General features: G+C 35.4%; 5 protein-coding genes across 6 annotated transcripts; 3 read left to right on the top strand and 2 right to left on the bottom strand.

Annotated features, from left to right (window-relative positions):
• Positions 1–2,991: 2,991 nt before the first annotated feature.
• LOC101893900 (uncharacterized) lies at positions 2,992–9,523 on the top strand. The gene is made up of 5 exons (XM_005175887.4): positions 2,992–3,265; positions 3,337–3,631; positions 8,341–8,414; positions 8,510–8,930; positions 8,995–9,523. The coding sequence occupies exons 1-5, from the start codon at positions 3,045–3,047 to the stop codon at positions 9,262–9,264; spliced, it is 1,281 nt and encodes a 426-aa protein (XP_005175944.1). The 5' UTR covers positions 2,992–3,044; the 3' UTR covers positions 9,265–9,523.
• Positions 9,524–15,585: 6,062 nt separating this feature from the next.
• Positions 15,586–21,354, top strand: LOC101893733 (uncharacterized). Its single transcript, XM_005175886.4, has 5 exons — positions 15,586–15,856; positions 15,950–16,244; positions 20,291–20,364; positions 20,468–20,888; positions 20,952–21,354. The coding sequence occupies exons 1-5, from the start codon at positions 15,636–15,638 to the stop codon at positions 21,219–21,221; spliced, it is 1,281 nt and encodes a 426-aa protein (XP_005175943.1). The 5' UTR covers positions 15,586–15,635; the 3' UTR covers positions 21,222–21,354.
• A 7,843-nt stretch (positions 21,355–29,197) lies between these two features.
• On the top strand, positions 29,198–32,858 carry LOC101895058 (uncharacterized). Its single transcript, XM_005175895.4, has 5 exons — positions 29,198–29,479; positions 29,564–29,858; positions 31,775–31,848; positions 31,924–32,341; positions 32,407–32,858. Exons 1-5 carry the CDS (start codon positions 29,256–29,258, stop codon positions 32,683–32,685), a joined length of 1,290 nt encoding a protein of 429 aa, XP_005175952.2. The 5' UTR covers positions 29,198–29,255; the 3' UTR covers positions 32,686–32,858.
• A 6,318-nt stretch (positions 32,859–39,176) lies between these two features.
• LOC101894897 (uncharacterized) lies at positions 39,177–44,983 on the bottom strand. The gene is made up of 5 exons (XM_020038534.2): positions 44,725–44,983; positions 44,352–44,646; positions 40,293–40,366; positions 39,573–39,990; positions 39,177–39,506 (listed from the first exon to the last, which is right to left on the bottom strand). Exons 1-5 carry the CDS (start codon positions 44,949–44,951, stop codon positions 39,321–39,323), a joined length of 1,200 nt encoding a protein of 399 aa, XP_019894093.1. The 5' UTR covers positions 44,952–44,983; the 3' UTR covers positions 39,177–39,320.
• Positions 44,984–48,430: 3,447 nt separating this feature from the next.
• LOC109613549 (uncharacterized) lies at positions 48,431–50,001 on the bottom strand. 2 transcript variants are annotated; one of them, XM_020038527.2, is made up of 5 exons: positions 49,751–50,001; positions 49,391–49,682; positions 49,238–49,311; positions 48,749–49,166; positions 48,431–48,682 (listed from the first exon to the last, which is right to left on the bottom strand). In XM_020038527.2, the coding sequence occupies exons 1-5, from the start codon at positions 49,963–49,965 to the stop codon at positions 48,491–48,493; spliced, it is 1,191 nt and encodes a 396-aa protein (XP_019894086.1). In that variant the 5' UTR covers positions 49,966–50,001; the 3' UTR covers positions 48,431–48,490. The 2 variants fall into 2 exon arrangements, with proteins under 2 accessions (XP_019894086.1, XP_058980684.1); XM_059124701.1 differs by having other exon boundaries at positions 48,481–48,674.
• Between the last annotated feature and the right edge of the window lie 12,780 nt (positions 50,002–62,781).

The following is a 62,781-nucleotide window of genomic DNA, read 5'->3' as shown; positions in this document are numbered from 1 at the left end:
ATGTCAAATTTAGTGAAGATCGGTTCAGATAGAGCTATAGCTCCCATATATATTATTCATCCGATTTGTTATATTTGTTACCCACAGCCGTAATATGCACTCCGTAACAGCGATATTCAGGGAAATATATCAAATACAGCTCAGAAATATTTTTGCCAAATTTTATCGAGATCGGTTCAGATTTGGATATAGCTCTCACATATATCTTTATTTGATTTTAAATTATTTTGCACCAAATGGCCAATACAAGTCCGAATTTAAAAGATACAAATGCTTCGGCATATTTAGTCCTTTGAACTTTAAATTATAATCATAGCGTGTATAATTAAATTCTCCCATCAAATCTTTTAAGTGTTATGTGGAGCTCTACTAAATTCGCAAAGTGGTGTAGGGTATCATAAAGTCGGCCCGCCCGACTTTAGGACTTTCTTTAGTGGTTTTTAATATATTTTGACTTCTGTTATAATTATTCAAATTTTTGACCCTCTTTGGAGTAGGTTCCGTAGGAATGGTCCAATATTGTCCAATCGGACCTAAATATATATGATATAAATATTGCTACATGCCAAGTTTGGACTATATTGGTTATTTCCTTCACATTATAGATATGTGATAATTTTTAAGAAAACTTTAAAATGTGCGTGAGGTACCAGAAGTATTTCATTTTCATACTCCATCTAATACAGATAAAAATATTGGTATGGGCAAAATTACAAGAAAATCGACCATTAAAACCCAATTTTATGCGAAATCATAAATTTCTATAAATTCCATATTCATCTCAGGTTTCTGTTAGAGAGAAATACTTAGTTATACTCGCAGGAAGTTGTAAAGAATCGCAAAATTGCTTCGCCAGTTATGACAGATAAAAGTATTGAAAATTGTGGCCCTTTGAGGGTGATGTACCAGAAGGGTTTCGAAGATTTATGTCACCTTCAGAAAACATCTTGTGTTAGCAAAACTTTTAGTACGTGTGAAATTTGAAGAGAGTTGGATACATATTTTGCTTTTTTTTTGAGGATAGGGCTGGAATCCTAAAATTTGCATTTGAGGTCTATGTTGGTATCTGAAACTGAGTTATGGAGGTGTTTTCGGAAATGTGTACCATAATTGTTCGAAAAGCACTAAGTTGTAACGAATTGGGTATTGACTAAAGGATTAGAGCTGGAATCCCAAAATTCAATATTGAGGTCTCTGTTTGTATCTGAGATTGACATATTAAGGTTGTTTTGGAAATATTTACCATAATTGTTCGAAACCCACAAAACTGTACTATATTTACTTTGACTGAAGGAATATAGCAGATATCCTCAAGTTTGCATTTGAGACCCCTTTTGGTATATGGAATTGAGATGTGGCGATGGTCTAGAAACCAATGTGTATATTTTGTGCCAAAGGTATGAGCGTATGAGTCTTTACAAATATATACATATATGAACTGATAAAAATAATCTGAAATACTCCCTTTCTTTAAGCGGAAACTAAAATAATTTTCCCCAAATGTGCCGATGAATCAAAGGTAAATTCCTTACTCTCTCCACACTGGTATCTCCAGCCATGACTGCGTTCCTGGAAAAATGAAACTATAATTTATGAGGTAACAAAAGTTAATAAACTCGACAGGGATCAGCTGTCGTATATGAAATTTAAGAATGACTTCATACCATAAAATTTATTTACTTATTTTTTTTTTAAACTTCTTGAGAAGATAAGGATTGTTTAACCCATGTGGCACCACTCAGCAGACGTTTGTAAATTTTTATACCCTCCACCATTCTATTATATTACATTATTATACCCTCCAACATAGTTTGGAGGGTATATCAAGTTTGTCATTACGTTTGTAACTCCTCGAAATATTTATAATAGACCCTACAAAGTATATATATTCTGGATCAGCGTAAAATTCTCAGACGATCTAGCGAGGCCCGTCGTCTGTCCGTCTATCCGTCTCTCCGACTGTGTAAATCACTCTAGCTTCCAAACGAATTGAAGTAGATTTATAAAATTTTACTCAAATGTATGTTATATATGCAGGACTTTTGGTATTGAAAATGGGCCATGTAGGTCCACGTCTTCGTGTAGCCCCCACATAAGGGTACCTCCCAATATTCGGTATTTTGATGATTTTAGCGACATTATTCACCGGAATTATTTCATATTTGGTGTTTGAAGTTCGTAATGAATGCTACAGCCTAAGATAGAAAATTATCTGTGCCGGTTCACGTCTTCGTATAGCCCCCATATAACGGTACCTCCCTATATTCGGTATTTTGATGATTTTTGCGACATTACTCTCCAGAATTGTTTCAAATTTGGTATTTGAAATTCGTAATGGATAGTACAGCCTAAGACAGAAAATTGTTTGTGCAGGTCCACGTCTTCGTATAGCCCCCATTTAAGGGTACCTCCCGATATTCGGTATTTTGATGATTTTAAGGACATTATTTACCGGAATCGTTTGAAATTTCGTACTGGAAGATCCTTATGGGTATTACAGCCTTACACAGAAAATTGTCTGTGCAGGTCCATGTCTTCGTAGGGCCCCCATATAACGGTACCTCCCGATATTCGGTATTTTGATGATTTGAGCGACATTATTCTTTTACTTTAAGTTCGTAATGGGTACTACAGCTTATGACAAAAAATTTGGTATGCAGGTCCACGTCTTCGTATAGTCCCCATATAACGGTTTTCGGATTTTTTTCGAAAAATTTCAAGTTCCTTCCAAATGGTAGAGGGTATTAAAAGTTCGTCCCGGCCGAACTTAGCTATTTTTTTACTTGATATTTTTAATTTTTGGTTTGCTAGTAATAATGTTATTCCACTACCATTAAAACTCCATTGGCTTTTGTTCAGTAATACATTATTACGCTTAACCCCTCTCCAGCTCCTAATGGGTTAAAGCACACTTTGTTTTCCTTTTGTATTTTGTTTATCATTAATTCCTCAATAAGTTTTTGTTTTTAATAAATTATACGATACAACTTCGGTAGCACATCATTTCTTCGTTTGCTGTTCTGCTGACAAGTTGTCGAGCCAAAATGGAATTGAAAATATTTTTACTAATAGCTAGCATTTGTTGTTTTGCCATAACACAGGTCTCCGGCTATTGCTCTATTAGCCTGTCTCAAGATGAGTCGTTGAGACCAAAATTGTATAAAAATATTGGTAGCCGCAAAGCGTTAATCCATACCGAAGGTCTCTCCTATCAATTCAATGAAAATGAAGTGATAACGGCCGATTGTGAAATACGTGTCCAGAGGTAAGTTGGGCAATGGCGAAGTTATGTTTACTTACAAATTATGAAAAAAAACAAATATTTCTATCTTCCAGTCCCAGCCAATTCGCCGGCAAACGTAGCATCGATTGCAAATGTACGACAAGTTACATCCAAATTGATGGTACTATTCTCAGTAAAAATCTACCGGTCCAGTGCGATAAAATAAAATGGAATTTATATGAATCGTCAAAACAATTCAGCTGGTGTCGCATACCCATGGCATCGTATCTTTTGGCCAGACCCTTAAATAATATTTATGAATATTTAGCCGGTGTTTGCTACAACTTTGACCAACAACAAATCCTCAACATACATTATGCCGCTGCATATCAGTTGTCGAAATATCAGGTATGTTGTGGAATGGTGTAATTTCCGGTTTCCTAAAGAATACGAATTCGGACGTAGTTCCTTGGGGCAATGCTTATTTTATTTTCTATAAAAAATTATAAATAATTTTTTTCTATAGGAAAAAAAAAAACATCGCCCCGAGTAACTGGGCCCGAATTTTCTTGCTATAGGAAACTGGATTTGACACAAATATAATCATTTTTATACCCTCCACCATAGTATGGAGGGTATATTAAGTTTGTCATTGCGTTTGTAACACCTAGAAATATAAATTTTAGACCCCACAAAGTATATATATTCTTGATCAGCATTAAATTCTATGTCGATTTAGCGATGTCCGCCCGTCTATCCGTCTGTCCGTCTGTGGACATCACTCTAGCTTCCGAACGAATTGAAGTAGACTGATAACATTTTACTCAAATGTATATTAAGTCTGCAGGAGTTTTGGCATTGAAAATGGGTCATGTAGGTCCACGTTTTGGTATAGCCCCCATATAACGGTACCCCCGATATTCGGTATTTTGATTATTTTAGCGACATTTTTCACCGGAATTGTTTATAATTTGGTATTTGAAGTTCGCAATGGATACTCCAGCCTACGACAGAAAATTGGCTGTGCAGGTCCACGTCTTCGTATCGCCCCCATGTAATATTACCTCCCTATATTCGGTATTTTGATGATTTTGGCGACATATTTCACCGGAACAGTTTCAAATTTGGTATTTGAAGTTCGCGATGGATACTACAGCCAAAGACAGAAAATTGTCTATGCAGGTTCACGTCTTCGAATTGCCCCCCTATAACGGTACCTCCCGATATTCGATATTTTAATGATTTTAGCTACTTTATTCACCGATGTTTGTTGTTATGTTTCGCATTTGAATATTGTAATGGCTTATGACAAAAGCTACCTATGCAGGTCCATGTCGTCGTGTATATTTAAGATTTTAACAGTTTTTAAGATTTTAACAGAATTTTTTAACGGATTTTATTGTTTTTGAGAATTTTGTTGTTGCAAAGTTTTTAGGCTTTATCCCTTTATTGTTGTTTTTATAAAAACAACGTTTGTTTATTAGTGGAGAACGATGGTAATGTTTACCATGGGGTAAGGCAGGGAATACCTAGGTTTCGGAAAGAGCCATTAGTTCCCTCATTAGTTCCCTTGTTTTTTGTCTGGGATATTCTCCCCAGAAGTTATTTTAAAAATAACTTCTATGACAAAAAAACATTTTTTTACCCATATGACGAGATCGTATGCTCAATAGAAGAGGAACCAAAGAATTAAATAAAACTAAAATTCTTTTGGAAAATCTTCTAAATCTTACAACCGCACTTATAAACATTTACATCTTTCTCCACTTGTTATGTTTTCGTTCAACCTGAACGAAGTAACATAACCATGTAAGTTTGTTTTGTCTGTTACAACAAAAACCCCTTCGTCGACCGTGCCTTGTCTATTAATAGAACAGTGTGGCTTGTTTGTTCGGGATACCGTAGTATTTTGTTGTTGCAAAATTTTTAGGCTTTATCCCTTTCTTGTTGTTTTTATAAAATCGTTCTCCACTAATAAACAGACGTTGTTTTTATAAAAACAACAATAAAGGGATAAAGCCTAAAAACTTTGCAACAACAAAATACTACGGTATACCGAACAAACAAGCCACACTGTTTTTGAGAATTCCCAAATTCTTTCCAAATGGTGGAGGGTATTCAAAGTTCGACCCGGCCGAACTTACAGCTTTGTTATTGGTTTTATATAGCAAAAATATTTATTTTCTATAGAAAAAACATTTTTTTCCGTTATTTTGCTTTTGACCAGTAAGGAAAGGTCAATATTCGGGCGGGTCGAATTATGATACCCTACACCACTATGCATATTTGGTAGAGCTCCCGTAACAAAAAAAAAAATATATGTTGGAAATTTATGTGAATTAGAACATACGACCTATGAACCTTATTTGAATGCGTATCATGGTTATGGAGTAGTCACAATTTGAATCGAATTTCAACAAATTTAATGGAGGTTTTTGTTCATCTAGTATTAAATTTGCTGTATAGTGGATGATTATATTACCAAAAATATTTATATTACAAAAATATTTATTGGAGTTATAGATACAGCGTATCGGGTTTCACCAATCTTAAAAATTCGGTTGAATATAAAAAAAAAAAAATCTATCCAATTTGGGTTGATATTAAATATATGATAAACAATAACCGTAAAATCGGATAACCGTAAAATTGGATAAAGAGGAGTTCTTATTACCCATGTAAGAGACTTGTAACACCAAATCGGATGAAACATATATATGGGAGCTATAGCTATATCTGAACCGATTTTCCACCAATTTTGAAGTACTTGTTTCTAGAATGAATTCAAGCGGGAAATGCCAATATTCAATTCATTTGGGCTGATATTATCCATTTGGTGCACAATAACCCTGAAATCGGAAATATATATATATATATATATATATATGGGAGCTATATCCAAATCTGAAGCGATCTTGACAAAATTTGAAACAATTATTTCTGAGCTCTATCTGATATCTGGTACAAAAATAATATTGTTGTGGAGGGTATATTACGCTTATGAGGGACTTTAAACCCCAAATCGAATAAAACATATGGGAGCTATAGTTATTTCTGAACCGATTTTCAGCAAATTTGATGTACTTGCTTCTAGGCTGAATTCGGTTGGATGTGAAAGATCAGATGGTACTTAAAAAAATATTTTTTGAAAAATCCGCGATTATTAGTCAGATGGTCTTTGGAAAAATATTGTTTAAAAATCCACGATTATTGGTCAGATGGTCTTTAAAAAATCCACGATTATTGGTCAGATGGTCTTTAGAAAAATATTCTTTAAAAAAAATCACGATTATTGGTCAGATGGTCTTTAGAAATATATTCTTTAAAAATTCCACGATTATTGGTCAGATGGTCTTTAGAATAATATTCTTTAAAAAATCCACGATTATTGATCAGATGGACTTTAGAAAAATATTCTTAAAAAAATCACGATTATTGTTCAAATGGTCTTTAGAAAAATATTATTTAAAAAATCCACGATTATTAGTCAGATGTTCTTTAGAATAATATTCTTTAAAAAATCCACAATTATTGGTCAGATGATGTTTACAAAAATATTCTTAAAAAAATCCAAGATTATTGATCTGAGGTTCTATAGAAAAAATATTTTTATACCCTACAACACTATGTGTTGGGGGTATTATAAGTTTGATTGGGCCAAAAATTATGTAACACCTCGAAATATTGGTTTCCCACATAGGAAAGTATATATGGATCTTCCTAGCTCGCCGAACTGAGTCGATCTAGCTATGTATGTCCGTCCGTCCGTCTGTCCGTCTGTCCATGTTAATTTGTAATCACTCTACAGGTCGCAATTATGGCCCGATCTTCACGAAATTTAGAATGTAGGTGGGGCTTGGACCAGAATAGAACCCTATTGCTTTTGGAGATGATCGCCAAATGCTGAGGGGTTGAAATGGATCAAATACTGAAAAAATGTCGGATTTTGCAGTAGCTACACAGGTTGCAATTATAGACCAACCGACGCAAAATTTCGCATGTAGCTAGAGTTTAGGGCGGGGAAGAAGCCTACTAATTTGGGTGGTCATCGGATAATATTTAGCGGGTAAAATAGACCATATCTTTTGTGTTGAAAAAAATCAAAATTTTTCATTAAACCGTGAATATTTTAAATCCCGGCGAAATCACAAAGCCATCGCAAGGTTACTTCTGACCTTTACATTGATGTTATTATCCAACAAATCGGATATATAGCAAAATATGTGGGATATATATGTCTATCAAAGGAGATATGCTTGAAAGATCTCTTATATGTCGAGAATGGCTGAACTGACTTCGACAGTTCTCATTAATTCAGAATGGCCTCTTGGCAGGAAAGAAACAACGTCTAAAAAAATCGCATAAAAATATCTCTCTAATGATGAAAATATTGATTTTGTAAAATTTTCTCATATTTTTTCAATTTTGTCATATTTTTGGCATATTTTCATTTTGAATTAAACATTTGGTAATATTTCTACAGCTAACAAAACTAAGTAGTTAGGATATCAGGATATCATATACAGATCTCATTTATGGCCCGATCCTTACGAAATTTTGCATGGGGATAAGATGAGGGTCAGAATAGAAGCCTACTCGTTTTGGAGATGATCGCCATATATTTAGGGGTTGAAATGACCAAAAAACTGCAAAATTCTCGGCAGGTCGTAATTATCGCCCGATCCTCACGCACATTTGAATGGGGATTAACGCACATTGCAAAAGCCAAGCAGTTTCGGATGGTAATCAAAAAATATTCAATGTGTGAAATAGTTTGCCAACTTTTGTAGACAAAATACGAAAATGTCCATTCCAGTGACTTTTTGGAGAATTCACAAATACAGGAAAGACGCACTTCCGACTATTTCGTTAACGCTAATTTCGTTGAAGAATATAGTTAAATTTCTGTATCTCATATAGTGTTGTAGGGTATTCAACGGTCGGCCCCGCTCGACTGTAGCCTTTGCTTACATGTTTTTAGATAAAAATTATTTTTCTGTAGAAAAAAAAAAATATTTTTTTAATCTTGTTTCCTACTGAAAGAAAATTCGGCCCCAGTTCCTCTGTGGCTATTTTAGAAAAAAATTTTTGAAGAACATTTTAATTTCTCTTTTTAGTATCCAACACGCCTACAAAATTACTCTCCAACTGTGGAAATTCTAGACATACCCAACAAATTTGTAGCCCGTCGGTGAGTATTCATCCCCCACTACCCAACACTGAATAGCCAATTTTTGATGTTCTTGTTCTTCTTTTTTTTTTTTTGTTTTTTGTAACAACCTTAAGCATTAAACCCACAAATTTCAAAAATGTCGAAATTCAAGAATGGATGAAATTTTCCCAATATGAAAATCATTCCATAATTCAAGATCCGAATTTATATAATAAATCCTATGACAAATTTGGTGGTTTCATAGAATTGGATTGGTGGCCAAGTCTACGTACGGGCAATTGGCGTCTGTATGAGAAGGCTCTGAGGGAGCACATTGAAGCGGACAAGGAAATTTACGATGTTTTGGCTGGAGTATCGAATTCCATTGCGGTACCTTCTTATGAAAATGTATGTCGTGAAAATTACACCATGATCGATGTCATCTACAGGGATAATCAGAAAATCCCCCTATACGTGTGGCAGTATTTGAAATCGCTCAAGGAAACTAACGGCACCGATGTGGTTGTGATCGGTGTCAATTCAGCCTTTAGTGATGTGAGTCAATCAAATTTTCTTTCAATATTTTTTTTTTTTATTATCGTTTAAATTTTGTTTATAGTTCTATAAGGAAAAGGATTTGATTTTCTGCACGGACATTTGTCACCAATTGGATTGGTTAAAGTCGGCTCAGGCCACGTTCCATTACAAGACGTTGGGTCTGATCTTCTGTTGTGATGCCAATGAAGTAAAGCTATCGAAACGTTTGGAAGGAATTCCCATGGCATCAAGTAAACCAATAAATTCTGGAGCCCAACTTTTGCCGTTGCCAATGAAACGGCCCAAAGAGGAATACGATGATTTTAATGAACCAATACGAATGGAGACATAGAATATACTCTAGTGCTGAGAGAAAACGATATATACACCTACAACCCTAAAAAGAAGTATTTTTTTTTTTTCAATTTTATTTTTTATAAAATAAATTTTAATAAAAATAAATAAATAAATAAATATACAAACTAAAAGTTATTATCCAGACCTGTAAAGCTACATAGAAATCGAAAAAATACTATTTAGAAAATCCACTGTTATAAGCCAAATATGTTAGCACCAGATGTCTTGTTAATAAAAATATTGGGATGCATCAATTTTGGTTATTTTATTGTTATTTAAATTTGTTAACCTTTTGTGGGGGAGGTACCGACAGCAGTGAACCGATATATCCCATGTTCATATCAGATTTTGTATTCACAAAAATATTGGGTGGTGTACAATTTGAAGAGAATCGAAGTCCTACTTCGCATTTTATAAACGATTTTTTGTTCGGCCGGGCGGAACTTTGAATACCCTCCACCATTTGGTACAAATTTAACAGTTTTCAAAAATATAAAATCCATTATTAATTCTTTTAAAATATTAAAAATACCGAATGTAGAAATATATTAGGGTCTACACGACGACATGGACCAGCATAGGCAACTTTTGTCACAAGCTGTTACAATATTCAAATTCGAAACTTAAAAAAATCTGATTATAATGTAGCTAAAATCATAAAAATACCGAATATAGGGGGTTACAAAACGTGGACCTGCAGAGACAATTTTCTGTCACTGACTGTAGTTCCCATTACGAACTTCAAATACCAAAATGGAAACAATTCCGCTGAATAATGCCGCTAAAATCAACAAAGTACCGAATATCGGTAGTTACCGTTATATGGGGGCTATGCGAAGACGTGGACCTGCACAGACAATTTTCAGTCTTGGACTGTGGTATCCATTACGAAATTCAAATACCAAATTTGAAACAATTCCGGTGAATAATGCCGCTAAAATCATCAAAATACCAAATATCGGGAGGTACTGATATATGGGGCCTATACGAAGACCTGGAACCCCACAGACAATTTTCTGTCACTGACTGTAGTTCCCATAACGAACTTCAAATACCAATTTTGAAACAATTCCGGTGAATAATGTCACTAAAATCAACAAAGTACCGAATATCGGGAGGTACCGTTATATGGGGGCTATACGAAGATGTGGACCTGCACAGACAATTTTCTGTCTTAGGCTGTAGTATCTATTACGAACTTCAAATACCAAAATGGAAACAATTCCGCTGAATAATGCCGCTAAAATCATCAAAATACCGAATATCGGGAGGTACAGTTATATGGGGGCTATACGAAGACGTGAACCTGCACAGACAATCTCCTGTCATAGGCTGGAGTATCTATTGCGAATTTCAAATACAAAATTTGAAACAATTCCGGTGAATAATGTCGCTAAAATCATCAAAATACCGAATATCGGGAGGTACCGTTTTATGGGGGCTATACCAAAACGTGGACCTACATGGCCCATTTTCAATACCAAAAGTACTGCAGACATAATACACATTTGAGTGAAATTTTATCAATCTTCTTAAATTCGTTCGGAAGCTAGAGTGATTTTCACAGACGGATAGACGGACAGACGGGCGGACATCGCTAAATCGACATAGAATTTTATGCTGATCAAGAATATATATATACTTTGTGGGGTCTAAAATGTATATTTCGAGGTGTGGAGGGTATAAAATGTTAACCCTTTGTGGGGGAGGTACTGGGAGGAGTGAACCGATCTATCCCATCTTAAAACCAAATTTCGTGTTAATAAAAATACTGGTCTGAGAAATATTTGAAAATAATCGGATTCTTATTTCACCATTTTACGAGTTTCATGGCTATTCAAAATTTTGACCCATTGTGGGGGAGGTATCGGAAAGAGTGGATGGATATCTATCATCTTCATACCAGATTTTGTGTTGAAAAACATATTGGGATGTGCGAAACTTACAGTGAATCAGATTTTTATTTTCCCTTTTATGGAAGTTTTAATTATTAAAAATCTTGATCGATTGTAGGGGAGGTACAGAGAGGTGTAATATTGATAGAATATTGGGACAAAGGTATTTCTGGACTGTATCAGGTATCACATATCTGATACCAAATATCATTCGTGTGGAGTGCATATTACGAATGTAGTGGACCAAAACTAAATCGGATGAACCATATATATGAGAGCTATAGCTACGTGTGAACCGATTTCCCCCAAATTCTATGTATTTGCTTCTAGACGGAATTCGGTTGGATGTGCCCTTGGTGAACAGTTAATCCGTAATATGCACTCCGTAACAGCGATATTCAGGGAAATATATCAAATACAGCTCAGAAATATTTTTGCCAAATTTTATCGAGATCGGTTCAGATTTGGATATAGCTCTCACATATATCTTTATTTGATTTTAAATTATTTTGCACCAAATGGCCAATACAAGTCCGAATTTAAAAGATACAAATGCTTCGGCATATTTAGTCCTTTGAACTTTAAATTATAATCATAGCGTGTATAATTAAATTCTCCCATCAAATCTTTTAAGTGTTATGTGGAGCTCTACTAAATTCGCAAAGTGGTGTAGGGTATCATAAAGTCGGCCCGCCCGACTTTAGGACTTTCTTTAGTGGTTTTTAATATATTTTGACTTCTGTTATAATTATTCAAATTTTTGACCCTCTTTGGAGTAGGTTCCGTAGGAATGGTCCAATATTGTCCAATCGGACCTAAATATATATGATATAAATATTGCTACATGCCAAGTTTGGACTATATTGGTTATTTCCTTCACATTATAGATATGTGATAATTTTTAAGAAAACTTTAAAATGTGCGTGAGGTACCAGAAGTATTTCATTTTCATACTCCATCTAATACAGATAAAAATATTGGTATGGGCAAAATTACAAGAAAATCGACCATTAAAACCCAATTTTATGCGAAATCATAAATTTCTATAAATTCCATATTCATCTCAGGTTTCTGTTAGAGAGAAATACTTAGTTATACTCGCAGGAAGTTGTAAAGAATCGCAAAATTGCTTCGCCAGTTATGACAGATAAAAGTATTGAAAATTGTGGCCCTTTGAGGGTGATGTACCAGAAGGGTTTCGAAGATTTATGTCACCTTCAGAAAACATCTTGTGTTAGCAAAACTTTTAGTACGTGTGAAATTTGAAGAGAGTTGGATACATATTTTGCTTTTTTTTTGAGGATAGGGCTGGAATCCTAAAATTTGCATTTGAGGTCTATGTTGGTATCTGAAACTGAGTTATGGAGGTGTTTTCGGAAATGTGTACCATAATTGTTCGAAAAGCACTAAGTTGTAACGAATTTGGGTATTGACTAAAGGATTAGAGCTGGAATCCCAAAATTCAATATTGAGGTCTCTGTTTGTATCTGAGATTGAGATATTAAGGTTGTTTTGGAAATATTTACCATAATTGTTCGAAACCTACAAAACTGTACTATATTTACTTTGACTGATGGAATATAGCAGATATCCTCAAATTTGCATTTGAGACCCCTTTTGGTATCTGGAATTGAGATGTGGCGATGGTCTAGAAACCACTGTGCATATTTTGTAGAGCTCCAGTACCAAAATAATTTATTTTAAGTAGATCATACCACCTATCAACAGTTGGCTTTTGAACAGTGGCCAATAAATGCCCCGTGAGTCAAGGAAGTGGACGGATGAAAACAGCAACAGCAGCAGAACTGGTTCGCAAAGTAAAGAAGCGACCTGATTGAAACCCGCGTCGCAGTGGCCGATAAACGGCTCGTGAGCTGAACATATCGCAATATTCCATTAGGCAATTTTTGAAAAAGAAGCTCGGGGTAAAGCCATTGAAATTCCAAAAAGTGCAAGAACTTATACCGCAACAGAAAGAAAATAGTCTCAAAAGAGCTAAAGAGATGCTTCGCTTGGCCGAAAGTGGTGAACTGCCGAATTTGGTTTTCTCCGATGAGAAAACATTCATTGTCCAGCAGATTGTAAATCAACAATGACGGTTTCAGTGGCCGTTTGAAGGCCATAATTCGTGCCAAACGTGATCAATTCGAACAAATCTAAACTTATTCTAAAATTTGAGGCTATTTCCGACATTTTTTGCTTTCATTCAATAAAATTAAAAAAAAAAAAAACTATGGCATTGGACTTTGTTGCAGTTTTTTTTTTATCTCACCCTGTATATACATCGTTGGGTCTGACATGAGTATTTCGAGGAGTTACAAACAGAATGACAAAGTTAATATACCCTCCATAGTATGGTGGAGGGTATTTAAAAATATTCCTAAAATATCGTCCTCTGAAAATGTTATTAATAATTTTGCGGGCCTTACGCCTTGACCGCAATATGAGTGTAGGGTGTGGTATTATTTAATTAATTTTTATTTCTTTACAAACACATATACATGTATGTACTGAAAAAAATAATCTGAAATACTCCCTTTCTTTAAGCGGAAACTAAAATAATTTTCCTCGAATGTGTCGATGAATCAAAGGTAAATTCCTTACTCTCTCCACACTGGTATCTCCAGCCATGACTAAGTCCCTGGAAAAATGAAACTATAATTTATGAGGTAACAAAAGTTAATAAACTCGACAGGGATCAGCTGTCGTATATGAAATTTAAGAATGACTTCATACAGTAAAATTTATTTATTTTTTTAACTTCTTGGGAAGATAAGCATTGTTTAACCCTTGTGGCACCACTCAGCAGACGTTTGTAAATTTTTATACCCTCTACCATTCTATTATATTACATTATTATACCCTCCAACATAGTATGGAGGGTATATTAAGTTTGTCATTACGTTTGTAACTCCTCGAAATATTTATAATAGACCCTACAAAGTATATATATTCTGGATCAGCGTAAAATTCTTAGACCATCTAGCGATGCCCGTCCGTCTATCCGTCTCTCCGACTGTGTAAACTACTCTAGCTTCCGAACGAAATGAAGTAGATTGATAAAAAATTTTCTCAAATATATGTTATTTCTGCAGGACTTTTGGTATTGAAGATGGACCATGTAGGTCCACGTCTTCGCATAGCCCCCATATAACGGTACCTCCCTATATTCGGTATTTTGATGATTTTAGCGACATCATTCACCGGAATTGTTTCAAATTTGGTATTTAACATTCGTAATGGATACTACAGCATAGTACAGAAAATGGGCCATGTATGTCCACGTTTTGGTATAGCCCCCATATAACGGTACCTCCCGATATTCGGTATTTTGATGATTTTAGCGACATTATTCACCGGAATTATTTCAAAATAGGTATTTGAAGTTTGTAATGAATACTACAGCCTAAGATAGAAAATTATCTGTGCCGGTTCACGTCTTCGTATAGCCCCCATAGAACGGTACCTCCCGATATTTGGTATTTTAATGATTTTAACGACATTATTTACCAGAATCGTTTGAAATTTGGTATTTAAAATTCGTAATGGATACTACAGCCCATGACAGCAAATTGTCTGTGCAGGTTCACGTCTTCGTATAGCCCCCATATAACGGTACCTCCCAATATTCGGTATTTTGATGATTTGAGCGACATTATTCACCGGAATTATTTCAAATTTGGTATTTGAAATTCGTAATGGATACTACAGCCTAAGACAAAAAATTGTCTGGGCAAATCCAAGTCTTCGTATAGCCCCCATATAACGTTACCTCCTGATATCCGGTACTTTGATGATTTTTGCGACATTACTCTCCAGAATTGTTTCAAATTTGGTATATGAAGTTCGTAATGGATACTACAGCCTATGCCAGAAAATTGTCTGTGCAGGTCCAAGTCTTCGTATAGCCCCCATATAAGGGTACCTCCCGATATTCGGCATTTTAACGATTTTAGGGTCATTGTTTACCGGAGTAGTTTCAAATTACGTATTTAGAGTTCGTAATGGATACTACAGCCTTACACAGAAAATTTTCTATGCAAGTCCACGTCTTCGTATAGCCCCCATATAACGGGAACTCCCGATATTCGGTATTTTGATGATTTGAGCGACATTATTTTTTTTCGGTTTTTTTTGAAAATTTTCAAGTTCCTTCCAAATGGTAGAGGGTATTAAAATTTCGTCCCGTCCGAACTTAGCTGTTTTTTACTTGTTATTTTTAATTTTTCGTTTGCTAGTAATAATGTTATTCCACTATCATTAAAACTCCGTTGGCTTTTGTTCAGTAATACATTATTACGCTTAACCCCTCTCCAGCTCCTAATGGGTTAAAACACACTTTGTTTTCCTTTTGTATTTTGTTTATCATTAATTCTTCAATAAGTTTTTGTTTTTAATAAATTATACGATACAACTTCGGTAGCACATCATTTCTTCGTTTGCTGTTCTGCTGACAAGTTGTCGAGCCAAAATGGAATTGAAAATATTTTTACTAATAGCTAGCATTTGTTGTTTTGCCATAACACATGTCTCGGGCTATTGCTCTATTACCCTGTCTCAAGATGAGTCGTTGAGACCAAAATTGTATAAAAATATTGGTAGCCGCAAAGCGTTAATCCATACCGAAGGTCTCTCCTATCAATTCAATGAAAATGAAGTGATAACGGCCGATTGTGAAACACGTGTCCAGAGGTAAGTTGGGCGATGGCGAAGTTATGTTTACTTACAAATTATGAACAAAAAAAAAAAAAAAAAAAAAAAAAAACAAACATTTCTATCTTCCAGTCCCAGCCAATTCTCCGGCAAACGTAGCATCGATTGCAAATGTACGACAAGTTACATCCAAATTGATGGTACTAGTCTCAGTAAAAATCTACCGGTCCAGTGCGATAAAATAAAATGGAATTTATATGAATCGTCAAAACAATTCAGCTGGTGTCCCACACCCATGGCATCGTACCTTTTGGCCAGACCCTTAAATAATATTTATGAATATTTAGCCGGTGTTTGCTACAACTTTGACCAACAACAAATCCTCAACATACATTATGCCGCTGCATATCAGTTGTCGAAATATCAGGTATGTTGAAAACGAATTCGGACGTAGTTCCTTGGGGCAATGCTTATTTTATTTTCTATAAAAAATTATAAATAATTTTTTTCTATAGAAAAAAAAAATAAACATCGCCCCGAGTAACTGGGCCCGAATTTTCTTTCTGTAGGAAACTGGATTTGACACAAATATAATCATTTTTATACCCTCCACCATAGTATGGGGGGTATATTAAGTTTGTCATTGCGTTTGTAACACCTAGAAATATAAATTTTAGACCCCACAAAGTACATATATTCTTGATCAGCATAAAATTCTATGTCGATTTAGCGATGTCCGCCCGTCTATCCGTTTGTCCGTCAGTGGAAATCACTCTAGCTTCCCAACGAATTGAAGTAGACTGATAAAATTTTACTTAAATGTATATTAAGTCCGCAGGAGTTTTGGCATTGAAAATGGGCCATGTAGGTCCACGTTTTGGTATAGCCCCCATATAACGGTATCCCCGATATTCGGTATTTTGATGATTTTAGCTTTACTTTTCACCTAAATAGTTTCAAATTTGCTACTTGAAATTCGCAATAGATACTCCAGCCTACGACAGAAAATTGTCTGTGCAGGTCCACGTCTTCGTATCGCCCCCATGTAACATTACCTCCCGATATTCGGTATTTTGATGATTTTAGCGAAACTTTTTACCGGAATTGTTTCTTATTTGGTATTTGAAGTTCGCAATGAATACTACAGCCTACGACAGGAAATTGTCTGTGCAGGTCCACGTCTTCGTACAGCTCCCATATAACCGTACCTCCCGATATTCGGTATTTTGATGATTGTAGCGACATTATTCGCTGGAATTGGTTCAAATTTGGTATTTGAAGTTCGTAATTAATACTACCGTCTATGACAGAAGATTGTCTGTGCAGGTCCACGTCTTCGTATAGCCCCCATATAACGTTATCTCCCGATATTCGGTATTTTGATGATTTTAGCTTTACTTTTCACCGGAATAGCATCAAATTTGCTACTTGAAATTCGCAATAGATACTCCAGCCTACGACAGAAAATTGTCTGTGCAGGTCCACGTCTTCGTATAGCCCCCATATAACGTCACCTCCCGATATTCCCTATTTTGATTATTTTATCGACATTATTCACCGGAATTGTTTCAAATTTGGTATTTACAGTTCCGAATGGATACTACAGCCAAGGACAGAAAATTGTCTGTGCAGGTCCACGTCTTCGTATAGCCATATAACGCCCATATAGCCAATATAACGGTACCTCCCGATATTCGGTATTTTGACGATTTTAGCTACATTATTCACCAATTGTTTTTTGTTAAGTTTTGCATTTGAATATTGTAATGGCTTATGACAAAGGCTGCCTATGCTGGTCAATGTCGTCGTATATACCCTAATGTAACAGCTACATTCGGTGTTTTTAAGATTTTAACAGAATTTTTTTTACGGATTTTATTATTTTTGAGAATTCCCAAATTCTTTCCAAATGGTGGAGGGTATTCAAAGTTCGACCCGGCCGAACTTACAGCTTTTTTATTGGTTTTATATAGCAAAAATATTTATTTTCTATAGAAAAAAAAATTTTTTTCCGATGGTCCTTAAAAAAATATTTTGTTTTTGACTAGTAAGGAAAGGTCAATATTCGGGCGGGTCGAATTATGATACCCTACACCACTATGCATATTTGGTAGAGCTCCCGTAACAAAAAAATATATGTTGGAAATTTATGTGAATTAGAACATACGACCTATGAATCTTATTTGAATGCGTATCATGGTTATGGAGTAGTCACAATTTGAATCGAATTTCAACAAATTTAAAGGAGGTTTTTGTTCATCTAGTATTAAATTTGCTGTATAGTGGATGATTATATTACCAAAAATATTTATATTACAAAAATATTTATTTAGTTATAGATACAGCGGATCGGGTTTCACCAAACTTGAAAATTCGGTTGAATATAAAAAAAACCTATCCAATTTGGGTTGATAGTAAAAATATGATAAACAATAACCGTAAAATCGGATAAAGTTTTAGGTCGTAGGTATATAAAAATCTGAACTGATCTCGATAAAATTTGGCATAGGTATTTTAAAGCTGCATCTGATATCCGGTATCAAATATCATTGTTGTGGAGTGCATATTACCCATGTAAGGGACTTATAATACCAAGTCGGATGAAACATATATATGGGAGCTATAGCTATATCTGAACCGATTTTCCACCAAATTTGAAGTACTTGTTTCTAGGATGATCTCAAGGGGGAATTACCAATATTCAATTTATTTGGGCTGATATTAGCCATTTGGTGCACAATAAACCTGAAATTGGATAAAGATATGTATGGGAGCTATATCCAAATCTGAAGCGATCTTGACAAAATTTGAAACAATTATTTATGAGCTCTATCTGATATCTGGTACAAAAAGAATATTGTTGTGGAGGGTATATTACGCCAAATCGAATAAAACATATGGGAGCTATAGTTATATCTGAATCGATTTTCAGTAAATTTGATGTACTTGCTTCTAGCCTGAATTCGGTTGAATGTGCCAAAATTCAGGTCATTTGAACTAATATTTGTCACACAATTAACCCGGAATCGGTTAAAGATATAAATGGGAGCTATATCTAAACTTGAACCGATTATCACCAATTTCCACAGGTTTCGTTCTTGGGCCAAACAAATATTGCTTTGAAAAATTTTGGGGTAATAAATGCGACCTGCAAAAAATGTTTACAAAAATACATGGATAGACGGACGATTGGACAGACGGACTGACATGCATAAATCGATTAAGAAAGTGATTTAATGAAGATCCTCAAAAGTAACTGTGGAACTATCTCGCTTTCCTCTCCATGTTACAAACAAACAAATATTCTTTAAAAAATTCACGACTATTGGTCAGATGGTCTTTAGAAAAATATTTTTTTTAAAAATACACGATTATCGGTCAGATGGTCTTTAAAAAAGCCTCTATTATTGGTCAAATGGTCTTCAGAATAATATTCTTTAAAAAATCCACTATTATTGGTCAGATGGTCTTTAGAAAAATATTCTTTAAAGAATCTACAATTATCGCTTAGATGGTCTTTAGAAAAATATTCTTTAAAAAATCCACGATTATTGGTCAGATGGTCTTTCGAAAAATATTCTTTAAAAAATTCACGATTATTGGTCAGATGGTCTTTAGAAAAATATTTTTTTTTTAAAATCCACGATTATCGGTCAGATGGTCTTTAGAAAAATATTTTTTTAAAAATCCACGATTATTGGTCAGATGGTCCTTAAAAAAGCCTCTATTATTGGTCATATGGTCTTTAGAAAAACATTTTTTTTTAAAATACACGATTATTGGTCAGATGGTCTTTCGAAAAATATTCTTTAAAAAATTTACGATTACTGGTCAGATGGCCTTTAAAAAAATATTTTTTTTAAAAATCCACGATTATTGGTCAGATGGTGTTTAGAAAAATATTCTTTAAAAATCTACAATTATTGGTCAGATGGTGTTTAGAAAAATATTCTTTAAAAATCTACAATTATTGCTTAGATGGTCTTTCGAAAAATATCCTTTAAAAAATCCACGATTATTGGTCAGATGGTCTTTAGAAAAATATTCTTTAAATAATCCACGATTATTGGTCAGATGGTCTTTGGAAAAATGTTCTTTAAAAAATCCACGATTATTGGTAAGATGGTCTTTAGAAAAATATTCTTTAAAAAATCCACGATTATTGGTCAGATGGTCTTTACAGAAATATTCTTTAAAAAATCCACGATTATTGGTCAGATGGTCTTTAGAAAAATATTTTTTTTTTAAATCCACGATTATTGGTAAGATGGTCTTTAGAAAAAAAATCCAAGATTATTGATCTGAGGTTCTATAGAAAAAAATATTTTTTTTAAATAAAAATTATTTTCTCTGTCGAAAAAAATAATTTTTTTACTTGGCAATGTTGTTTCCTACAGAAAGAAACTTCGGCCCCAATTCCTCTGTGGCTATTTTAGAAAAAAAATTGAAGAACATTTTCATTTCTCTTTTTAGTATCCAACACGCCTACAAAATTACTCTCCAACTGTGGAAATTCTAGACATACCCAACAAATTTGTAGCCCGTCGGTGAGTATTCATCCCCCACTACCCAACACTGAATAGCCAATTATTGATGTTCTTGTTCTTCTTTTTTTTTTTGTTTTTTTTTTTTTTTTGTAACAACCTTAAGCATTAAACCCACAAATTTCAAAAATGTCGAAATTCAAGAATGGATGAAATTTTCCCAATATGAAAATCATTCCATAATTCAAGATCCGAATTTATATAATAAATCCTATGATAAATTTGGTGGTTTCATAGAATTGGATTGGTGGCCAAGTCTACGTACGGGCAATTGGCGTCTCTATGAGAAGGCTCTGAGGGAGCACATTGAAGCGGACAAGGAAATTTACGATGTTTTGGCTGGAGTATCGAATTCCATTGCGGTACCTTCTTATGAAAATGTATGTCGTGAAAATTACACCATGATCGATGTCATCTACAGGGATAATCAGAAAATCCCCCTATACGTGTGGCACTATTTGAAATCGCTTAAGGAAGCAAACGGCACCGATGTGGTTGTGATCGGTGTCAATTCAGCCTTTAGTGATGTGAGTCAATCAGATTTTTTTTCAAATATTTTTTTTTTATTATCGTTTAAAATTTGTTTATAGTTCTATAAGGAAAAGGATTTGATTTTCTGCACGGACATTTGTCACAAATTGGATTGGTTAAAGTCGGCTCAGGCCACGTTCCATTACAAGACGTTGGGTCTGATCTTCTGTTGTGATGCCAATGAAGTAAAGCTATCGAAACGTTTGGAAGGAATTCCCATGGCATCAAGTAAACCAGTAAATTCTGGAGCCCAACTTCTTCCGCTGCCATTGAAACGGCCCAAAGAGGAGTACGATGATTTTAATGAACCAATACGAATGGAGACATAGAATATACTCGAGTGCTGAGAGAAAACAATATATACAACTACAACCCTTAAAAGAAGTATTTTTTTTTCAATTTTATTTTTTATAAAATAAATTTTAATAAAAATAAATAAATAAATAAATATACAAACTAAAAGCTATTATCCAGACCTGTAAAGCTACATAGAAATCGAAAAAATACTAATTAGAAAATCCACTGTTATAAGCCAAATATGTTAGCACCAGATCTGGTGTTAATAAAAATATTGGGATGAATCAATTTTAATAAATTTATGGTTATTTAAAATTGTTAACCCTTTGTGCGGGAGGTAACGACAGCAGTGAACCGATATAGTCCATGTTCACAACAGATTATGTATCGGAGAGAGAATCGGAGTTCTTCTTCGCATTTTATAAATGTTTTGTAAATAAACAAGTAACAAAACTGTAAGTTCGGCCGGGCGGAACTTTGAATACCCTCCACCATTTGGTACAAATTTAGCAGTTTTCAAAAATATAAAATCCGTTAAAAATTCTTTTAAAATCTTAAAAATACAGAATGTAGCTGTCATATTAGGGTCTATACGACGACATGAACCTGCATAGGCGACTTTTGTCACAAGCTAATACAATATTCAAATGCGAAACTTAAAAAAAATCGGTAACAATGTAGCTAAAATCATCAAAATACCGAATATCGGGAGGTACCGTTATATGGGGGCTATACGAAAACGTGAACCTGCATAGACAATTTTCTGTCTTAGGCTGTACTATCCATTACGAATTTCAAATACCAAATTTGAAACAATTCTGGAGAGTAATGTCGCTAAAATCATCAAAATACCGAATATCGGGAGGTACCGTTATATGGCGGCTATACGAAGACGTGAACCTGCATAGACAATTTTCTGTCTTAGGCTGTAGTATCCATTACGAACTTCAAATACCAAATTGGAAACAATGCCGGTGAATAATGTTGCTAAAATCATCAAAATACCGAATATCGGGAGTTACCGTTATATGGGGGTTATACGAAGACGTGGACCTGCACAGACAATTTTCAGTCTTGGACTGTGGTATCCATTACGAAATTCAAATACCAAATTTGAAACAATTCCCGTGTAAAATGTTGCTAAAATCGTCAAAATACCGAATATAGGGAGGTACTGATATATGGGGCCTATACGAAGACCTGGAACCGCACAGACAATTTTCTGTCACTGACTGTAGTTCCCCTAACGAACTTCAAATACCAATTTTGAAACAATTCCGGTGAATAATGTCACTAAAATCAACAAAGTACCGAATATCGGGAGGTACCGTTATATGGGGGCTATACGAAGACGAAGACAATTTTCTGTCTTAGGCTGTAGTATCCATTACGAACTTCAAATACCAAATTGGAAACAATTCCGGCGAATAATGTCGCTAAAATCTTCAAAATACCGAATATCGGGAGGTACCGTTATATGGGGGCTATACCAAAACGTGGACCTACACGGCACATTTTCAATACCAGACGGACGGACATAGCTAAATCGACACGGTTCACTCCTCCCTGTACCTCCCCACCAAATGTCGTGTTAATACATTTGGTATGAGAAATATTTGAAAATAATCGGATTCTTATATCGCAATTTAGGAGTTTCATGGCTATTCAAAATTTTGACCCATTGTGGGGGAGGTATCGGAAGGAGTGGATGGATATCTATCATCTTCATACCAGATTTTGTGTTGAAAAAAATATTGGGATGTGCAAAACTTACAGTGAATCAGATTTTTATTTCCCTTTTTACGGGAGTTTTAATTTTTAAAAATCTTGACCCTATGTAGGGGAGGTACCGAGAGGTACAATATTGATAGAATATTGGGACAGAGGTATTTCTGGACTGTATCAGGTATCACGTATCTGATACCAAATATCATTCTTGTGGAGTGCATATTACGAATGTAGTGGACCAAAACCAAATCGGATGAACCATATATGTGGGAGCTATAGCTACGTGTGAACCGATTTTCCACAAATTCTATGTATTTGCTTCTAGACGGAATTCGGTGGGATGTGCCCTTGGTGAACAGTTAATCCGAAATCGATTGAAAATATATGGAAACTATATTTAAATTTCAACCGATTCTCACCAATTTCAATAGGGTTCGTCCTTGACCCAAACAAATATTGTTTGGTAAATTTCATCTCAGTCGGAAAATAAATGCGATGTGCATTTTGTTCACAAAAAATACATGGCATACGGACGGACGCACTGACAGATGGACTGACATGCATAAATCGACTTAGAAACTTATTCTATGAAGATCCTAAAAAATAACTACAGGTCTATCTCGTTTCCTTCTCCATGTTACAAACAAATGAGCAAAGCATAATACCCTTACACACATCATAGTCGGGTGTAGGGTATAAATATCAACAGATATTTTGATAACTTCAACCATATGGCTAGAGAGGGTATGTATCATTTGATACGGTTAAAACGTGCATAGTCTAGTCAAAATAACGGTTTTGAACCCTAAGTCTCCTTGGACCAAATCCGTTTCAGGACATTTGGAGTCGATCTAGCGATATCCGTCCGTCCGTCTGGCTGGCTGATGCACATGATAAATCTTGAAGGGAGTATCCGATTTGGTGCATACTTGGTACATCGAAATATTATTACCAAGCTTAGGTCGAGTTCGGAGATTGGCAATATCGGTCCACTCCTTCTGATGCCATCCTGACAGAAGCTGGAAATTTTCCAAACAAAAAAGAAAAAATGAATAAATAAAATACTGTACTGCTTAGAAAGAGAAAGGATGGTTCGATTTTTCTCGAACTTATCAAATTCTAATATTTGCATCAGTGCTATGTCAGGTGCGAAAATGGGCAATATCGGTCCACTCTATCAAGCACCTCCCCCACAAAGGGTCAAATTTTAGAATAATTATAACTCTCATAAAATGTGATGTAAGTTTCCGATTATCTTCAAATTACACACATCATAATATTTTTATTAATCCAAGGTCTGGTATGAAGATGGAATATATCGATGCACCCAGAAAGGGTCAAAATTTTGAATATCCATGAACCAAATATAACGCGAAATTAACATCCGATTCCATTCAGACCTGGCCCATCTCAATATTTCTGTCAGCACAAGATTTATTATAAATATGCTAGAGATTGGACCATTCCTTCTGGTACCTCACCCATAAAGGGTCAGTGTGTTGAATAACCCAAACCAATAGAAAATCCGCCACATGCATCCGGTTCCCTTCATTTTTCACATATCGCATTAATTCTACTAACACAAGATATGCTGTGAAGATGATATATATCTGCTAGCACCTTCTGGTACCTCCTCCACAAAGGGTCAAAATTTGGAATATCTGAATGGAATCGTATGTTAATTTCGCGTTTTATGAATTTAAACGCGAAATTAACATCCGATTCCATTCAGACTTAGTACATCTCAATATTTCCATCAACACAAGATCTGTTGTAAAGGTGCTAGATATCGGACCATTTCATGGGGTTCAAAGTTTAAAAAAAAATAACAACGTTCAAAGAAAGCAAGGTAAGCATCCAACGTTCTTCAAATTTCACCCAGACAAACTTTTTTTCAAACACAAGATCTTTGTGTGTTTTTTTTTAAATCAATTAATATAAGTTGTAAAATCAAATTGTGTACAAAATATCAAAAATAGTTTTTTTTCGAATTTTCGAAACTCTCCCTGTCCACAAAAGTTTAATTTACGAGATAACAATATTAATGATATCAGCTGAGAGCAGCTATTGTAGATGAAATGTACGAATGATTTTATTATTAAGTATATTTATTTTCATAACCTCCACCATACATTGGAAGGTATATTAAATTTGTCATTCCGTTTGCAACATCACGAAATATTCGTCGGAGGCACCAAAAAGTATAATATATACCGGGTGGGATAAAAAAACTGCAACAAAGTCAATCGCCATTATTTTTACATTTTTTTTTAATTTTATTGAATGAAAGCAAAAAATGTCGGAAATAACATCAAATTTTAGAACAATTTAAAATTTTTCGGATTGGTCACCTTTGGCACGAATTATGGCCATCAAACGGGCAATGAAATAGTCACATGCTGCCCGAATGTTGCTCTGCGGTATTTTGGCCCTTTCCAGGCGAAGTGCTTGCTTGAGGTGATCGATACTTTGGTATTTTTTAGTGCCAACCTTGCTTTCCAAAATACTGCAGACAGAATAGTCCAACGGATTGGTATCCGGAGATTTTGGTGGCATTGTGCGCTGATAATGAAGCGAGAAACCTCATTTTGTAACCATTCTGAGTTTGAGTCCTTTTGGAAGGTTTAAGTTTTAATATACCCTCCAGAATACTTTCGCGATAATATTTGGCATTTATTCTGATGCCACGGTCGATTAATATGAGCGGAGAGCGACCATCGGCTGTTATGGCGGCCCACACCATCCATCATCGAACGAATTGAAATAGAAGGCTAGAATTTTGCACACATATTTTTTTTTCTCCAGTAGGCATGTTAAGTTCATAAATGGGCCATGTAGGTCCACGTTTTCATAAAGCCCCCATATAATGGTACCTGGTCCCGATATTCGGTATTTTGATGATTTTAGCGACATTATTTAACGGAATTGTTTCAAATTTGGTATTTTAAGTTCGAAATGGATACCACAGCCTAAGACAGAAAATTGTCTGTGCAGGTCCACGTCTTCGTATAGCCCCCTTATAACGGTACCTCCCTATATATTCGATATTTTGATGATTTTAGCGTCATTATTCATCAGAATTGTTTCAAATTACATATTTAGAGTTCGTAATGGGAACTACAGTCAGTGACAGAAAATTGTCTATACAGGTCAAGGTCTTCGTATAGACCCCATACATCAGTACCTCCCGATATTCGGTATTTTTATGGTTTTAGGAACAATACCCACCGAAATTGTTTGAGTTGTTGTATGTATGAAGTTCGTATTGGATGCTCCAGCCTGTGACAGAAAATTGTGTATGCTGGTCGAGGTCTTCGCACAGCTCCAATATAACGGTACCTCCCTATATGCTATATTTTGATGATTTTAGCTTCACCGTTTTTTTCAAGTTTCGAATTTGAATATGGTAATGGCTTATGACAAAGAATGCATATGTAGGTCCACGTCGTATAGACAACAATATAACGGCTATATTCGGTATTTTTAAAATTTTAACAGAATTTTTTAAGGATTTTATTTTTTGAAAATTTCCAAATTTTTTCCAATGGTGGAGGGTATTCAAAGTTCGACCCTGCCGAACTTACTGCCTTTTAACTTGTTGGAATTTCAATGGATTTACCCCGAGCTCATTTTTCAATATTTGCCGAATGGAATATTGCGATATGTTCAGCTCACGAGCCATTTTTGGGCCACTGCGACGCGGGTTTCGATGAAGTAGCTTCTTTAGTTTTCGAACAATTTCTGCTGATGTTCCTGCTTTCCGTCTGTCTTCCGTGCACTTTCTTTACGTCGGGTTACGCTACCAGTATCACGGTAACGAGCGATGGTACGAGACACAAAATATTTATTCACATTTAAATGCTGGAGTGCCCTAACGATAGCCACTTGTGGCTTTCCAGCCAAATATAAAGAAATCACACTATCTCGCTTGAATTCCATGACGAATAACTTTTTTTCTGGAAAATTCTCACCAAAATGCTTTTGTATGCTTGTATACAATATAATGAGCTGTCACTGGAATAATTTTAACAGCTGTCGGACAAGTGGCTTAGAAATGATAGCAGTCTGAAGCTGGTTGCAGTTTTTTCATCTCACCCTGTATATTGGAGCTATATCGAAATCTTAGCCGTTCTCGATAAAATTTGACAAAGGTATTTCCGAGCTCTATAAGATATCTGACACCAAATATCATTGTTGTCGAATGCATGTTACGAATGTGAGGGATTTAAACAACAAATCGGATGAAACATATATATGAGAGCTATAACTATATCTGAACCGATTTTTACCAAATTTAATGTACCTTCTGAGTTTTGCCTTGTCCTTCTTCTGGACTGAATTCTGTCAGATATGCCGAAATTCAGTTCATTTGGACTGACATTGGCTATTTGGTGTACAACTAATCCGCAATCAGCTGAAGATATTTATGGGAGCTATATCCAAATATAAACCAATCTTGATACTAATTGGCAGAGGTATTTCTGGGATGTCTCTAAAATTTGATACAAAACATCATTCTTCAGGGGTGCGTATTACGAATGTGGTGGATAAAACCTATATATGGGAGCTATAACTATACCTGGACCGATTTTCATTAAATTTTATATACTTACTAAATCTAGTCGGAATTGCCAAAATTCAGGTCATTTGGACTGATATTGGCCATTTTGTGCACAACTAACCCGAAATCGGTTGAAGATAAATATGGGAGATATATCTAAATCTGATCCAATTATCACCAATTCGTCTCTCTGCACAAAATATTGGCTACCTTCCCATATTCGGTATTTCGCTGAATTTCGCCTCATCATTCACCGGCATTTTTTAAAATTGCGTATTTGAAGTTTGTTATGGGTACAACAGTCTATGACAGAAAATAGCCTATGCAGGTCCACATTTTTGTATAGCTCCCATACGACCGTACTTACCTATATTCGGTACCTTTATGATTTCTGCGGTATTTTTCGATTGATTTTTTTTTATTGGTAGAGGGTATTAAAAGTTCGGTCCGGCCGATCTTAGCTGCTTGTTTACTTGTTAGTCTTAAGAAGATAAGCATTATTTAACCCATGTCGGACCGCTGAACGTGTTTTGGTATAGAAACATTTGCTTTTAACATGCTAAGGGATAAAGGTACACCTATAGTTATTTTTGGTGATCGGTTTAGAATCACATAAAGAGTCCATGTTTTATACCCTCCACCAAAAAAAGTATGGAGTGTATATTAAATTCGTCATTCCGTTTGTAACTCATCGAAATAATCATTTTAGACCCAACAAAGTGTATATATTCTTGATCAGCGTAAAATTCTAAGACGATTTAGCCCTGTCCGTCCGTCTGTCCGTCTGTTGTAATCACGCTACAGTCTAAACGAATTAAGATAGGAAGCTAAAATTTTTCACAGATCTCTCTTTTATCTGCAGGCAGGTCAAGTTCGAAGATGGGCTATATCGGTCCACGATATCGTATAGCCCCCATATAACGGTACCCCCGATATTCGGTATTTTGATGATTTTACCCACATTTTTCAACGGAATTGTCTGAAAATCCAAACAAGGAATTCCTTGCGGGTACTTTATACCTCGGCAGAGAATTATTTATATAGGTCCACGATATCGTATAGCCCCCATATAACGGTACCCCCGATATTTGGTATTTTGATGATTTTATCCACATTTTTCAATGGAATTGTCTAAAAATCCACAAAAGGAGTCCCCTGTGGGCATTTTACCCCCTCAAAAAGAATTGTCTATATAGGTCCACGATATCATATATCCCCCATATAACTGAACCCCCCGATATTCGGTATTTTGATGATTTTAGCCATTTTTTCCAATGGAATTATCTGAAAATCCACACAAGGAGTAAGTACTTTACACGCAGACATCGATTTGTCTTTATAGGTCCACAATATCGTATATCCCCCCATATATCGGCACCTTCCTATATTAGATATTTTAAAGATTTTAAAAGAATTTTTAGTGGATTTTATTTTTTTGAAAATTTTCTAATTCGTTCCAAATGATGGAGGGTATTCAAAGTTCGTCCGGGCCGAACTTACTGCTTTTTTACTTGTTGTAATTAAATTACTGGTCGAATTAAATTTCCAAAGCCATAGCCTTCTGAAAGTCATAATATACATTCCGTAACAATGGACCGAGGTGTTTAACGAAATGACCAATATGGATTTTCAAAATTTTAAAATATTCCACAATGGGTTAACACAAAATATTTTTCCTCTGTTTCCATAGCATCAATTCCTCAATTTGAACATCTTCAGAAGCAAATCATTTCATCGTTGACTTTTCAGCTGATAACTTGTCGATTAAAAGAAATACATGGATTTCAAAATATTTTCACTATTAACTCTAATTTTTTGTTCTTATTCTGTGACACATGTCTCGTGCGATTGCTATATTACACTCGATCAAAATGAGTCGCTGAGGCCGAAATTGTACAGAAATATCGGCACTCGTAAAGCTTTAGTCCATACCGAAAGTCTTTCCTATCGACTCAATGAAAATGAAGTGATAACGGTCGATTGTGAAACACGTGTTCTAAGGTAAGAGTTTGGGGATGGTGAAATGACGACTGCAAAAAAAAAAAGAAAAAAGAAAAAAAACGAAACAATTCTATTATCTTACAGACCCTCCCAATTCGCCGGCAAACGTAGCATCAATTGCAAATGTAGTGGGAATTACATTTATATAGATAATCATAACTTCAATTCACATTTTCTGATTTGGTGCGATGCTGTAAAATGGAATCTATACGAATCCTCAAAACCATTTAGCTGGTGTCCCAAACCCCTGGCATCCTACTTATTGGCGAGACCTCTGAATAAAATCTATGAATATTTAGCTGCTGTTTGTTACAACTTTGACCAGCAACAAATCTTGAATTTACATTATGCTGCGGAATATCAGACGTCGCTATATTTGGTAAGTTACAGATCAGTTTCAAACCCAATGTGTTGGGAATTAATTCTATAAAAACAGACTTATTTCTATTGGGGTATTTTTTCCATGAAAAACCAATCAGCCCCAGTTCCATTGACTAATTTTTCTATTGGGGAAAATCAGCACCAGTCCCGATGGGCTATTTTTTTCTATAGAAAAAAATCAGCCCCAGTTCCGCTGGGCTATTTTTTTCTATAGAAAAAAAAATCAGCCCCAGTTCCGCTGGGCTATTTTTTTCTATAGAAAAAAAATCAGCCCCAGTTCCGCCGGGCTATTTTTTTTTCTATAGAAAAAAAAATCAGCCCCCAGTTCCGCTGGGCTATTTTTTCTATAGAAAAAAAAAAATCAGCCCCCAGTTCCGCTGGGCTATTTTTTTTCTATAGAAAAAAAAGTCAGCCCCCAGTTCCGCTGGGCTATTTTTTTCTATAGAAAAAAAAATTCAGCTCCCATTTCAGCTGGGCTATTTTTTTTCTATAGAAAAAAATTTAGCCCCCATTTCCGCTGGGCTATTTTTTTTTCTATAGAAAAAAATCAGCCCCAGTTCCGCTGGGATATTTTTTTTTCTATAGAAAAAAATCAGCCACAGTTCCGCTGGGATATTTTTTTTTCTATAGAAAAAATTCAGCCTTAGTTCCGCTGGGATATTTTTTTTCTACAGAAAAAATTCAGCCCCAGTTCCGCTGGGCTATATTTTCTATAGAAAAAAATCAGCCCCAGTTCTGCTGGGCTATTCCGCGGGGCTATTTTTTCTATAGAAAAACAAATTGTGCATTTGTTTTTAACAAGAGCTAGATAGACCCATAGCTACTTTTGAGGATATTCATAGAATCACTTTCTGAGTCGATTTATGCATGTCAGTCCGGCTGTCCGTCCGTCCGTCTATCCATGTATTTTTGTAAACAAACTGCAGGTAGCATTTATTATTCGAATTGGTGATAATCGGATCAGATTTAGATATAGCTTTCATAGTTATCTTCAACCGATTTCGGGTCAATAGTGCACCAAGTGGCCAATATCAGTCCAAATGACCTGGATTTAATCTAGAAGAAGGTACATCAAATTTATTGAAAATCTGTTCAGATATATCTTTAGCTCCCATATATATGTTTCATCCGATATGGTGTTTAAATCCTTCACGTGCGTAATAAGCACTTCACAGCAAAGAAATTTAGTATCAGATATCAGATAAAGCTCAGAAATGTCTCTGCCAAATTTTATCAAGATCGGTTCAGATTTGGATATAGCTCTCAAATATACCTTCAACTGATTGTGGGTTAATTGTGCACCAAATAGCCAATAGCGGTCCGAATGAACTGAATTTTGTCATATTCGCCAGGAATGGGCCAAAATACCACAAATCAACATTCGGGCAGCGTATGACGGTTTCATTGGCCATAATTCTTGCCAAAGATGACCAATTCAAACATTCAAATTATGGCGTTTGAATTTGCTGCAGTTTTTTTTATCTCACCCTGTATCTTTAACCGAATTCGTGTTAATTGGGCACCAAATGGCCAATATCGGTCCAAAAATCCTGAATTTTGGTACATCCAACTGAATTTAGTCTAGAAACGAGTTCATCAAATTCGGAGAAAATCGGTTTAGATATAGCTATAACTCCCATATATATCTGATCATCCGATTTGGGATGTACATTTCCATTTTGTGCAACTCGGCCCCGATATATATTTTTTTCTCCAAGTGATATCATGCACTCTACATATAGTGGTGTAGGATATCATACAGTCGGCATCGCCCGACTTTTCCTTACTGGGCTATTTTTTTTTTTTCTATAAAAAATAAGCCTCTAGTTACTTTCCTCGTTTCCGGAACTGATTTTAAAAATTAATCCCCAGTGGTAAGGAACTGAAAAATCTATTTAAATTTCCCTATTTTAGTATCCGAATCGACTACAAAACTATTCCCCATCTGTGGAAATTCTAGATATACCCAATAAATTTATACCACATCGGTGAGTACGCTCTGACCCGAAATTGGTTGTTTTTTATTTTTTATTTTTCATATTTTTCGTTATTTTCCTTTTAAGCATTAACCCCAGTCATTTCAAAAATGCGGAAGTTCGAGAATGGATGCAATTTTCCCAATATGAAAATCATTCCTTAATTCAAGATCCGATTTTATATAGAAAATCTTATGGCAAATTGGGTGGCCTCCTAGAATTGGATTGGTGGCCAAATTTGCGTTTGGGAAACTGGCGTCTCTATGAGAGGGCTTTAAGAGAACACATTGAAGCGGATAAGGCGATCTACGATATTTTGGCTGGTACATCGCATATCGTTGGGGTACCTTCTTTTGAAGGGGCCTGTGGTGAAAATTACACCATGGTCAGTGTACAATATTCGGATAATAAATATATCCCAATGTACGTATGGCAGTATCTGAAATCTGTCAAGGGAAATGGCACTGATGTGGTGGTGATTGGTGTAAATTCAGCATTTGTGGACGTGAGTAGACTTTTAATTGAAATTTGCTTTCCTTTCAAGATAATAATCTGAGATGTTGGCCACAGTTCTATAAGGAGGAGAAATTGATTTTCTGCACCGACATTTGTCATAAAATTGATTGGTTAAAATCGGCTCGATCCAGTTTCCGTTACAAATCGTTGGGCCTGATCTTCTGTTGTGATGCCAAAGAAGTAAAAAAGGCGCAGCACTTGGAAGGATTTCCCTTGCCCATAAAGCCTGTAGTTGCTGTAGCACAACTACCACCGCTGCCATCAAATCCGGTCATAGTGAAGTATGATGATTTTAATGAACCAATAACTGAAGATTATGCTGATTCCGAATAAATATTCAAATTTAGGATATGATAAATTTATGCAAAACAAAAAAAAAATCATTTATAAAATCAGACTTTTCATTCTAAAAAAAATTCCAAAAAATGTACATAAGTGTATATGACTTTGTAGTTTGCTCCATATATATAATAAATATTCAAAACTGCTTGGCAATTTCAAATTTCTTTCTTGGACTATTTACTATATATTATCGCCCCATTATTATGTTACAAAATTTAGTACTTTGTTGTAGTTTTGTAAAATATTTTATAATTTTGTATACCCTACACCACATAGTGGTAAGGGTACTATGTCTTTGTGCATTGTTTATAACATGGAGAAGCAGCGAGATAGATACATACAGGGTTGTCCATATTCGACGGACCTTTGGGCCCATTCCAATCGACGAGGCTTGTCCGCAGGCAACATTCTTTGCGTCAATTGAATTTTGTACGGGAACAAATGCAAATCAATGCGAATAATCCGTTGTAAAGTGGACCGAGCCATGCCCAACTGCTGAGAACGGCGTTTTTGGGATGTTCTTGGGGACCTCTCAACACTGGCTCGTACGGCAGCGATATTCTCGGCCGATCGCCTTGGTCGACTTTTATATAGCCTCTTCGGATTAGAAAGAGCCTTACCAGTCGAAAATTTTTCGTATAAACGCTTAGAAGGCGAACTTCTCACATTTTTTAATGTTTTAAAAGCACGTTGAGTTTTCACAATTGACTTCTTGTAAATTTCAACTATTTCAGAGCGCTCGTGTGGCGTGTATTGGTTCATGGTAAAAATCTGCTTGGACTGACGCTTCAAACGCGGTATGTCATTAAGCGATGTGACATCTCTGTCAAAAGTTATGGCGTTGCCAGATGGGTCCGTCGAATATGGGCAACCCTGTAGTTACTTTTCAGGATCTTTATAGAATAACTTTCAGAGTCGATGTATGCATGCCAGTCCGTCTGTCCTTCCCTTCATCTGCCTGCCTGCCTGTCCATGTATTTTTGTGAACAAAAATTCCGGTCACATTTATTAAAATATTGAGATGAAATTTTCCAACCAATAATTGTTTGGCCCAAGGACGAACCCTGTGGTGTAAATCGGTTAAAATTTAGATATAGCTCCCATGTACATTTCAACCGATTTTGGGTCAATTGTGCACTTAATGGCCTATTTCAGTCCAAATGACCTGCATTTTGCCACATCTGAACGAATTCAGTGTAGAAGCAAGTACATCATATTTGGAGTAAATCGGTTTCGATATAGCTATAGCTCCCATAAATATGATTCATTCGATTTGGGATTTTGAGTCCCTCGCATGCGTTATATGCACTCCACAACGACGATCTTTGGTACCAAATATCAGATACTGCTCAGAAATAAGTGTTTAAAATTTAGTCAAGATCGGCTCAGAGTTGTATATAGCTCACATATATATCTTCATCCGATATCAGGTTTATTGTGCACCAATTTTCTAATATCAGCCTGAATGAACTGAATCTTAGCATTTCCGCCTGGATTCATCCCAGGAATATGTACCTTAAAATTTAGTGAAAATCGGTTCAGATATAGCTATAGCTCCATATACATGGTGAAATGAAAAAACTGCAACCAACTTGGGACTGCTGTCATTTCTAAGTCACTCATCCGATAGCTGTTAAAATTATTCCAGTGATAGCTCATTATATTGTTTACAAGCGTACAAAAGCATTTTAGTGAGAATTTTGCAGAAAAAAAAACTTATTCGTGATGGAATTCAAGCGTGATAGTGCGATTTCTTTATATTTTGCTGGAAAATCACAAGTGGCTATCGTTCGAGCACTCCAGCATTTAAATGTGAATAAATCTTTTGTGTGTCGTACGATCGCTCGTTACCGTGATACTGGTAGCGTAGTCCGACGTCAAGGAAGTGGACGGAAGATAGACGGAAAACAGCAACATCAGCAGAAATGGTTCGAAAAGTAAAGGAGCTACTTGATCGAAACCCGTGTCGCCAGTGGCGGAAAAATGGCTCGTGAGCTGAACATATCGCAAAATTCCATTTGGCAAATATTGAAAAATTAGCTCGGGGTCAAGCCATTGAAATTCCAAAAAGTGCAAGAACTTACACCGCAACAGAAAGAAAATGGACTCAAAAGAGCTAAAGACTTGCTTCGCTTGGCCGAAAGTGGTGAACTGCGGTATTTGGGTTTCTCCGATCTCCGATGAGAAAACATTCGTTGTCCAGCAGTTTGTAAACAAACAAAATTATCGTATTTACTTGCCAAAGAGTTCAGCGGAAAATGTGCACCTTCGGTTGGCCACCAGAACTCAAGCGCCGACCATGGTAATGGTGTGGGCCGCCATAACAGCCGATGGTCGCTCTCCGCTCGTATTAATCGACCGTGGCATCAGAATAAATGCCGAATATTATCGCGAAAATATTCTGGAAGGTGTATTAATGCCTTGGAGGGTGTATTAATGCCTTGGACGCAGACGTTGGACATTCCAACAGAACTCAGCACCATCACACTCAGCACACGCCACCCAAAGTAAGGTTCCTCTCTTCACTCCCAGCGCAAAATGGCCACCAAAATCTCCGGACACCAATCCGTTGGACTATTGTGTCTGGTGCACTTTGGAAAGCAAGGTTGACACTAAAAAATGCTAAAATGTCGATCACCTTCGCCGGTAATGGGCCAAAATACCGCAGAGCAACATTCGGGCAGCGTGTGAAGGTTTCATTGGCCATTTGAAGGCCATAATTCGTGCCAATGGTGACCAATTCGAACGATTCCAAACTTATTCTAAAATTTTATGCAATTTCCGATATTTTTTGATTTAATTCAATAAAATTTAAATAAAAATATAGAAATTATGGCGTTTGACTTTGTTGCAGTTTTTTTATCTCACCCTGTAGCTCCCACATATATTTTCAACACATTTCGGGTTAATTGTGCACCAAATGGCCAATATCAGCCCAAATAACCTGAATTTTTACGCATCTGACCTAATTCAGCCTAAAAATAAGTGCTTTAAATTTTGAGGAACATGGATTCAGATATAGCTATAGCTTCCATATAAATGTTTCATCCGATTCGGGGTTATATGTCCATCACATGAGCAGTATATTTTCCACAAGAACGATATTGAGTACCAGATAAAAACCCAGAAATACCCGTCTAATTTTATTGAGATCAGATCTGATTTGGATATAGCTCCCATATATATCTTTATCTTATTTCAGGCATATTGTGGCCCAATGGGTAATATCAGATCTGATTTGGATATAGCTCCCATATATATCTTTATCCGATTTCAGGCTTATTGTGCACCCAATGGGTAATACCAGTCCAAATAAATTGAATCTTGGCAATTCCGACCGAATTCAGTTTTGAAGTAAATATTTTAAAATTTGGTGAAAATCGGTTCAGATATAGCTCCCATATATATGATTCATCTGATTTGGGGTTTTAAGTGCCTCACATGCATAACATGCACTCCACAAGAATGATCTTTTGTTCTAGATATAGGATACAGCTCAGAAATATGTGCCTAAAATTTTTTCAAGATCGGCTCAGATTTGCATATAGCTCCGTATACATTTAGGGTATCATATAGTCGGGCCCGCCCGACATTTCCCTACTGTTTTTCCCGATTTGTATTGAAAATATTTGCTGAGTAGTCAACAAGATTTCCTTCATTTCAAGCTTTTGAAATCAAAGAATATGGTAGTGCTAGTCCTAACATTAGACCCAAGACATTTTCCAGACAGTTTTTGGAAAAATATTAAAAAAAAAAAAATTAAAAAGCAGCAAGCACGGCCGGGCCGAACTTTCAATACCCTCCACCATTTGGAACAAATTTGTAAATTTTCAAAAAATAAAATCCGTTAAAAATTCTGTTGAAATCTTAAAAATACCGAATAAAGCTGTCATATTGGACTCTATACGACGTGAACCTACATAGGCATTGTTATTACCATATCCAACTTCGAAACTTGAAATAAACCGTGAATAATGTAGCTAAAATCATCAAAATACCGTACATATAGAGAGGTACCGTTTTATCGGAGCCATACGAAGACCTGTATGCAAACATTTTCTGTCACAGACTGTAGTATCCATTACCAACTTCAACTACGACATCTCAAACAATTTCTGTGAGTATTGTTCCTAAAACCGTCAAAATACCGAATATCGGGAGGTACTGATATATGGAGCCTGTACGGAGACCTGGACCTGCATAGACAATTTTCTGTCATAGGCTGTACCATCCATTACGAACTTCAAATACCAAATTTTAAACAATTCCGTTGAATAGTGTCGCTAAAATCATCAAAATACCTAATATTGGGAGGTACCGTTATATGGGGGCTATACGACAACGTGGACCTGCACACACAATCTCCTATTATAGACTGTAGCATCCATTACGAACATCAAATACCAAATTTGATAGAATTCCAATGAATATTGTCGCTGAAATCATCAAAATACAGAATATCGAGAGGAATCGTTTTATGGGGGCCATACGAAGACGTGGACCCACACAGACGATTTTCTGTTTTAGGCTGTAGTATCCATTTCGAACTTCAAATACCAAATTTGAAACAATTCTGGTAAATATTGTCGCTAAAATCATCAGAATACCGAATATCGAGAGGTACCGTTATATGGGGGCTATATGATAACTTGGACCTACATGATCCATTTACGAACTTAACCTGCCTACTGAAAAAATAAACATATGTGGAAAATTTTAGCCTTCTGTCTCAATTCGTTCGAAAGATAGCGTGATCGACTTAGAATTTTACGCAGATCAAGAATATATATGCTTTGTTGGGCCTGACATGAAGTTAATATACCCTCCAAAAGTTATGAGCTGTCACTGGAGTAATTTTAACAGCTGTCGGACGAGTGGCTTAAAAATGACAGCAGTCGGAAATTGGTTGCAGTGTTTTCATCTCAATCTGTATGTCCAGGCTACACATTAAAAGCGACCCTAATAAATTTCAGATTTCAAGCACTATCTCTTCTTCCAATACTGAAATCTATCCTGCTCTCATTCTGCTTCTCATTCCAAATTGCATAATTCTTGCTCATTCCGTTTGTCCAATACAAAGTATTACATTTTCAGTACGAATTTCCAAAAACTAAGACAGGGCCTGTTTTAGAATGTGGACGGAGAGATACACAGCTTTGGTGGCTCTTTTCGCAGCCATTCTCTCATTTACCACACCCCTTGGGAAAACTCGTAATTTGATCTATACTACTAAATAACCCTTGGTTCTAGGTAAACAACTGTAATGGAATTAGGCCGGACTATTTTGAAATAACAACATTTTATTTCTATACCCTACACCACAAGGTGGTCAGGGTATTATGTCTTTTTGCATTTGTGTGTAACAGGAATAAGGAAACGAGATAGACCCATAGTTCCTTTTGATGATCTGCATAGAATCACATTCTGAGTCGATTTATACATGTCCCTCCGTCTGTCCGTTTGTCCACGTATTTTTGTAAACAAAGTACAGTTCGCATTTAGTACCCGATCCAGATGAAATTTTGGACAAATCATTTGTTTGGCCCAAGGACGAATCCTATTGAAATTGGAGATAATCGGTAAAAATTTACATCTAAATTTTTACCAATATATATCTTCGTCCGATTTGCTTTTTATTGTGCACCAAACGTGTAATATCAGCCCGAATAGTATGGAATTTTGCACATACAACCAAATTAGTTCTCCAAATATATATGCCAAATTTGATAGAAATCGGTTCAGGTATAGCTATAGCTCCCATATATATTGTTCATCCGATTTGTTATTTTTGTCCTCCGCAGCCGTAATATGCACTCTGTAACAACAATATTTGGGGAAATATATCAAATGCAGCTCAGAAATACCTTTGCTAAATTTTATCGAGATCGGTTCAGATTTGGATATAGCTCCCATATATAACTTCGTCCGATTTACTTTCTATTGTACACCAAACGTCTAATATTTGTCCAAATGGGACGGAATTTGGCACATACGACCGAATTGAGTCTAGAAGTTAGTATGCCAAATTCGGTGAAGATCGGTTCAGATATAGCTATAGCTCCCATATATATTGTTCATTCGATTTGTTGTATTTGTTACCCACAGCCGTAATATGCATTCCGTAACAACGATATTTAGGGAAATATATCAAATACAGCTCAGAAACATCTTTGCCAAATTTTATCAAGATCGGTTTAGATTTGGATATAGCTCCCATATATATCTTTATCCGATTTCAAATTGGCTTTGCACCAAATGGACAATACAAGTCCGAATTTAAAAGATACAAATGCTTCGGCATATTTAGTCCTTTGAACTTTAAATTATAATTAATAATCATAGCGTGTATGATTGAATTCTTCCATAAAAACTTTTAATTGTTATGTGGAGCTCAACTAAATTAGCAAAGTGGTGTAGGGTATCATAAAGTCGGCACGCCCGCCTTTAAGACTTTCTTTACTGTTTTTTTGATTGAATTAAAATATTTTCCGAATAAAGTGTATTTGAACATAAAATTTGCTATACATAAATTATTCCATGGCCCCAAAATGTTTCAGTATTTTTGAGTCAGATGTTTTATTTTCAATATGGGTTAATTAATATCTTCAAATGACATGTCATATGACTCAGGCATTTGCTGCTTCAGATGGTATTGAGAATCCTTCTAAATGTTTCGATTGCATTACTTCCTTAACATCGCAACAGAAAATCAGGCCCATCGTTTTGTAACTGAATGTGGATTTGACTGCCTTTAACCAATCGATTTTGTAACAGATATCCGTGCAGAAAAACAATTCCTTTTCCCCATGGAACTATGAACGATATGTGAGAAAATTAATGAAAATTAAGGGATTTTCAAATAAAAAAAATCTACTCACATCACTAAAAGCTGAATTGACGGCAATCACAACCACATCATTGGCATTATCTCTCTTCGACTTCAAATAGTGCCATATATAAAGGGGAATTTTTCGATCATGCCAATAGTATACCTCGGCCATGAAATAATTTGCACCACTGCCATTTCCATGAAAGGGTACAGCAACTGCTCCCGACACGCCCGCCAAAATGTCATAAATTTCCTGGTCCGCCTCAATGTGTTCCTTTAGAGCTTTCTCATAGCGATGCCAGTTGCCCGAACGTAGACCTGGCCACCAATGGACTTCCAACAAGCCACCATATGGATTATAGGAATTTGTAAATAAATTTGGATCTTGTATTATGGCCTGATTGTCATATTGGGCAAATTCCAGTCGTTGTCCGACCTGTTCATTACTGAGGCGGTTGGGGTCAATACTGCAAAGGGGGGAAAATACAAAACAGTCAGGCGCAATCTCATTGTTGATGTTTACGTCAAATTAAATAAACTCTAATGAATGCAGAAATTTTTTAATTTTTACACAGGGGTTAAGTGAGGGTAGACCTTGAGTTTGGAAAGAGCCCCTCTTTTTTTTTTTTTTTGTTTTTGAGGATATTTTCCCCTGGACTTACATATTTAAAAATAATCCTTTGACAGTATTTTTGTTTGCTAAACATGATTGGTGGCTCTTTCCGCCACCATGGTCTTCCCTTCCTTATCGCAACAAAATGCTACTCACCGATAAGATTCAAAGTTTCTGTATGCCAGTTCTATTTCCGTTGATGGTAAATAATTTTCAAGGCGTGTCGGATACTAGAAATGGGAAATGGAAATGCTTATTTTTATTACAATTTGCGAAAAAATCCAAAATCCAACAGCAGAAACTTGGTAGATTATGGAAGTAGGACTAAAAAATGGAATACGCGTGTATGGGTATTTTGAAAATTTATATTGCAAAATAACCTAATTTGAGAATGCAAGTTTTTATGTCTTTCAAATTTTCGTATTAAGATTCCTTGGAATCACTGCATTTTGGGTATAAAGTACCTTCGGCATTTTATATTGCAGTAAGGAAAAGTTAAAAGTCGGGCGGGGCCAACTATATGATACCTTACACCACCCTGCGTATTTAGTACAGTGTATTGGGAATTTATGTGAAGTAGACCATGAACCCTATGACATTGCTGGATATGATATGACTTCGATAAAAATTATATTAAACAAGTAAAAACCAGTAAAGAAAGTCTTAAAGTCGGGCGAGGCCGACTTTATGATACCCTACACCACTTTGCAAATTTAGTAGAGCTTCGCATAACAATTGAAAGTTTTTATGGGAGAATTCAATCATTTACGCTATGAATATAAATATAATTTAAAGTTCAAAGGACTAAATATGCCGAAGCATTTGTATCTTTTAAATTCGGCCTTGTATTGCCCATTTGGTGCACAATTAATTTGAAATCGGATAAAGATATATATGGGAGCTATATCCAAATCGGAACCGTTAAAATCTTAAAAATATCGAATGTAGCCGTTATATTACGGTCTATACGAGGACATGGACCTGCATAGGCATGTTTGTCATAAGCCATTACAACATTCAAATTCGAAACTTGAAAAAAAAAAAACGCTGAATAAAATTTGGCAAAGATATTTCTGAGCTGTATTTGATATATTTCCCTAAATATCATTGTTGCGGAGTGCATATTACGGCTGTGGGGAACAAATATGACAAATCGGATGAACAATATATATGGGAGCTATAGCTATATCTGAACCGATCTTCACCAAATTTAACATACTAGCTCCTAGACTCAAATCGGTCCTAAGTGCCAAATTCCATCCCATTTGGACAAATATTAGACGTTTGATGCACAATCAAATGTAAATCGGATGAAGTTATATATGGGAGCTATATCCAAATATGAACCGATCTCGATAAAATTTAGCAAATGTATTTCTGAGCTGTATTTGATATAACAAAAAACAAATCGGATGAACAATATATATGGGAGCTATAGCTATATCTGAACCGATTTCGATCAAATTTGGCATACTTATTTTCAGGCCTACTTTGGTTGTATGTGCAAAATTCCATACTATTCGGGCTGATATTACACGTTTGGTGCACAATAAAATGTAAATCGGACGAAGATATATATGGGAGCTATATCTAAATTTTTAGCGATTATCTCCAATTTCAATAGGGTTCGTCCTTGGGCCAAACAAATAATTTGTGCAAAATTTCATCTGGATAGGACAATAAGTGCGAACTGTACTTTGTTTACAAAAATACATGGACAGACGGACAGACAGACTGACGGACGGACATGCATAAATCGACTCAGAATGCGATTCTATGCAGATCATCAAAAGGAACTATGGGTCTATCTCGTTTTCTTTTGCCTGTTACAAACAAAACAAGACATAATACCCTGACCACCTTGTGGTGTAGGGTATAAAAAACTGTAAGTTCGGCCGGACCGAACTTTAAATACCCTCCGCCGTTTGAAACGAATCCGTTAAAGTTCTGTTAAAATCTTAAAAATATCGAATGTAGCCGTTATATTACGGTCTATACGAGGACGTGGACCTGCATAGGCATGTTTGTCAAAAGCCATTACAACATTCAAATGCGAAACTTGAAAAAAATCGCTGAATAATGTAGCTAAAATTATCAAAATATATATGGGAGCTATAGCTTTATCTGAACCGATACCAATATTTGAAGTACTTGTTTCTGGGATGAATTCCATCGGAAGGGCCAAAAATCAGTCCATTTGGGCTGATATTAGCCATTTGGTGCACAATAAATTTGAAATTGGAAAAAATATATATAGGAGCTATATCCTAATCTGATCCGATCTTGACAAAATTTTAAACATTTATTTCTGAGCTGTATCTGATATCTGGTACCATAGATTATTGTTGTAAAGAGCATATTACTCATGTGAGGGACTTAAAACCTGAAATCAGATAAAACATATGAACGGGAGCTATAGTTAAATCTGAACCGATTTTCACCAAAATATGAAGTACTTGCTTCTAGACTGAATTCCGTCGAAATTGCCACATTTCACTCCATTTGGTTGGTCATTTGGTGCACAATTAACCCAAAATCGGTTGAAGATAAATGTGGGAGCTAAATCTTAATTTGAACCGATTGTCATCAATTTCAATAAAGTTCGTCCTTAGACCAAACAAATATTGTGTGGAAAATTTCATCTCAATCGGATAATAAATACGATCTGCATTTTGTTCTCAAAAATACATTGACAGATGGACGGACGGTCGGACTAACATGTATAAATCGACTCAGAAAGTGATTCTATGAAGATTCTCAAAAGTATCTATGGTTCTATCTCGCTTCCTTCTCCTCTCCATGAAACAAATGCACAAAGACATAATACCCTTACTACTATGTGGTGTAGGGTATTAGAGATTTAGTTTCTATCGTAACTTATGGCAAAATTTGATGAAGAATAATTTTATCTTTGGCGTTATCCTCCTATGTTCATGCTTTTAAGGAGTATTTTGCATAAATTCCCAAAAGGCCTTAACCTTACGATTTGTTTTTTAAATATTTTTGAGTTTAGGTAAAATTTAGGTTAATCTGCGACCCATATTAGATTTTTGTGATAAATAATTAAAAAAAAAAATATTTAAAGTGAGATTTTTAAGCATATTTTTAAAGAAGGTCCACACAGACCCGTTTGATGACTCGCTTGAGCGCTAATAATTTCGAAAAAAAAAAATAGTAATCCTCGTATTGTTACCAGTAATATCGTCAGAGACACTATATAGCTCATAGGCCCTGTTTCCAAGGAATCTCTATCCAAAGAATTTTAGAATTTTGTGGGAAATATTTTAGATATATTTTAAGTGAGATTTTTAACCATATTTTTAAAGAAGGGCTACACCGGCCCCTTTGGTGACTCTTTTGAGGGTTAATATTTTTGAAAAAATTAATCCAGGTACTGTTATCAGTAATATTGTCACAGGCACTATATAGCTCATAGGAATCTCTATCCGAAGATTTCAAAAAACGTGGATAAGGGGGAACTTGCCTCCTTCCTATTCAGGCTATTATGCGATTTAAACTTTCGAAACACCTAAACCCCTGTTTGCTATATTTAGCTCTAATTTCATAATCGATACACCCTGGATATTTCCTCTAATTAATTTTTGGTGTTGCACAGTGTAATCTACTTGATTTTTCCTATAATTATTGAAAAAAAAGTAAAAAACTGTAAGTTCGGCCGGGCCGAACACTGAATACCCTCCACCATTTGGAACGAATTTGGCAATTTTCAAAAAAAAAAAAAAAAAAAAAAAAAAAAAATCCGTTAAAAATTCAAAAATATTAAATGTAGCCTCATATAAGGGTCTACGAACTTCAAATACCAAATTTGAAACAATTCCGGTATATAATGTCGCTAAAATCACCAAAATACCGAATATCGGGGGGTACAGTTATATGGGCGTATGCGGAGACGTGGACCTACATAGCCCATTTTCAATACCAAAAGTCCTGCATACATAATACACATTTGAGTACATTTTTATCAACGTACTTCATTTCGTTCGGAAGCTAGAGTGATTTTCACAGACGGACAGACGGATAGACGGACGGACATTGATAAATCGACATATAATTTTATGCTGATCAAGAATATATATACTTTGTGGGGTCTAAAATGTATATTTCGAGGTGTTACAAACGGAATGACAAACTTAATATATATACTATGGTGGAGGGTATAAAAATAAATAAATTATGTCGCACAGTGTAATTTACCTTATATTCGGACAGTTGATGAGAAGCAGCATAATAAAACTTCAAAATTCGTTGTTCCTTCAAGTTGTAACAAATCCCAGCATAATATTCATAAGCATCATCCACGGGTCTTGCCAGTAGATATGACGTCATGGGTGTGGGACACCAGTCGAATGGTTTTGACGATTCATATAAAGCCCAATGTTTTGGATGGCACCATAGACGTAGATCCCTAATTAGTTTGCTATCGTCGACATAAAAGTGATTTTGAGTACAATTCAAATCAATGCTACGTTTGCCATCTAGAAATCTGGGCCTATAAAACGTATTTAAATTAATATTAATAATTTTAATAATTTTTAAAATTCAAAAACAACACCTTTCCAAATCTCACCTCAGAATACTTGTTTCACATTGAGCGGTTATCACTACATTTTCTGGGAATTGATGATTAATTCTTCTCTCGGTGTTGATCAAAATTTTACGGCTGCCAATATTCTTATACAATTTCGGCCACATCGACTCCTCTACGGAGAAATTAAACGAACAGTCACCGGAGACTAGGACTGCGGCATAACAACAATAAATTACGACTGTGAGTTGGAATTTTCTAAAATCCATTTGGACAACCAGCCTGCAGCTGAGCGAACGAATAAATGATTTGCCTTTGAAGGTGTGCATTATATTAAGGTAGATTTTATTGAAAAATTACTTTATTTTCAATTGTATTAAAAAAATCCAAGAATTGTTGACAGGGAAAATCCACATGTAGATTGCATGGAGAGGTTGGGATTAAATTAAATTATTATGAAAAACAAGTAAAAAAAATTAAATTGGACCGGGCCAAACTTTTAATACCCTCCGTGTGGAATATCGCCCTCAAAATTTAGATACATTGATAAAAATCGCGTTAAATTGGACAAATTGGTCCGTCTGAGGAAATCACTCTAGTTTCCGAACGAAATGAAGTAGGTTAATACAATTTTACTCAAATGTATATTATGTCTGTAGGACTTTTGGTATTAAAAATGAGCCATATAGGTCCACGTTTCGGTATAGCCCCCATATAAAGGTACCTCCCGATTTTTGGCATTTTGATGATTTTAGCGACATTACACAGCGGAATTGTTTCAAATTTGGTATTTGAAGTTCGAAATGAATACTACAGCCTAACACAGAAAATTGTCTGTGCAGTTCCACGTCTTCGTATATCCTCCATATAACGGTACCTCCCGATATTCGGTATTTTGATGATTTTAGCGACATTATTTACCGGAACTATTTCAAATTTGGTATTTGAAGTTCGTAATGGATATTACAGCCTATGACAGAAAATTACTTGTGCAGGTCCACGTTTAACCCCCATGGTACCTCCCTATATTCGGTATTTTGGTGATTTTAGCTACATTATAAACATTGTAATAGTTTAGGACAAAAGTTGCCTATGGATGTCCATGTCATCGTATAGACCCTAATATACCGGCTATTTTTGATATTTTTAAGATTATAACAGAATTGTTAACACATTTCATTTTTATTTATTTATTTTTTTTTTTTTTTTTGAAAATTGCAAAATTCGTTCAATATGTTAAAAGGTATTTAATGTTCGGCACGGCCGGACATACAGTTTTTTTACTTATTTTAGCCTGAACATTTCTAACCTGTGCTCGACTTAACCCGAACCTTCTCTTTATCACCGGAATTCCGGCCCCCCAAAAGAACATATATTTTATTAGACCGCATTTCAATTTTTATTGTTCCGATTACAAAAATAATTTAATTTTACCCTCAAATCGTAAACGATTTTAAAACACATAACCTTAGTCGCAATATAATTCCAAGAAGAGAATGCCACAAATCTTAGATATATAGTTTAATCAATTTTTATTTGTTTGCGAATTTAAGTAATTTCCTCTCACCTTGCAAAAAAAGCGATTGCGTATATAAAAAACAGTCTGACAAAGAAAGGAGGTTCAAATATTTAATGAGAACTAGTCGCTTTCATCGTATCTCCGTCCCTGGCATGAAAGTGTAGGTTACAATAGCAATATTACTCAATTAAAGTTGAATCAGCTATTGTATACGGAATACAAAATTTACCTCATATTTTACCCAATTCGTACCACCAATTTTATTTATTATTATATTTATTTTATTTATATTTTTCTATTGAATTGTTCTTAATTTTTATGGGTGAATATTAGACTCGTTTTCAAGCAAATTCCAATTTTCTAATAATTCCTTACCAAAAAAAAAAAAAAAAAAAACAAGTAAGCAAAGGCTGCAGTCGAGCGGGGCCGACCGTTGAATACCCTACAACACTATAATAAACGATACAGTTTATATAGGCGAGATACTCGAAAGAATTCCACAAGATATTGTGACAAATAATAAAAGAAAACCATCAGGTTTCGTTCTCTAATTTTCGAATAATAGCAACTTAAACTAATTTGCTCATTTCCAATTTATTGGTAGATGTTTCACGTAAATGGTCTTCCTAGATCTGGAACCAATATTTCCCAAAGACCCATAATCTTTCAGAAGTGGCAAAAGATTAACATTTATTATTGGTTTTTGACTGAAACGCATTTATATGAGATACAGACATTTGACTATATTCTTCAACGAAATAGTCAGAAGTGCGTCTTTCCTGTATTTGTGAATTCTCCAAAAAGTCACTGGAATGGATATTTTCGTATTTTGTCTACAAAAGTTGGCAAACTATTTCACACATTGAATATTTTAGGATGGTCATCCAAAACTGCTTAGCTATTGCAATGTCCGGTAACCCCCATTCAAATGTACGTGAGGATCGGGTGATAGTTAAGACCCGCTGACAATTTTGCAGTTTTTTGGTCCATTTCAACCCCGATCATCTCCAAAAAGGGTAGGCTTCTATTCTGACCCTCATCTTATACCCATGCGAAATTTCGTAAGGATCGGGCCATAAATGAGATCTGTATATGATATCCTGATATCCTAACTACTTAGTTTTGTTAGCTGTAGAAATATTACCAAATGTTTAATTCAAAATGAAATTATGCCAAAAATATGACAAAATTGAAAAAATATGAGAATATTTTCATCTTTAGAGAGATATTTTTATGCGATTTCTTAGACGTTTTTTCTTTCAATCAAGAGGCCATTCTGAATTAATGAGAACTGTCGAAATCAGTTCAGCCGTTCTCGACATATATGAGATCTTTCAAGCATATCTTCTTTGATAGACAAATATGTCGAAAATATTTTGCTATATATCCGATTTGTTGGATGTTAACATCTATGTAAAGATCAGAAGTAACCCTGTCATGGCTTTGTGATTTCGCTGGGATTTAATTTATTCGCGGTTTAATGAAAAATTTCGAATTTTTTCAATACAAAAGATATGGTCTATTTTACTCGCTAAATATAATCCGATGACCACCCAAATTGGTAGGCTTCTTCCCCGTCCTAAACTCTAGCTACATGCGAAATTCCGCGTCGATTGGTCTATAATTGCGACCTGTATAGCTACTGCAAAATCCGACATTTTTTCAGTATTTGGTCCATTTCAACCCCAAAACATTTGGCGATCATCTCCAAAAGAAATAGGGTTCTATTCTGACATTAACCCCACCTACATTTTAAATTTCGTGAAGATCGGGCCATAATTGCGACCTGTAGAGTGATTACAAATCAACATGGACAGACGGACAGACGGACGGACGGACATACATAGCTAGATCGACTCAGCTCGGCGAGCTAGGAAGATCCATATATACTTTCCTATGTGGGAAACAAATATTTCGAGGTGTTACATAAATTCTGTCCCAATCAAACTTATAATACCCCCAACACATAGTGTTGTAGGGTATAAAAACAACACATAAATGTACTGACTTATGTCAATCTTTTGATAAGTAAGTGATATGGCCTCATATAACACATCATAGCACAACAAAACTCTAAATTTTCACTAACCGCCAGAGATTCGCTAATATTAAAACTACATTCTTTATGTGAGCGTATCTAATTAAAAAATCATTTTAGAAGGAAAAACGCCGAAAACTCAATATTTAAGGAGTTATGGCCATTTTAAACAATTCAATAATTCATTCTTTGAATATAAAGATTTATTTATTAATTTAAATGTTTATGTCCCTTTTTGGCCATGGCAGGAGTTATGCTACATTTTTATCTGGGGTTAATGGCAATGGGAATCTATCCAAATTTTTCGACATCTTTACTTCCTCGGCATCACAGCAAAATATCAGACCCATTGTTTTGTAACGGAAAGTTATTTGAACAGTTTCTAACCAATTGATTTTGTGGCAGATGTCGGGGCAAAATATCAAATCCTTTTCCCTATAGAACTGTGGAGATTATATCAGATATTAATAATAAAAGCAAAACAATATTTAAAATTATAAAATACTCACATCACTAAATGCTGAATTGACGCCAATCACAACGAAATCTCTACCATTCTCCTTGGGAGACTTCAAACAGTGCCATACATAAAGAGGAATTTTTTGATCATTCCAATAGGTCACATCTATCATGGTGTAGTTTTCATGACTTGCATTTCCATAATAGGGTACAGCTATCGAACCAGATACCCCTGCCAAAATATCATAAATCTCCCCATCTGTGTCAATGTGCTCCCTCAAGGCCTGCTCATAGAGACGCCAATTCCCCGAACGTAAATTCGGCCACCAATCCAATTCCAATAAACCACCAAATTTATGAAAGACATTTCTATATAAATTCGGATCCTGTATTAATGAATGATTTTCGTATTGGGAAAATTGCAACCAATATTGGATTTCCACATTATTGAAATATGAGCTGTAAATGCTAAGGTCGAAATAGAGAAGAATTAAATGGAAAATAATAACGAGTTCAATATTAAAACATTCAATACTTACCGGCGGGGTACATATTTTTGGAGTATATCCTTTATTTCTGCCGATGGAAAATAATTTTCAAGGCGAGCAGGATACTTAAAAGAGAAATTGATTTTTTGTTGTTGTTAATTTCCGAACAAATTATTGGTATATTCTGCTCTCATTTTAGCTTACCTTATGTTTCGACAATTGATGAGCTGCAGCATAGTATAAGTTCTGGATTTGTTGTTGTTCCGTGTTATAACAAACACCGGCTAAATATTCAAAAACAGTTTCATTCACAGGTCTTGCCAACAGGAATGATGCCAAGGGAGTGGGGCACCAATCGAACTGTTTCGATGACTCATACAAAGTCCACTCTATGGGATAGCACGAAAATTGGGGATGACTACGGAGTTTTAAACTATCTACATAAAGATCAGTGCCAATGCATTTTAGATCAATGCTACCTGTGGCTTGATCGGGACTGAAAGATAAAAATAATTATTTATAATTTTTCAACTCACGGCTGTTATTTTAGCATTCCAAACTTACTGCGTATCACAAGCCATGGAAATCACATCATCTCCTTGGATTCGAAAAGAGATTTCATCGGTACGAATTGGAGTTTTTCGGCTACCGATTTTCGTATACATTTTCGGCTTTTTAGACTCATCTTGAGGTATTGTAAAGGTGCAATAACCGTGGACATGTGTTACGACATAACACCAACCAAGGATGGATATTAGTAGAAATTCCGTCAAATCCATTTGGACAACTTTTCAGCATAAAATCGAGCGAGGAAATGATTTACTTGTGAAAGTGTGCCTCATATAAACACTTTTTACTAACCAATTATTTAAATTAAATTCCTAAGAAACACCAATTTACAATTGATGACTAATAAATAATTGAAACCAGCAAGAGAAGACAAAAGTCGGACGGTGCCGACTTTATGATACATAACAACATTATTACTATTTACTTGAGTAACGTGTAGCAAATACAGGGTGAGATAAAAAAACTGCAACAAAGTCAAACGCCATAATATTTACATTTTTATACCCTACACCACAAGGTGGGCAGGGTATTATGTCGTTGTTCATTTGTTTGTAACAGGCAAAAGGAAACGAGATAGACCCATAGTTCCTTTTGATGATCTGCATGTCCGTCCGTCCGTCTGTCCATGTATTTTTGTAAACAAAGTACAGTTCGCATTTATTGTCCTATCCAGATAAAATTTTGCACAAATCATTTGTTTGGCCCAAGGACGAATCCTATTGAAATTGGAGATAATCGGTCAAAATTTAGATATAGCTCCCATATATATCTTTTTCCGATTTGCCTTTTATTTTGCACCAAACGTGTAATATCAGGCCGAATGGTATCGAATTTTGCACATACAACCAGATTAGGCCTGAAAATAAGTATGCCAAATTTCGAAATAGGTTCAGATATACCTATAGATCCCATACATATTTTTCATCCGATTTGTTATTTTTGTCCTCCGCAACCGTAATATGCACTCTGTAACAACAATATTTGGGGAAGTATAGCAAATGCAGCTCAGAAATACTTTTGCTAAATTTTATCGAGATCGGTTCAGATTTGGATATAGCTCCCACATATAACTTCGTCCGATTTACCTTTTATTGTGCACCAAACGTCTAATATTTGTCCAAATGGGATGAAATTTGGCACTTACGACCGAATTGAGTCTAGAAGCTAGTATGTCAAATTTGGTGAAGATCGGTTCAGATAGAGCTATAGCCCCCATATATACTCTTCATCCGATATGTTATATTTGTTACCCACAGCTGTAATATGCACTCCGCAACGACGATATTCAGGGAAATATATCAAATACATCTCTGAAATATCTTTGCCAAGTTTTATCGAGATCGGTTCCGATTTGGATATAGATCCCATATATATATATATTTATCCGATTTCAAATTAATTCTGCACCAAATGCGTAATACATGTCCGAATTTAAAAGATACAAATGTTTCGGCATATTCAGTCCTTTGAACTTTAAATTATAATCATAGCGTGTATGAACTTTTAATTGTTATGCGGAACTCTACTTAATTAGCAAAGTGGTGTAGAGTATGATAAAGTCGGCTCTGCCCGACTTTAAGTCTTTCTTTACTGGTTTTTATTAAATTGTATTCAATAAAACGAAAAAATGTCGGAAATAGCATCAAATTTCAGAATAAGTTTAGATTTTTTCGAATTTGGCACGAATTATGGCCTTCGAATGGCCAATAAAACACACTCTGCCCGAATGTTGTTCTGCGGTATTTTGGCCGATTCGCGGCGAAGCGCTTGCTTGAGGTGATCGACACTTTGGTATTTTTAGTGCTTTCCTATATAGGCAATTTTATACTGCAAGGATTGTCTTCCACCAAATCTTCTTCAATACCAAATTTGAAACAATTTCGTGGGTAAATGTGACTAGAATTATCAAAATATCGGTTTTATATGTGTGCTATTGGAAAATGTGGACCCAAATATTCAATGCTCTGCCATCGGAGCTAGAACCCATTATGAACTACAAATACCGATTGTTAGACAAATTCGTGGAAAAATGTGGCAAAAAGATCAAAATACTGAATATCCGAAGATACCATTATGTGGGGCTATACGAAAACGTGGACATATACATACTATGTTCCAGGAGCTAGAACCCATTACGAACTTCAAATACCAAATTTTAAAGAAATCCGTGGGAAAATGTGCCAATGTCAAAACACCGAATGTCGGGTGGTACCGTGGACCTATATATACTATGTTCCACCACAGGAGCTAGGATCCATTACAAACTTCAAATACACATTCTTAGAGAAAGCTGAGAAAAAATGTGCCAAAAATCATCAAAATACCGAATGTAGGGAGGTACCGTTATATGGGGACTATACAAAAACGTGAGCCTATACATACAATGTTTCGCCACCTGAGCTAGAACCCACTAGGAGCTACAAATAAGAATTTTTAAACAAATAATGTAGGCTGTAACGTGATTTCAACAGACAAGCGAACATCGTTAAGTCGACTTAGAATTTTATGCTGATCATAAATATTTATACTTTATGGGGTCTGCGACAAATATTTAGGGATGTTACAAACGTAATGACAAAGTTAATATATCCTCCATTATAACAAGTAAAAAAGCTGTAAGTTAGGCCGGGCTGAACTTTGAATACCTTCCACCATTTGGTACAAATTTAACAATTTTCAAAAAACTAAAATCCGTTAAAAATTCTGTAAAAATCTTGAAAATACCTAATGTAGTCGTATATTAGAGTCTATACGACGACTTGGAGCTGCATAGGCAACTTTTGTCACAAGCTATTACAATATTCAAATGCGAAACTTGAAAAAAACTGTTTATAATGTAGCTAAAATGATCAAAATACCGAATATAGGGAGGTACCATGGTGGTTATAAAACGTGGATCTGCGCAGACAATTTTCTGTCATAGGCTGTAATATCCATTACGAACATCAAATGGGAAATTTGAAACAATTCCGGTAAATAATGTCGCTAAAATCATCAAAATACCGAATATCGGGAGGTACCGTTATATGGGGGTTATACGAAGACGTGGACCTGCACAGACAATTTTCTGTCATAGGCTATAGTATTTATTGCGAACTTCAAATGGCAAATTTGAAATAGTTCCGGTAAATAATGTCGTTAAAATCATCAAAATACCGAATATCGGGAGGTACCGTTATATGGGGGCTACACGAAGACGTGAACCTACATGACTCATTTTCTGCCTTAGGATGTAGTATCCATTACGAACTTCAAATACCAAAATTGAACCAATTCCGGTAAATAGTGTCGCTAAAATCATCAAAATACCGAATATCGGATGGTACCGTTACATGGGGGCTATACGAAGTCGTGGATGTCTTCGTATAGCCCCCATGTTTTATGCTGTAGTATCTATTACAAACTTAAAATACCAAATTTTAAACAATTCCGGTAAAAAATGTGGCTAGAATCATTAAAATATCGCATATCGGGAGGTACCGTTATATGGGGGCTATACGAAGACGTGGACCTACATGGCCCATTTTCAATACCAAAAGTCCTGCAGACATAGTACACATTTGAGTAAAATTTGATCGGACAGACTGATAGACGGACAGACGGTCGGATATTGATAAATCGACATAGAATTTTATGCTGATTAAAAATATATATACCTTGGGGGGTCTAAAATGTATATTTGGAGGTGTTACAAACGGAATGACAAACTTAATATACACTCCATACTATGGTGGAGGGTATAAAAAGGTATAAAAATAGATGACATGTATATCGGAGTTTTAAAAGTTAACATTGCAAAGTAACCTAAATAGAAGGGGGAAACTTCCCTCTCTAGCACAAATTTTGAAATTTTTCTTGGAATCCGTGAATCACAGATATAGTGTCTTCGGCAATATTAATGATAGCAATAAAATAATATTTTTTAATGTTTCAGAATCGTGTTACCTTTCGAAAATGTCATAACACTTGGTCGTGATTTAACACCTTGTTATTTCTCTTCTTGAAAAAGAATCGTCCCTTTTAAAGGGTGAATCAATATCTTCGGTTTTAGCACTTATATTCTTACGTTCCCACGTTGGGCGCCACTATTTTTGGCAGTATCGCCAGGTTTTACTATGAATTGCAGAAGAAAAACAACAAAATAACCTCCTTTTTTGTAATGAAAGAAATCCTCATATTATTTGTCTCACATAAGTAATTATATTTTTCTTTGACTACCCTATTAACCTGTACCAAGATTATTTCTACATCAACTTGGAATTTCCTCTCCCAAATGGCATGCTTTTATTCCACAATATTAACGGACTTATTGAAATCATTAGAACTCTTTATATGGGGGGTTTCCCAGTCATTATAGCTTTCCCTAGCCACAATAAATTTGTATACAAAATACATGACATCACAAATAAAATATGATTTAATAAATTTTGATTTGTTTAAATTACACGAAAGGCGGTATGAGCGTAGCCATCATCTCTGCACATCACAAAGAGAAGAATATAAAATGTCGTCGTGTTGATTGTTTAAATTTGAAAGGGAAACTTGACTTGACAATGTTAATCAATTGGCATTGGTTAAGTGCCGCAGTGAATTTTAAAAATGACATCATATATTTCACTTTTCCTCATTTGATTTATGACGGTACGAATGAATGAACCCATGAGGTACCAACAATTGTAGCATTATATTTTTCATATTTTTTGTTTAGATTCACAGACCTATGGTTACAGTGGGGCATAAAAAATATACTTACAATCGATCTATCGATGTCCGTCTATCTGTCCGACTGTTTGGCTGGCGGGTACGATAATGCTCTAATGTCCACATCTTTTGCATTATCATTACTGAAAAAAACTGCAACCACCTTCATACTATTGTCATTTCTAAGCCACTCGACCGACAGCTGTTAAAATTATTCCAGTGACAGCTCATTATATTGTCTACAAGCATACAAAAGCATTTTGGTGAGAATTTTCCCAAAAAAAAGTAAATCGTTATGGAATTCAAGCGTGATAGTGTGATTTCTTTATATTTGGCTGGAAAATCACACGTGGCTATCGTTAGAGCACCCCAGCATTTAAATGTGAATAAAGAAATTGTGTCTCTTACCATCGTTCGTTACCGTGATACTGGTAGCGTAGCCCAACGTCAAGGATGTGGACGGAAACAGCAACATCAGCAGATACGGTTCGAAAAGTAAAAAAGCGACTTGATCGAAACCGGCGTGGCAGTGGCCGAAAAAAAATGGCTCGTGAGCTTAACATATCGCAATATTTCATTCGGCAAATATTGAGTAATAAGCTCGGGGTAAAGCCATTGAAATTCCAAAATGTGCAATATATATATATATATATATATATATATAAATACATATATATATATATATATATATATATATATATATATATATATATATATATATATATATATATATATATATATATACCCTATATATACCCAACAAATTTTGTTTTTAATTTCATATTTCCCGATGACCATCAAAATTGGAAGGCTTGTACCCAGCCCTAAGCTCTAGCTCCATGCTAACTTCTGCTTCATTGTAAATTTCGTGAAGATCGGCCAAGCCGACATTTGTTGAAGATATTTATGGGAGCTGTATTCGTCCTTGGTCCAAAAAAGTATTGTTTGGAAAATTTCATCTCAATCGGAAAATAAATGTGACCTGCATTTTGTTCACAAAAATACATGGACACGCGGACGGACAAACGTGCTGCCATGCATAACTTGACTCAGAAAGTGATTCTATGAAGATCCTCAGAGGTAACTATAGCTCTATCTCGCTTCCTTCTCCATGTTACAAACAAATACACAAAGACATAATACCCTTTCCACTATGTGCTGTAGGGTATAAAAATCAGTGACTACCAGTAAATATAGCTTTTCCTTTCATCTTGGCTTTTCCTTTCATTGTTTGTCGTGATATGTTCAAGGTTTTCCTAAGAAAATAAAAATTTAAATAATTTTCTAATCAAATGTTCTCATATTGAAGTGCCCGCCTTCGGGGGCAAATCATTTCTTCATTCGTTTTATAAGTTGTCCAGATGGATATTAAAATATTTCTACTAACAAACATTATTTGTTGTTGTTTTGTGGCTGTGACACATGTTTCGGGCTATTGTGTTCATACCTTCCCTGCAGATTGGTCCAAACGGCCGAAATTATATAAGGACATTGATGGACATAAAACTTTAATCCATATCCAAGGTTTTTCCTATCGAATCAATGAAACAGAAGTGATAACTGCAGAGTGTGAAATGCGTATTTTGAGGTAGGTGGTGGGTTGCGGTTTCATATTTTTCAAAATTATTCCTACATGGATCGATTTTCTATGTTACAGTCCCAACTTGGGAGAAGTCAGGCGTAGCGTAGATTTAAATTGCACCGATGGTAACCTCTATATAGATGGTAAGAAAATGAGTCATATTCTACAGGTCTCATGCGATCCAGTCAAATGGAATTTATATGAATCTTCAAAACAATTCGACTGGTGTCCCTCATCGATGACATCCTACCTTTTGGCAAGACCTTCGAAAGCGGTTTATGAATATTTGGCTGGTGTTTGTTACAATTTTGAACGACAACAAATCCTGTCATTGTACTATGCTGCTGCACATTACTTATCGAATTATAAGGTAATTTAGAGATTCATACAGGGTGAGATAAAAAAAGAACTGCAACGAAGTCAAATGCCATAATTCTTACCTATTTGTATACCCTCCACCATAGTATGGAGGATATATTAAGTTTGTCATTCCGTTTGTAACACCTCGAAATACACATTTTAGACCCCACAAAGTATATATATATATATATATATATATATATATATATATATATATATATATATATATATATATATATATATATATAAATATATATATATATATATATATATATTCTTGATCAGCATAAAATTCTCTGTCGATTTAGTGATGTCCGTTCATCTGTCCGTCTGTGGAAATCACTCTAGCTTCCGAACGAATTGAAGTAAATTGATAAAATTTTGCTTAAATGTATGTTATGTCTGCAGGACTTTTGGTATTGAAAATGGTCCATGTAGGTCCACGTCTTCATAGAGCCCCCATATAACAGTACCTCCCGATATTCGGTATTTTGATGATTTTAGCTAATTTATTTACCGGAATTGTTTCAAATTTGGTATTTGAAGTTCGTAATGGATACTACAGCCAAAGACTGAAAATTGCATGTCCACCTCTTCCTAAAGCCCCCATACAACGGTACCTCCCGATATTCGGTATTTTGATGATTTCAGGGACATTTTTCACCAGAATTGTTTCAAATTTTCCATTTGAAGTTCGTAATGGATACTACCGCCTACGACAGAAAATTGTCTATGCAGGTCCACGTCTTCGTATAGCCCCCATATAACGGTACCTCCTGATATTCGGTATTTTGATTTTATCGACATTATAACCGCATTTTCTTAAGTTTCGCATTTGAATATTGTAATGGCTTATAACATATGTTACCTACGCAGGTTCATGTCGTCGTATAGACCCTAATATAAAAGCTACATTCGGTATTTTTAAGATTTTAACAGAATTTTTAACGGATTTTATTGTTTTTTAGAATTGCTAAATTCGTTCCTAGTGGTGAAGGGGGTGAAGGGGTGAAGGTATTCAAAGTTCAGCCCGGCCGAATTTACAGCTTTTTTGCTTATTTAATTTTATTCAATGAAAACGTCACACGCAGCCCAGATGTTGTTGTGCGGTATTTTGGCCCATTCCCGGCGAAGCGCTTGCTTGAGGTGATCGGCACTTTGGTATTTTTTAATGCCGACCTTGCTTTCCAAAATACTCCAGACACAATAGTCCAACGGATTGGTATCCGGAGATTTTTATGGCCCTTGTGCGCTGGGAATGAAGCGAGGAACCCCATTTTGTAACAATTCTTGGGTGACCATCGGCCCACACCATCACCATGGCCGGCGCTTGAGTTCTGGTGGCCAACCGAAGGTGCACATTGTCAGCTGACCTCTTTGGCAAGTAAACACGATCAAACAAACTGCTGGATAACGAATGTTTTTTCATCGGAGAAACAATATTCCGCAGTTCACCACTTTCGGCCAAGCGAAGCAATTCTTGAGCTCTTTTGAGTCTTTCTGTTGCGGTGTAATTTCTTGCACTTTTTGGAATTTCAACGGCTTTACCCCGAGCTCATTTTTCAATTTTTGCCGAATGGAATATTGCGATATGTTCAGCTTACGAGACATTTTTCGGCCACTGAGACGCAGGTTTCGGTCAAGTCGCTTCTTTACTTTTCGAACCATTTCTGCTGATATTGCTGTTTTCTTCCGTCCACTTCCTTGAAGTCGGACTATGCTACTAGTATCACGGTAACGAGCGAAGGTACGAGACACAAAAGATTTATTCACTTTTAAATGCTGGAGTGCTGTAACGATAGTCACTTGTGGTTTTCCAGCCAAATATAAAGAAATCACACCATCACCCTTGAATTCCATCACGAATAACTTTTTTCTGGAAAATTCTGACCAAAATGCTTTTGTACGCTTGTAAACAATATAATGAGCTCTCACTGGAATAATTTTAACAGCTGTCGGAAGAGTGGCATGGAAATGAGACTCTGTAGAATGTTAAACCAAAAAATATCGAAAATATTTTGACTTGTTACGATCCGGTCTAAAGGGGAGTTTTTTAGTATGTTTTGAAAAAGGACTTAAAATACCCACTCGCTTGGGGGTTCAATTTTTGAGCAAAATTATCCTCATATTTTTGTCAGTGAAATTGCCCAGGACTCTATATTCTCAAAATTTAACGATTCCAAGGAATCTTAATTCGATAATGTCAAAAATTTTTAATGGGAGGAAAACTTGCACCCTTTGTTTAGTTTCCTTTGCTATGTAAATTTTCAAAACGCCGATATACATGGGATCGATTTTTAGCTCTTTTGTCCTTTGGATTTCAATTATAATCATATTTTCATTTCTTCACCTTTTCAGTATCCAATTCGGCTTGAGCCTTATTCCCCATCACTGGAGATATTAAATATACCCACAAAATTTATAACTCGTCAGTGAGTATTATATACTCCCCTAGGTTCGCTGATATTTTAAAATCCTTTTTTCCTTTTTAGCATTAACACCACTCATTTTAATAACCCAAAAATCGAAGAATGGATGAAATTTTCCCAATATGAAAAACATTTATTAATACAAGATCCACATTTGATTTATTCAAATTTCTACGACAAATTTGGTGGTTTGCTGGAAATGGATTGGTGGCCAAATTTACGTTCGGGCAATTGGCGTTTCTATGAACAGGCTCTAAGACAACACATTGAAGCTGATAAGGAAATTTATGATATTTTGGCAGGGGTATCGGGAGCCGTTGCTGTACCCTCTCAAGACAAAATGAGTGGTGGAAATTTCACTATGACCGATGTGACTTATGGGGCTGAACAAAAAATCCCTCTCTATATATGGCATTATTTGAAAACTCAGCGAGATCGTGCCAGAGATTTGGTTGTGATTGGTGTTAATTCGGCATTTGGTGATGTGAGTAATTTATTATTTGATATTCTTATAATTTTTTTTTGTTTCCTTTTTATTCAAAAATATTTTACATATCTTCCATAGTTCTATCAGGAAAATCATTTGATTTTCTGCAACGACATCTGTCACAAAATTGATTGGTTAAAGTCGATTCAATCCACATTCCATTATAAACCTATGGGTCAGATATTCTGCTGTGATGTGGAGGAAGTAAGGCTGTCGTTTAGAAGGATTCCCATTGGCGATAGAAGGAACTGCTGACGATGGATAAATAGACAAAAGAAGAAAATAATGTCTTTAATTAAATAAATAATTATCAATTGTTTTAAAATATTTGCATTAATCAAAAAACAAAAAAAAAAAAAATATGTAGAATAATACTGATTATATCTGACATGATCAAAAATATACTGCAGAGAAATAGGACAGTATAACCTTCCTTCACTCTTAGATCGAGTTCTAATTTTGATCTGTACCAATTTTTCAAAAGACATTGTGTATGGTATATAAAACATAGACCATGTATGAAAATGTACGGTATTGTCACATTCCTTCTGGCATCTACCCCAAATAAAGGTCGAACACCACATATTTTCGCTATCAGTATAAAATGTGAAAATGAATGAGATTTTGCATAGATTTTTGTAGTTCACACATACAGGTATGCGACACATCCATACAGGTATGTCGCCCATAAAACAATACCTCCCGATTTCTTATTTCGAGAATTTTGGCTCCAATTTCCTTCCAAGCTAATTGTTATCTGACATTTCGGATTCTCTTTGGGTAGCTATGCTTCTTACGAAAAATTCTTAAGGTATTTCTAATTTTTGATATATTCTTCGTATAACATTGCCTCCATATATTCCGTATATTAAATGATTCGTTCCCGATTTCCATGCAAATCATGTATAATATAAAATTTCGGATTCTCAGTTACCCAACTCAATACCCAGCAAAAACCAGTAAAGAAAGTCTTAAAGTCGGGCTGGGCCGACTTTATGATACCCTACATCACTTTGCTAATTTAGTAGAGCTCCACATAACAATTAAAAATTTTTATGGGAGAATCCAATCATACACGCTATGACTATAAATATATTTTAAAGTTCAAAAGACGAAATATACCGAAGCATTTGTATCTTTTAAATTAGGACTTGTATTGCCCATTTGAGCTATATCCAAATCTGAACCGATCTTGGTAAAATTTGGAAAAGATATTTCCGAGCTGTATTTGATATATTTCCCTGAATATCGTTGTTACGGAGTGCAAATTACGGCTGTGGGTAACAAATATAACAAATCGGATGAACAATATATATGGGAGCTATATCAGAACCGATCTTCACCAAATTTGACATACTAGCTTCTAGACTCAATTCGGCCGTAAGTGCCAATTTTAATCCCATTTGGGATCATATTAAACGTTTGGTGCACAATAAAAGGTAAATCGGACGAAGTTATATATGGGAGATATATCCAAATCCGAACCGATCTCGATAAAATTTAGCAAAGGTATTTCTGAGCTGTATTTCATATATTTCAGACGAAAATATATATTGGAGCTTAATCTAAATTTTTACCGATTATCTTCAATTTCAATAGGGTTCGTCCTTAAGGCAAAACAAATGATTTGTGCAAAATTTCATCTGAATCGGGTAATAAATGCGAACTGCACTTTGTTCACAAAAATATATGGACAGACGGACATGCATAAATCGACTCAGAATGTAATTCCATGCAGTTCGCCAAAAGAAACTATGGGTCTATCTCGTTTCCTTATCCATGTTACAAGCAAATGCACAAGTCGAGTGTTTTTGGTTTCGTTGCGTTTTCTTAACAATTTTTCTTAATTCGTTCATATAAATAATATTTAACAAAAAAAAATCTTTTTGTTTTTGCAAACTGGTCAGGGTTAATCCCTTTATTGTTGTTTTTATAAAAACAACGTTTTTATATAAAAACTAGGAATTTGTTTCATTTATTCAATCATACTTTAAAATCACATTGGGCTGCCTTATTCTAAATTATCCAATTGCACTTTGGCCCCTTTTCATTGGCAACGGCAGAAGACGTGTTTAGGCATCAACTGCCTCCAATTACATTGGGAATCCATCCAAACGTTTCGATAGCTTCACTTCGTTGGCATCGCAACAGAATATTAGGCCCATCCGCTCATAATCAAATGTGATTTCAGCCATTTCTAGCCATTCGATTTGATGACAGATATCAGCACAAAAAATCAAATCATCCTTCTTGTAGAACTATGGACAATATGTGAGAGAATAATATTAAAATAAATAAAGTATTATAAATAAAGGTATTGTACTCACATTAAAATCTGAATTTACACCAATCACAACCAAATCTCTACCATTATTTTTGAAATTCTTCAAATAATGCCAAATATATAGCGGGGCATTTTGCTTTTCTTCATATGTTATTTCGGCCAAAGTGTAGTTTTCACCACTGCCATTGCCTTGAGAGGGTACAGCAACTGCTCCCGAGACACCAGCCAAAATATCGTAAATTTCCTTATCTGCTTCAATGTGTTGCCTCAGAGCCTGCTCATAGAGATGCCAGTTGCCTGAACGTAAATTTGGCCACCAATCCACTTCCAACAGGCCACCAAAATTATCAAAAACATTTCCATATAAATTTGGATCTTGAATTAGGGAGTGATTTTCGTATTGGGCAAATTTCAGCCATTCTCGTGTTTCCGCATTATGGAAATGGGTGGCGTTAATGCTAGAATAAAAGTATCTCATGGCAAATTATAGGGAATTAAGTGTTTGGACTTACAAAACTCACCGACGAGGTATAAATGTCGTGGGTATATCGAGTATTTTCTCTGAGGGATAATATTTTTCAAGGCGAATTGGATGCTGTAACAAGAAATGGGAAAACATAACCGATTATTATCAAATCCGCATGAAAATTTCCTCAAACCACACTTGGTATGGGATAGGAAAATTATGTATTTGTCCATTTTTATTCGTCAGAGAAACCATATTTTTGTACCCTACACCACATAGTGGTAAGGGTATTATTTGTTTGTAAAAGGGAGAAGCAAAGGAGATAGACCTATAGTTAATTTTGAGGATATTCATAGAGTCACTTTCTGAGTCGATTTATGCATGTCAGTCAGTCTGTCCATTCTTGTATTCCTGTGAACAGAATGAAAGTGGCATTTATTATTCGATTGAGATGAAATTTTGCAAACAATATTTGGATGGTCCAAGGACGAACCTTATTGAAATTGGTGATAATCGAATTAGATTTAGATATAGCTCCCATATATCTTCAACCAATATCGGGTTTATAGTGCACCAATTGGCCAAAATAAGTCCAAATGACCCGAATTTTTGCAAATCCAACCGAATTCTGTCTAGCAAGTATATCAAATTTGGAAAAAATCGGTTCATATATAGCTATAGGTCCCATATATATGTTTTATCCGATATGGGGTTTA

This window comes from Musca domestica, unplaced genomic scaffold, assembly GCF_030504385.1.
Source record: "Musca domestica strain aabys unplaced genomic scaffold, Musca_domestica.polishedcontigs.V.1.1 3, whole genome shotgun sequence".
NCBI classification, from domain to species: Eukaryota; Metazoa; Arthropoda; class Insecta; order Diptera; family Muscidae; genus Musca; species Musca domestica.
The sequence above is the reverse complement of the archived record's forward strand: the minus strand, read 5'-3'. Positions and strand labels throughout refer to the sequence as shown.

Excerpts from the sequence above, each read along its gene's own strand:
- LOC101895058 (XM_005175895.4), top strand. The coding sequence starts at position 29,256 with ATGGATTTCAAAATATTTTCACTATTAACTCTAATTTTTTGTTCTTAT. Across the intron at positions 29,480-29,563 it reads TGTGAAACACGTGTTCTAAG|ACCCTCCCAATTCGCCGGCA; the intron begins GTAAGAGTTTGG and ends ATTATCTTACAG. Across the intron at positions 31,849-31,923 it reads AATAAATTTATACCACATCG|CATTAACCCCAGTCATTTCA; the intron begins GTGAGTACGCTC and ends TTTCCTTTTAAG.
- LOC109613549 (XM_020038527.2), bottom strand. The coding sequence starts at position 49,965 with ATGGATTTGACGGAATTTCTACTAATATCCATCCTTGGTTGGTGTTAT. Across the intron at positions 49,312-49,390 it reads ATCAATTGTCGAAACATAAG|TATCCTGCTCGCCTTGAAAA; the intron begins GTAAGCTAAAAT and ends TTCTCTTTTAAG. Across the intron at positions 49,167-49,237 it reads CAAAAATATGTACCCCGCCG|CATTTACAGCTCATATTTCA; the intron begins GTAAGTATTGAA and ends TTTCGACCTTAG.
- LOC101893733 (XM_005175886.4), top strand. The coding sequence starts at position 15,636 with ATGGAATTGAAAATATTTTTACTAATAGCTAGCATTTGTTGTTTTGCC. Across the intron at positions 20,365-20,467 it reads AACAAATTTGTAGCCCGTCG|CATTAAACCCACAAATTTCA; the intron begins GTGAGTATTCAT and ends AACAACCTTAAG. Across the intron at positions 20,889-20,951 it reads TCAATTCAGCCTTTAGTGAT|TTCTATAAGGAAAAGGATTT; the intron begins GTGAGTCAATCA and ends ATTTGTTTATAG.
- LOC101894897 (XM_020038534.2), bottom strand. The coding sequence starts at position 44,951 with ATGGATTTTAGAAAATTCCAACTCACAGTCGTAATTTATTGTTGTTAT. Across the intron at positions 44,647-44,724 it reads TGTGAAACAAGTATTCTGAG|GCCCAGATTTCTAGATGGCA; the intron begins GTGAGATTTGGA and ends TACGTTTTATAG. Across the intron at positions 40,367-44,351 it reads ATCAACTGTCCGAATATAAG|TATCCGACACGCCTTGAAAA; the intron begins GTAAATTACACT and ends TCCCATTTCTAG.
- LOC101893900 (XM_005175887.4), top strand. The coding sequence starts at position 3,045 with ATGGAATTGAAAATATTTTTACTAATAGCTAGCATTTGTTGTTTTGCC. Across the intron at positions 3,632-8,340 it reads ATCAGTTGTCGAAATATCAG|TATCCAACACGCCTACAAAA; the intron begins GTATGTTGTGGA and ends TTCTCTTTTTAG. Across the intron at positions 8,415-8,509 it reads AACAAATTTGTAGCCCGTCG|CATTAAACCCACAAATTTCA; the intron begins GTGAGTATTCAT and ends AACAACCTTAAG.